General features: G+C 39.8%; 1 protein-coding gene across 1 annotated transcript; it reads left to right on the top strand.

The window, feature by feature from the left end:
• Positions 1–832: 832 nt before the first annotated feature.
• On the top strand, positions 833–36,818 carry calcrla (calcitonin receptor-like a). Its single transcript, XM_077215975.1, has 13 exons — positions 833–973; positions 21,128–21,214; positions 22,738–22,900; positions 23,756–23,869; positions 25,069–25,181; positions 25,285–25,376; positions 25,472–25,598; positions 25,889–26,042; positions 26,139–26,199; positions 26,983–27,049; positions 27,305–27,523; positions 33,488–33,529; positions 36,572–36,818. The coding sequence occupies exons 2-13, from the start codon at positions 21,149–21,151 to the stop codon at positions 36,788–36,790; spliced, it is 1,437 nt and encodes a 478-aa protein (XP_077072090.1). The 5' UTR covers positions 833–973; positions 21,128–21,148; the 3' UTR covers positions 36,791–36,818.
• The last annotated feature ends 24,130 nt before the right edge of the window (positions 36,819–60,948 follow it).

The raw sequence follows: 60,948 nt of genomic DNA, 5'->3' as shown, positions 1-60,948 counted from the left end.
TTATCACAGTGTTCGGTATTATTGCGGTATTTTTAAAAGTGTGTTCAATATGTTCAGAAAGCACTGACAGCCTGTCAGTGATAGGCCTACACAAGCTGAAATAGTTTCAAAAAGTGTAACAATGCTTAATATATTACAAAAATATAGGCAATGTGTGTGTGTGTGTGTGTGTGTGTGTGTGTGTGTGTGTGTGTGTGTGTGTGTGTGTGTGTGTGTGTGTTGTCGTAGTAAAGAGAGAGAATGGGAGAAGGAAGTTTGTATGAGGTGGACCTGGTCACCACAGACCCAAATCTTCTCAGCTGTTGCTACTGTCATATGCTGCACTGTCTCTCCATGTGGCACATTATGTTTGGCACATTGTATGGGTCACTATGTCATAACAAGGTAATACAATGTGTAATCAAGTGATGACTGATTAACAGTAATGTAAATGCTAAATGTCCTAATACCTGTTGCAAAGTAAATGCTCTTAACCTTGCAGTTTTTCACATATCATGTAATACTAAATTTCTCCATTTCTTTGCACAAAACTCTCCAGAAAGTGCTATTTAATGGTTTATTTTTCAAAAAAAAATTCCCGGGGGGGCATACCCCCGGACCCCCCTAGGGAGAGCACCCCCACATAATAAATCCCAATTTAACCCCTGCTAATAGGTATTATGTTATATCTTGTGATTTAAAATTGCATAAAGCCAGCAGTGCATGGAATGCTCAATGTACCATCGAGGCGGGGACAAGCAGTGATGATGTAACAGGAAGCCACTACACCGAATATCTTCCAGCCTGACAGCCGTCGTCATTCACACGCTGCGCGTCTCGTGCGCTCTTTCATCTCGCGCTCTCATATTGTACATCATTTTATGTCACCGTGACGTCGCAAAGGAAAGTAATGACTGTTTGTGGTTTTAAATAACAAGAAGGCACGCTCGTTTTTATCGGAAACTCTCCTGATCACCTTGGATTTAATCTACAGGTAGGAAAATGCCTAGACGAACGTCTAGTGAATTATATAGCCTATATGGACAGGGAATTAATTTAGTGCTGCTGGAGCCTCTCCAGTCAAGCGGGCTGTCATGTTATAACAATTGCTGACGGACTCCCAGACTTCTTATGAATTAATAAGAGCTTCAAACTGAGAAATAAACGGCGGGTTTGTTTATTGGACTGAAATATCATTCAGATATTGGCTTTTTTGTTCCGGTAATTTTATAACTCAAGTTAAAGATTTGCAATATGTGAGTGTGGGCACATCTGTGCATGTGTAGCCTATATGTGTATGACCGAAACTGGATTGCACCAACAAATGTATCATAGTTTTAATTTATTTTGTATTTATAGGTACAAACTATAATATTCTATAATGAAGAATTACTTATACCCGATACTGCGGGTTGCAATACCAGCATGCCAAGCATTATAGTTGTTCCATTTAATTAATTGCAAGATTACTTAACAAATCCAAGATTTATCCAACATTGTCGACAAAAAGTGAGAAATATCATAACTATTACACAATATTGAAGATCTAAATATGCAGTCATAAGTGTCAGTGGGTAAAAGTATATAGGCTACATGATGTTTGCATGCGTGTATATATATATATATACACGCATGCAAACATCATGTAGCCTATATATCTTCTATATATATATATATATATATATATATATATATATATATATCTAGTATGCAAACAAAAACTTTTAAGTTATATGTCCTGATTATTTAATCTCAATATATATATATATATATGTATATATATATATATATATATATATATATATATAGATATAGATATATATAGATAGATAGATAGATAGATATAGTAGTGCTGCAAAATCGATTAATCAGGACATATAACTTAAAAGTTTTTGTTTACATACTAGATGTGTATATATATATATATATAAAGATATATATATATATATATATATATATATATATATATATATATATATATATATATATATATATATATATATATAGAACTAATTATTTTCTATGAAATCTTAGAACCGTAGCTCTTATTTTTGTACTTTATCATTATTCCAAAACCTTATAGCCTACCCAGGAAGTGGGTACTGGGAACTGAGAAGATAATATACCAGTATCATGAAGTAACTGGAAATACCAAGGTCTGTTGACACCTAACCACACTACTGACAGAAGCGGCCTGACAAGGAGAAAGATTGTGATAATTAATAGCCAACAGATGACCTTGGTATTTGTGTTTTTTGGCCACATGGTTACATAAGCAGCCACTTATTTGTGATGAAATACTGTGGAGCTGATGGGGCATAGAATGCTAATAATTATCTTTTCAGATTTAGCTCATATGATGCAATGACACCGTTGAGACAGTCTCCGTTTGACATGCAGTATCTTCCTTAGATATTTCATGTAAAATTCTGTCTTATCCCTGTTGCTTGGCTCTTTAATCTCAAAAAATTGTGAATGCAAGCATCAGTTAGTACTGCTTAAACTTGTGCTTAGGGATTTGAACAAACATTTTATGGTAAAAATTAAACTTTTGAGTGTAACTAATCCTGCACAGTTTGTGCTAATACCACCATGCAGCTTTCATAGATCAACCAGAATACACTAGCAGTCACCTAACAATGCCATAGTAACCTCTCTGAATAATCTAGTAACTGCACAGAAGCATGGTAAAACCACTCAGAACACTTTAACAAGGGCATAGCAGAGCTCTGGCAATCATATTCAAGCATTATGGCGGTGTGTTCTACAAGGACAAGAATTCTCTAATATCGCTTTTTTTTTTAAATCAGACCTTATTCATAGTGCTGAGGTGTTCACAATTTGTTCTATGGATCCAGCTGCATCAGTTGCAAAATTGGAAGGTTAGTGACTGTTCGTCTCTGGGGATGCTAGCTGGCAAAGGGACCTAATGAAAGAGGATTTGCAACTTAGATCACGAAAAGCCAATTAATCCCCACACAGAATACCTTAAAGAGCATAGATTATGCGTTTAAAAGGTAATCAATTATTTAGCCTCGCTGTTTGAGAGCCTTTTATGTGCTTCTCAATGCAGAGCCCCAAAGCATGCATGTGTTTGTCAGGGTTGAGTGCTGCTTTCGAGGAGGATTTAATGTCAGTGGAACAAAGCTGTGTTTCAGCCCTGCATTGCATTCAGTTACTGTTCCATTACCATGGTTCACCCCTTAACAGAAACGTGTAGAGCAGAAAAATGTTTTAGCGCAAATATAGCTATCATCACAATCTTTTGCTAAAAGTCTGCTTGTCTTGAGCAATTGACTTTACAGACTGGTTGGATTAATAGAATTCGTGCACACTGGTCACACAATTAGATGCATATGAACAACCCTGAGCATTTTGCAAAGTAAATATTTTCTCCATCTCCACCATGAGACAGGCCATGATATGTCTTGCATTTTTTTATTAGCAGCGGTGTAAGAGTTCATGATTAGATGCTTTGAATTAATGGGAAAAAAAGGAAAGAAAAAGATGTATTTCATGCAGGGATTCAGTGTCTAGTTTCAGGCATTAAACTGGACTCAGGCTAATAGGACCATTTCATTTCCTCTCTCTAGATTCATTTGATTTTATGTGCGTTGAAGTGTGGCAAGCCTTTTATTGCAACCCGCACTCTAGCTGTTATTTCCATCATCAAACATCAAAGCATCAAAGTCAGTAATGTTTATTTGTAACCCTTGGTAAAGAGATACATGTACAGAATAATTGCTTTGGGTTATAACCGTATGAAATATATCTGTCGGCTATATACACAGATAGTCTGACTGATCAAAAGAAAGTATCTTATGCTCACTAAACTGCATTTATTTGATCAAAAATACAGTAAAAACACTAATATTGTGTAATGTAAAATAACTGTGATACATTTAATAATAATAATCGATGTATTCAGCAAGGATGCATTAAATTGTTCAAAAGTGACAGTAAAGACATTATAAATGTTACAAAATATTTCTATTCCAAATAAATTTTGATCATTGAAATTTCTTTTCATCAAAGAATGTGGACAGAAAATCACAGTTTCCACAAAAATATGAAATGGCAAAAACATGAATATTGATAATAGTAATTCATAATATGAATATGAATAATAATTAAACACCAATATCCATGCATGTTTTTATACAATAAATGCATCCTTGGTCAACATAACAGACTTCTTTCAAAAATGTGTGTGTGTGTGTGTATATGTGTATTTGTGTGTGTGTGTGTGTGTGTGTGTGTGTGTGTGTGTGTGTGTGTGTGTGTGTGTGTGTGTGTGTGTGTGTGTGTGTGTGTGTGTGTGTGTGTGTGTGTGTGTGTGTGTGTGTGCTCTAGATAGTAGTAACGGTTCGTTGTATAAAGGCCTACAAATAACAGCATTATGTGAATATTCCTATGGATACTGGCAGCCAGGTTTGTCCTACAGTATAATTAATCATGGCTATACATGTAGCTGATGACACAGAGTGAATGAGGCTGTAGTATTTTTAAAAATGGACTCTAGAGATGAAGGGCTTGTGTGGGTTGCCGAACAGTGGAAATATAAACAGAGATTTAGAATGAGTGTTTAACGCCGATATACACTAAACAAACTGCCGTTGGCGGGCAGTGGCTTTAAGATCTACTGGCCTCTGCCACCACTCGGAGTGTGGGGGATCCTGGGAATGCATGTGGATGAGTCAAAGCCCACTTCCGAGTGTATCAGTCTTAGGTTATCATGTGTCTACCAAACACTTCCTTTAAAAGTGGTATTTCATTTTTCTCTAAATGATTTAGGAGCACCAAGTGGAACTGGATCTTCCTCTTCTAATTTTAACACTCATCTCCTTCCCTTAGTCTCTCACTTTTGTTTGCCTCTCACAGAGCTTGCCGAAAGTGTTACCTGATTTTCATAACTCATTGGACCACAGCCTTTTGTGCGAACCCTCCGATGCCGTTCTCTCCTGTAAGCAGCAAAGTCTCATAAAGTTCAAGTTCAGGACCTTTCACATGCCTTCTCTAGTCCTCCTGGAGGGTACAGGCGAATGGTCTGCGGGTTTAAAAATAGGGGTGAAGCGGATCCGGTTCCGAGTTTTATTTTCATGGCTCAGAGGAATCCTGGGAGCGCAGACTGGTGGCCTGAGGAGGTAAAACTCACAGTCTCGGATAATGGTCTGCAGAGGAAGTGGTTTTAGATGCTAGACACAGAACTAGCTGTTTATACACAGCAGGACATCTTTGGGGAACTTCTATGAACACAATGCTTCTCTAATGCTTCCCCCCTGAGCTTTTCAGCAGTCTAGTTTTAAAATATAGGGGATACATTTGCGTGTGATTGGACAGGTTTCCATGCAATGAAGTAAATATAATAATATTGGTTGCTGGATTCAGATTCAGAATCACAGGAGGTTCTGTGTCTGTGGTTTGAGAAAGTTTTAATTGTCTCCTCAATTTGTTTATGCATTCTATAAAAAAAGCCAAGTGAAATAAAAGGAAGCCTGTTCTGTCCTTTTGATTTATTTGAACAAGCCTGTTCCTGCAGAATATGCTAAATCAGTTGTTTTAGTCCTGGTTGCTTCATTAAACAAAATCTTTCTTCTTTGCAAGAGCTAGGCTACTATGTTATTATCTTGCATATGGGCCTCTGCGCTGCATGCTTTAAATAATGCATTTTCTGTAAACTAGAGAGAAGTGTGTTTTTAACAGCTAAATTTTCACAGGATGTTCTTATAGCCAATGTTGAATCACTTTGTTTTTCAATTTATTGACTGACACCTCTTCTGTCCCCATGTTGAGAGAAATCGGATGCAGAGATGTGCTGTAAACATGATGGTTGTTGTAGTTCGAAACTAATTGTGAGCATGCATTTACTCTTCTCGCTTGCACAAAAACAGATTAAGAATTCCTCAAAATTAATAAAAACAGGCAAACTCAGAATTACTCAAACCTGCAATTATTAAATGTTAAATAACACAAATATACTATGTATTTAATCTCACATTATTAACCAATATCTTCGATGACCCAATTAATCCGTACTAAGCAAAAATGACTTTAGGTAAACATCACATTTGTATTTCATATTTAGTTTTTATTGCTGAAGTAAGAGTGCTGGGCTGTGTCCGAAATCGCCTCCTATACCCTTAAATAGGGCACTATTTTTTGGGGACAGCCCATTTGTAGCGGTGTCTGAAACCATAGTGGATATTAATCTCAAGTGCACTCATTCAATCCCACAATGCACTGCAATAACAAGTGTACATCCGATGTATGCTCAACGGCTAGAGAATACCCATAATTCACTGTGAATTATACACAGTGGATCATAACTCATAGCTGAATCATCCATCCATCCATTTTCCAAACCGATGGTCCAATGTGGGTGCAGCATAATATCATACAGGTATAAATTCCTTTTTTATTGATTATTAAATTGTTTATTTAGGTTTATACATGCTAGTTTCCATGACAGAGTTCAAGAAAAATCGTTTCATTACTACCGGAGCTGCCAGTTTGCTAAGTTTCAAATGATTATTAAACAGCAAGCACAAACTGCAAAAGCGGAAGCCCTTCCGGTGCACTCTGTGTCTGAATTCACTCACTCCTTTTCATTCACTATGTGAATAGGAGTTATGTAGGGGATAGTGAATGAGTGTATATGAGGCGATTTTGAACACAGCCCTGAACTTTCTTCTCCTCCATCCTATTCTTCTGCAATCCAGAATGGCAGCAGAGCTGAAAGGTTTGTTTGAGCTATGCCCTCTACTGTATAGGCATGAATATATCCTTCAGTCTGAGGCTTATTCATATCACTATTTATGTGAAAGGGCCTTTACATGTGCGAGAAATAGAACTTTTGTTTATTTGTTTGTTTGTTTGTTTGTTATTAAAAAGCCCAGGTGAGAAAAGGCAACTTAAAAGTAACTTAATGCATTACGCTCCATAAAAAGTAACTAAGTAACGCAATTAGTTACTTTTTTAGGGAATAACGCAATATTGTAACGCATTACTTTTTAAAGTAACTTTCCCAACACTACAATAATGTTAGACACTAAAAGTTTTTATAAACAGGAAAGAGGCCGCACTATGCATAAATTGATTTATTTGCACAAACGCGTTTCGGCTCGTGCCTTCTTCAGTGTGCGTGTGTGACAGTGTGTGACACTAAAAGTTACAATACGCTGTTAGCGGAACACTTGAATATCTAAATTGTGCCAGCTATTACCACTTCATTCACATGCATTTTATGAGTTGTTTAACATTCAGTTCACCAAATAAATTCTGCAAATCAGTTATTTAGCAATTAGCTGGTTGAGCTATTTAGAAAAATTTGCCCCTGAATTTCCGAAATGATAGTTCCCTTTCAGTCGATAACGTCGGACGTAGTCGACGCGACTGAAATGGGATCACGCTAGGGAGCCTATCATCTTCGAGTACTATTGAACGAGCCAATGTAATTGGCGTGCGTGATTCGCATCACACACTCCGCCCCCGCGGCGCGGGTATAAATACGGAAGTGGATGCACGCACTAGTTGCCTTTCGCTTCGGAGCCGATCGTTTGATGTCTCTGAGAGTGCTGTTGTCTAAAACGAGCGAGTGTGTCGGTGTTCTTCAGGAAGACTCTCCCAGTGCTGGTGTTCTACAGCGCGAGTGCAGCGGTGATCGCGAGCTTTGAGCTCTCAACTGCTGTTTTAACAGCAACAAATTTCTAAATGTTTGTGTGTGTTGATGGCTGGTTAGAGGGCGGAAAAGTGAGTGCTTCACTGTTTCAGTTCTCTGTTCAGTGTTGCCGCGGTCATTTCCCTGTGTGCTCCGGCACTGGTGACGGTCCTATTTTCTGAAAGAGCAACACGGGTGCGTTTGCGTCTTTTTCAAGATGTCATTCCGCCCGTGCGTTTCTGGGTGCGGTCGTTCCCTGTCTCTCTCTGATGGTCACAACTGTTGTGTCACGTGTTTGGCTTACAGCACGCTGAGACAGCTTTTGTGGACAGCTCATGTTTTCACTGTGGGAACATGACTGTCGCAGTGTTGAGGGCGAGACTCGCCTTCGTTCGCGGAGAGCGAGTCCCCATTACCATGCCCCACCCTCGGGTGCTGTGTGGGATGGGTGACCGGAGGATAGTGTTGGATGTCCCGCCCGGTAACCATTCCCTGTGGGCTCCTCACTCCTCCCTTCCACTGCAACCACTGGAGCCTCCTGTGTTGTCTGCTGGTCCATCTGTAATGGGTGGGCCAGCGGTTTCACTCGGGGCTCCCCTGGAGGACAGGACGCCGATTGCAGCATCAGAGGGTGAGCTGACTTCTGGAGATGATGACTCGGCTGCATTGTCTCCCTCCGGGAGTTCAATGTTGCCCGAGCCGGATCCAGAATTATCAGCTATGCTGAAACGGGCCGCCGAGGCTGCCGGGCTCGAGTGGAACCTCCACCGTGTCCCGTTCAGTCTCGGTTGGAATCTGGAGTTTGGTATCTTGGGGCGGGCCGCGCTGGTTCTCAGCTCGCCGCCCCAGTGCCTTTCTTTCCCGAAATGCATGGAGAGCTTATCAGGTGGTGAACAGCATCTTTCTCTGCCAGAAACTGCCTGAATAGCTTTTCCCCCTCATTACCCTTGATGGAGGAACGGTGAAGGGTTGCGAGGTGTCCCTCCATTGGAGCGGTCTGTCGACACAGGTGCACCTGTGTCCGGCGGCCGCTGCCTTTTGGGGGGATCCTCGTCTCCCCCCTAAGGCCTGTGAGTTTCGTCCGTTCCGACGGGCAGAGCTTACAAAGCCTGTGGGCAAGCCCCTTCCTCTTGCGTGCCATGGCGTTGCTGCAGGCTAGGGCACCCATGGCATGCACGAGGGTAATCCAGACCGTGCGCTCATAGGTGAGCACCGCACTGCATCCGACCTCACCCTCCGGGGTACGGGTGTCGTAGCGTGCGTGATCGGTCTGGCGATGTCCACCTTGGTGGTCCAGTAGCGCCTTCGTTGGCTCAGCCTGGTTGGTATGGCGGATGCGGACAAGGTTCGGTTCCTGGTCTCCCCAATTTCCCAGGTTGGGCTGGTCGGCGACGCGGTGGAGAACTGCATCAAACAGTTCTCTGCCGCTCAAGCGCAGACGGAGGTCATCCGGCACATCCTGCCCCGGTGGCCAGCTGCTGCCTCCACCCGCCGCCGGTGGCAGCTCCTCCGCCTGCTCGTCGCCGTGGGCGTTCTCCGGCCGCCGCTCCTGCTGGCCCTCCGCAGCAGCCTCCACCCAGGCCTCAGCAGGGAGCCGGCCGCAGTAGAGACGCCCAGCCCGCTCCAGGCGCTGCCAAGCCAGGTGGCAAGCGACAGCGAAAGCATTCCGGAGCGGGCCGCCCAGGAATGGATGAGATGCTCTTGGAGTGGCACGATCACTCCCTCCCCCCGGGTGAGGGCCGGGTGGAGCCTTTGTTTGTGTGTGTGTCTGTTCCGCCGCTGGCTCCCTAAAAAAAAAAAAAAAAAAAAAAAAGCGGAGCAAGCGGTACCCACACTTCAAAGAGAGAGCAATTTCATCTGTTCCTGGGTCCCAAGAGGGCCAATCTGGCGGGTGTGACCCTGTATAGCCTTACACCCCTCAGCTCCCCCTTGGTCGCCAGCAGGCAGCTTGGTGCGTTCGAGGACCCGGTCATCCGCCTTCTCACGCGCCCCCTGCCGCTTGTGGAGACAGGTAAGTGTTGCACAGCACACTAACACCACTCTCTCTACTTTGCTGCCCCACCTCAGGCTCGGCTACCCCGCTCAAGTCAGTGATAGTCATCACATTAGGTGTTGAGCAGACGTGCTCCTGAAAATTCAGTGATATTCATCACACCGAGTGTTGAGCAGTGCTCCTGACTTGTGCGTGCTTATCTTATCCTGCTGGCGAAGGATTTGATATAGCCGCTCCTCCAGCCGGCACGAAGGCCAGTTGTAAACTCGTTCTTCGTGCTACTAGGTGGTGGGTCGTGACCATCTTGGCCCAAGATTGGTCTGCAGCTTTGACCTGAAAGACATGTGCTTCAGATCTCTACCTCCCGCACTGCAGGCCATCCTGTGTGTTGCGTCTAAGGGTGGAGTATCAGTACAGTGTCCTTCCCCTCGAGTGCTCCAGAGCCCGTTGGGTCTTCAGGTCAACTGGAAGAGAGTAATCTCGCCCACGGGCTGAGTATCTCTTTTCTAGTTTTGGAGAGGTACTCGGTCCAACATGTCTCTCCAATGAGAATGTGTTCAGCTGGTGTTGAAGTGAGAAAGGGTCCCACTGAAAGAACTTTCAGAGGCTCCTGGGGTATATGGTAGTCGTAGCCTTTGGCTCCCTCCATATGTGACCGCTTCAGCGCTAGCTTCACGATCGAGTCCCGAGGTGACCGTGGCAGAGCAGCTCACCCTGTGTGACTATAGTTCATCCCGGTCTGCTGCCAAACCCTCTTCAACAGAGCGGCCATGTACAAAGGGCGTGTTTTAACGGGGGCCTGGGCGACCCCCGACTACACGGGCATTTGTGCCTCGAGTTGTTAGACATTGCGACCGTTGCGCAAGCTTCCCTTGCATGTCACAAACTCACCCGTCACCTCCTCCTTGGAGTCAGACGCTTCTGAGGGCGCCTTATTCCACTCCTCCCGCTTACTCAATCGTGCCGCCATCGAGCCTCACGACAGTTATAGCCAGGGCAAGTGGAGACTCCATCCCCTGGGTCCGGCTGGGTCATGACCATTCCGGGGCCGCTCAGTTGCCCCCCCGGTTTTATTTTTCCGCCAGTGTTTGGGTAAACCGAGCGGACTACCCTTGGACAAACACTGGGACTCAGCGGCCCCAGGGGCCCGCAGAAATGCGTTTAACCCCAGTGAGCCTTCTAAAAGTGACTGCGACTCATGGTCGCCTTGCGCCTGCAAGTCAGTGAAATCATCACTCTTCATGTTGAGCAGATTTGCTCCTGAAACTCAGTGAAGTTCATCGCACTCTGGTGTTGAGCAGCAATGCTCCTGTAGCTCAGTGAGTCCATCACAGGTAGCTCAGTGAATTCATCACACGCAGTGCTGAGCAGAAATGCTCCTGGTGCTCAGTGAAGTTCCTCGCACTCAAGAGTTGAGCAGAAATGCTCCTGAAGCTCAGTGAGTTTATCACACTCAGGTGTTGAGCAGTAATGCTCCTGAAGCTCAGTGAACTTGTCACACTCAAGTGCTGAGCAGAAATGCTCCTGTCGCTCAGTGAGGTTCTTCGTACTCAAGTGTTGAGCAGAAATGCTCCTGAAGCTCGGTGAGTTTATCACACGCAGGTGTTGAGCAGGAATGCTCCTGAAGCTCAGTGAACTTGTCACACCCAAGTGCTGAGCAGAAAATGCTCCTGAAGCCCAGTGATCTTCACATGTTGTGTTGAGCAATGCTCCTGTCTTTTGCGCCCGTCACTTGCACCTACGTGCCATGTCAGGAGAGGAACAGGTCTTCATAGTTGCCCCTCATTGGCCCAACTAGACCTGGTTCCCTTCAACAGCCTTCCTGACTTCCCCTGGATTCGGGGACGGGGCACGATGGCACACGCGTTCTTCCCCCGGAGATTCCGGGCGGTCTTACATCCAAACGCGGAGGTTCAGGTGGCTATCACAAGAACATGTGTTAGTTACCATCACTTCTGCGAGCACCCCCTAGAATTGGGTAGCGTGCTTACGCCTTTAGAAGTGGAACCTAGTCGTTGAGTGCGTCTTCTCCCCTGAGGAGATCCTGAAAGCTTTCGATCACTTCAGTGCTCTCTTTCCTGCAAAATGGGTTGCAGTAGGCTGTTTTCCTAAATCACCCTCAAAATGATGTTGCCTCGGTGTTTAAACGACGCTCATCGTGTTGCAGAAGTATGCAGAAGCACGTTCTGATCGTCAGGTTCCTGAGGAGCAAGGTCTTGTAAATCCTTGTGTCCCTCTTTATCCTCTTGGGCCTTGTCCCTGGTGCGACTGCACTGCAGAGACCGCCCCTGAGCCACTGCAGGTAGTGAGTTAAAAATTCTGTTATATCAGTTCTCCTGCTCGCGTGGTCTCTACTAGAGGGTAGGGACTTGCTCGCTTTCGGTCAACGTATTGTGCCTGGAGTCTGGGCCGGCTAACTCTCACAAGCTGAGACCCCGGCTCGGATTGTGCCCAAGGTTCCTACCTCTCCCGTAATAGGAGCAGGTGGTGAGCCTGCAAGCGCTGCCCTGGAGGAGGCAGATCCAGCCCTGGCTTCTCTGTCCGATTCGCTTGGACGTGTACAGAATGCAAGTCATAGACCTCAGACCAGCTCTTCAAATATCTGTTGGAATTCAGCAGAGAGGGGAGGCTGTTTCCATGCAAAGTTGCACTTAGTGCTTGCCTTCATTTCGGCAAAGATCCGAGATGCAACATGTCCACTTAGGTGTTGAGCTCCTCTATGATGAGTGTAAAGTGCTCCGCCTGGGCGTTGACGATATACTTTGCTAAACAGATTCTAGAGTTGGGGGCTGGACGACACCTAGTTGAACCGCTGCTTCCCGTGGGCTCCCTTCTCATGAAGCCAGTTTCACCGTGAGCCCGGTTCAAGTGTCGGCTTGCTGCGCCATTCCCCTCCTATGGACTGGATGCGTGCGCCTTTCTACTCCAGTTGAGTTCCCTTAAAATTGAACCCTGTTGAGTTCCTCCACACCCCTCCGACGTCGGACGTGCGGAACGTCTGGTGTTAGGCCTACCACTCGTAAGCAGTGTGGAACCTGTGTTAGGCTGGGTCCATATGTTGCGGTCCCTTCGGTGACCCCATATGTGTATTCTTCCACGATACGGCTCCCTGCGGTGAGCCCGTGTCTTCCCTCGGCAGAGTCTCTCTGCCGTCACTGTCCGGTGTGTCTCCCCCCGTCTTAGGCTGGAGCCACCCCAGTGACATTCCATATGTTAGACAGCCCGGTTTCCGCCCAGTTCATATGTGTATTCTCCACATTTCCTCCCTCGGGTTGGATGTGGCTTCCGCAGCGTCCCTTCCTTCCAACGTACGGGGAACGCTTTCCCAGTGGTCCTGTAGGAACAGCAGTGACTTCCCTGGCCTAAGCCCTGTCCTTCCCCGCCTTAAGTTTGCGGGGGCATCAGGAGGCTTTGGTTTAGGCACTGGAAGGTGGCAGCGTTAGTGGCGTGTTCAATGGTTGATCCCATTTCAGTCGCGTCGACTACGTCCGACGTTATCGACTGAAAGGGAACGTCCTGGTTGCGTATGCAACCCACCGTTCCCTGAAGGAGGGAACGGAGGACGTAGTCCCCTTGCCACTACCGCTGGACCACCGCTGACCCCGGGTTACTCTCGGCTCCTCAGCGAAAAGCAACTAGTGCGTGCATCCACTTCCGTATTTATACCCGCGCCGCGGGGGCGGAGTGTGTGATGCGAATCACGCACGCCAATTACATTGGCTCGTTCAATAGTACTCGAAGATGATAGGCTCCCTAGCGTGATCCCATTTCAGTCGCGTCGACTACGTCCTCCGTTCCCTCCTTCAGGGAACGGTGGGTTGCATACGCAACCAGGACGTTTTCAAATTATCCATCATAACATGCATCTGTATCCAGACTGAGCGTTCCAGAGCAAGTTATGAAAAACAGTGGAAACACTCAGGGGATGGATTAGGGTTTGAGAACTGAAATAGCTTAAAATATGTATTTACTTTTCAGGTGTTATTCTGATGGTTTTATTTTTAAATGTGTGTATTTGTAACTGTATATGAACAGCTTTTCCACCCTGTTTTATTTCTGTTCTCCTTGGGCAGTTTGTATCAGTAGCCACACTAGGATAATGGTCACCCCTGCAGTTTTGCATGTTCAGCTGTGTTACGCTGGGGCAGGAAAGGGAGGGTCAGATCACATTACCAAGAATAAACATTTGGCAGATGTTTCCAGGTAGTTACTTGCTGTTTCATAACAGCAATTTGCTGCCCTGATTTGACAGATGCTGGTGTAGCTTTCAGTCTAAATAAAACATTCATACTTTTTGCTTAATGCTGTACTACTTTTTATAGGCTTTTTTTCATTCTCCCTGGTTCTATTTTAAGTTACAGTACTGGTACTGTATATTCCTCAGATTGAGTTACAGTGAATGATTTCACACCCTCTTTTGTAATATCCCGTTGCTATCTAGATGAACCTGATGCTCAAGTAAACATTATCCCTCAAATTGTCACTGCTATTGTTGAAACCATCATGATGTGACATTGAAATAACCTTACTGTGTTTAATTCATAGAAAACAAATATGACAAGCTTGTGTCTGCATTATATTGCAACAGTGGTTCTTAAAAATGGATATCAGATCTATCCTTTAAAAAAATGCTAAATGCAAATAATAAATCAATGCACTATATATATACCATTCAAAATGTAGGGATCATGCAGACTCAGTAATATATCTTTTTGGAAAGAAATGAAACCTTTTATTCAGCAAGGATACATTAAATTGATCAAAAGTAACAGTGAAGAATTCTATTTAATGTATTCAAATAGAAAACCTTTATTTTAAAAATATATAATATTTCAAAACACAAATTCTTTTACTGCATTTTTTATAAAATACATGCAGCCAGCCTTGTTGAGCATAAGAGACTTCTTTCAAAAACATAAGAAAACTTTTACTGATCCCAAACTTTTGAAAGGTATTTACTGTATAATTGTGAATAGTTAGAATAGCAACATAAACAGGCTTTAACAACGTAAAAATACTTCAAATTACTTTTGCTGTTGACTTCAAAGACCGGGGATGAAAAAATCAAACTCTACAATATTTTGAAGCAAATTCATCTATTACACTAATAAAAGCTAATAAAATTATACAGTTGCCAACAAGAACAGGTTGTGCAACATGCCAACATACTTTAAAAACATGAACAAATCTAAGCAAAGAAAAATCATATATATGAAATACATGATCCGGATTACATAAATTTCACTTGCAACATTAACAAAAATGGTCTCTGTACATATATAGGTCGTATAATTCGCTGTATGTGACGTATAGTTGTTCAGGGATGTGGAAGGGCACGGGTATCAGAGGAAGTAAAAGCATGGCATTTTCTAGTATCTTGTGCTACAGCCCACCCACCTACTTAAACCTTCCAAGACAATTCAGAGCAGCTTTTACTCTGACAGAATCACCAGTCGTGTTCTCCAGCATATGCATGACTTTATGAATTGCTTTGTAAAGCTCAATATCAGGTTGTACCCAAGGCAGTGAGCCAATGTTGGCTTCATTTTCAGTTAATACACATCAGCTACAACTAACAGAAAAATCCACAACAGTGGAATGACATGAAAGGATCATCCAAGGGTTTGAGGTGCCCTGACAAAAGGGTGTGGAGTAAGTGTGTAAAGGAGTGAACTGCTCCGATGGGCTTTTGGGGCTGTTATGTACAAATCAGGTGTGCAGATTACAGCTGTCGCTTTCTAGATCATGGTCTTGTTGCAGATTTTTTGCAAGAGTTGCCAGTTACAAGAAAGTATGTGTTGCAATTAGGACTGTTGTTATTGCTAACTCAAATTTAACTATTTATTAATTAAAATAAAGCTCAAATAATATAAATATCAGATAAGCTATACACTTAAAATAATAAAGTTTAAATGTAAAAAGGCCTTGGTAACTAACTGAAATAAAATAAGATGAAGTACTAAAGAAATAGGAATATTAAAAAAACAAAAAATGAATAACTAATCCTAAAAAAAAAAAAATTACTAAATCTAAAATTAAAATGAAATTGAAAATATAAAAAATAATACTTGATTCAAAATGTTAATAAATACAATATATTACAATAATAATAAACAAATAGTATATAAGTAATACTAAAATAGCACTTCTCAGGAAAGAAAATGCTTTACGTTTATGTGTTTCAAGATCAATTATATTTGAAATATGCAGTCAATTGTCAAACTTTTTTTCACACTTTTCTTTAAAAACACCTTTTTCCATGTAAAAAATAGCAGCAAATGAGTTTGGAATAACATTAGGATAAGTAAATAATGACATCATTTTCTAGGATTTAAATTCAATATATTTTAAGGAGTGTTTATATTGAGTGCACAGTTGCAATGTTTACATTTGCATCTCTAATGGAAATGAGATGAATACAAATTCATTCATATTTACATCAACAGACGTGCCACTGGGTCTGTGCCGAGCATGTATCGGAGCGATAAGTCTAATCTCCACAGATCACATTATGGGAGCTCTGAGCGAGCTGGGGTTATTCTGAAAATAGGAAAAGATAATTGTGAATGCTTAGAAGGAACTTGGACAGCAAGTAAACATCCTTTGGTCACTGTAGGATGTTTACTAGCTTCAACTGCATTCAAAACAAGTGTGCAATAAGCAGAAAGAAAGATTTCTTACAAATCTATACACAAATACACAGTGTTTAGAGCACTTTAATATGTACACTACCCTTCAAAATTTTAAGGGTCAATATTGTGTTTTGTTTTGTTTTTCCCTCACCAAGGCAGCCTTTTTTAATTTATTTTTTTTATAAAAAATGCTCACAAAACATTTCTACTTACTATCAATGTCGACAACTGTTGTGCTGTTTAATATGTTTCTGAAAACTGTGATACATTTTCCCCCCATTATTCTTTGATTAATAAAAAGCTCAAAAGAACAGCATTTATTTGAAACCGTAATGTTTTGAAACATTATAAGTCTTTACTGTCACTTTTAGTCAATTTAATGCATGCTTGCTGAATACAGCTGAATAAGTGATTTCTTTAAAAAAAATCTTACTGACCCCAAAGTTTTTAAATTGTAGTGTATATTGTCTTTGCTGTAAGATAAATAATAGTGGATAATGAATAATATAAATAATATTTAATCAGAGCTGAGTCTTATGTGAGATTAATAAATGTACGATGATCTGCTCTGCTGAATTAAGAGCAGAGTCTTTATACCAATGAGATATTAAGGGAGATTGTCTGACCTACAAAGTGACTTTTTTGTCTATCGATTGCAACACTATTAAGGTAACACACACATGGCATAGTTTGGAACGCTCAGTCATTTATTAGACTGCATGTTTGCAAGAAATGGTATCAATTTTGCTTATGACTAATAGCCCCAACAAGTGTAATTTAAGGAAGCGTTATTGGATTTCCGTTTGGAAGAGTAAGGACGGAGATAATCGGTCATTACTGAGAGGAGTGTGCGACTGTGCGTGCACATAGCCCTTGATTATTTCCTGCTCATTCTCAATTGCTCTACAGTACACTGGATGTGGCACATGAAGAATTTCAAAAGGGGAACTATTTAACTTGTATAGCCTGCCAAATCACAAACATCATGTAGGGAAACTCCTGACAATAAAGCTTTTGAAGCAGCCATACTCCTAGTCTAGTGAGCTCGTACAGCTAAAGCTGAAGGCTGACCAGCCGACTCATAAGCAAGTGAGATAGCCTCAACCACTCACTTGCTCATTCTCTGCTTAGATGCAGGACACCCCTACCTGGGTGACCCAAAAAAACAAACAAACAGCTGTTCAGATTTCCTCCACAGGGCAACTCTGTGGACATAACTCTGTGGCCCTCATCGGGCAGAGCAGATTTAGTTTCTCTTGCTCTGACGTAGAAAAGGAGGAGGACAGAAAGCCTGCAATACTATTGGTCTAACAATATTAGTAGGGACCTTAGGAACGTAGCCTGGCCTAGGATCAAGGAAGACCTTTACCATGCCAGGTGAGAATTCCAGGCACGAGGGAGAAACCGAGAGTGCTTGAATGTCTCCAATTCTTTCAAGAGACGAAATAGCAAGAAGAAAGATAGTTTTTAGAGTAATGCAATTCTCAGAAACTTCTTCAATGGGCTCGAACGGAGCTTGGGGGAGGCCTTCTAATTAGAGATGCGCGGTTGGCGGTTATAGCCGCGGACTCCGCGGATAAACCGCAGATCGGGCGGATGACGTGACGAAAAAATATATTTTAATTAAATTCAGGCGGGTGGCGGGCGGTTTCTAGTCTCGCGGCTGTCATCAGCAGTGCCTTGTATCAGCGGATGGTGGGCGGGAAAATTGGTCAAAAACGTTGCTGCGGATGGATGGCGGACTGATGATGAGTTTTGTGATGCGGTTGCGGATGAAATAATAGCCCATCCGCGCATCTCTACTTCTAATACAACGGCCTCAGCCTCAAAGTGCCACGAAGGAAACGTGTTATCAATGGGTGTCTCCCCAGAGAAACTCTACTCAAAGGGACATGGTAAGCAGCTAGTGCCGCCACGTACACCTTCAGTGTGGAGGAGGATAACCCTGCGGAGAAGCGCTCCTGCAGGAACTCCAGCACTGCACCCACCGGGCAGTTAACCGGGTCCAACTGGTGATCTCCACACCATGAAGTGAATAACCTCCACTTCAGGGCATATAACTTCCTCGTGGATGGAGCTCTGGAGTGGAGGATGGTCTCAACAACCTCGGTTGAGAGACCTGAATTTATGAGCGGGGCTCCCTCAGAGGCCAAGCCCACAGTTTCCACAGTTCTGGCGGGGGTGAAGGGTCGACCCACTCGCCTGAGAGGGTAAGTCCCTCCTGATCGGAATCTCCAGAGGAGAGTCGTCGAGGAGAGACACTAGGTCCACAAACCATACTCGGGCCGGCCAGAACGGGGCTACCAACAGTAGACTGACCCCATCACGGCGAACCTTTTGCAGAACTCCTGGGAGCAGAGCAATCGGGGGAAATGCGTACAGATGTGACCTTGGTCAAGCCTGCACCATAGCGTCCAACCCCAGAGGGGCTGGATGGCTGAGAGAGAACCACAGTGGATATTGTGATGTCTCCTTGGAAGCGAACAGGTCTACCTCGGCACGATCGATATTCTTCCACAGGAACTGTTCATTGCGATTAAAATCGGCATACGTCACATATTTTACAACCATTATGGTTGCTATGATTATGAGCTTAATCGCATCAATTTGATCAAAGTTTTGTGTTTACATGAGGGAGTTTAATTGCAATATCACCTAAATCTCATTATAATCGCATTATGAGTGTGCATGTTAACATAGTTAGTGATAGCCAGTCATATTCCTTTCAACTTTAAAAGTGTGCATTGCATGTATGTTAATAAAAAAAAACTACAATGCAAGCTAGAATAAACAGAACATTATTGGCCAGTGGTGTGGACACTAATAGTTATCATAAGAGTTTTCATTGTAGTTTACATAAAACAAGGGAGCACATTAGTACTATGTGGCCAAGATTGACCTAAAACTAGGAAACAAACAAATGGCGATAATTCATAATAGAAATAATAATTCTGATTTTATTTCTCTCACCCACATACATACTGTAATAATATACATCTAGCACTACTACTATTACTACAAGAAAATAAAAATATAGAAGTGCTGTTTCCTTATTCATCAAGTTAAGTTTCCTGTAGAAATTAACCATGTTAATCAGTAAGTGATTGATTGATTGATTGATTGATTGATTGATTGATTGATTGATTGATTGATTGATTGATTGATTGATTGATTATTTAAACACACTGATTGCGTGAATTTTCAATATTTCCCACTAATAAAGTGGGTGTCGAATACATAAATGGGGTGCTTCTTCTAAATTATGTGATTTGATTGTCATGGTGGCATTTTAGTTAAACCTTGTGATCTCATCATTGGTTAGGGAAAGATTGCAACTTGCATCAGTAATGTAGACAGTGACTAAGTCAAGGGTAGTAAAGCTCTGAAAACTGTATGAAGTTTAGAGATTGTACCCTACATACAGGATGTTATTGCATCCAAAATATGTAACTATATTTATGTTGACACATCTTATAGAGAAGCACAGACTGAACTTGCTCCACCTTATCTCGTCCCCTGAGCACTTTAAAAATCAATCAGTCAAAATGACCATAAGACACATACATTTTCCTCCCATCTGGTTGTACTCAAAAGGCTGCACTGGCAGGGGAAAAATAGCTGTTTGTTCAAGTAGTGCAGATATCCACAGAAGATAACATTGCGGATATCAGTATCAGTGCAACCAGGCTGCATAATGGCTCACAAAGGCTCTAACCTGCATGTTTATTCCCTCGAATGGAAAAGTAAACACCATTATTTCAGCTACAGCCATTGACGCAGCTACAGTACAAGCAGTGGTCCTTGGGATCTGCCAGTGCAGTTTCATGATATGCTGCGTTGTGAGCAACATTACGACTAGTTTTGACCATCTGTTTCTAATTTGAAATACCCCCTTTTGCTTTCCCCTCTCTCCTGCAAGAGTGTGACCCAATGAGTAGCGCAAGTCCAAACAGATTTGAAGACATGCCATACCTTCCAATGTGAGCAGTCAGGGGACATTATTTAGTAATATCAGGGATCTTTGCTCCACATTACCAACTCTTTTTTTAGCAATAGATAAGTGTATTGTGAGAGTCCGTTCTTCTAAACCGCACTTCACTGAGTTTAAAAGAAACCCCCAAAAAAGTTAAAGTGCATGTACAGTATGTGATCTGACAAACTGAAAAATAACCCTTCTACGTAGGGCTCAGTAGTGAATGTTCAAGCTATTCACAATTGGAAATGTAAATATTGCAATGATTTTATTAGACTCATTAGACAAATTTGTCCATTTATTCACAGGGCAAGTGATGTGAATCAGTTTTCAGTGAATGTATACAGAACTCTGATTTCAAGATTAATTTGCATCAACACACAAAAACATTGAAAAAAGTGTTTATATACTATGAACATATAATTACATATAGTTACATTGTACAAGCCAAACTTCCTTTTGTTCTTAAGGTGATGATACACAGGGCAACTTTTTGAGCAATGTTGCTGGGCAATCTTGCCGAGCAATTGTTGCTTGGGCACTTTCCCATTGAAAATGGGCAATATATTTCTATCTGGATAATTTAGATCGGTTGTGGGCCCTGTGTCTCATCTGGTTGCCCGTTGACGGCAACATTGCCCATCAACATTGCTCAAAAAGTTGCCCTGTGTATCATCATCTTTAATCAATGCTACAAGAACTGAAGTAACCATCAGAGACAATAGAGTTTTCTGTACATATGTATATGCTGTGCATATGTCTGCATGTGTATGCGTGGTGAGTGTGGGTCAATGTTTGCAATAGGCTTGAAAAGTACTTCTGTTTGTGTCAGTAACAGTATAAGAGCCCTTAGAACTGTGCACAGTGTTTTATTGATGTTACTTTCCTTGCAGATCGATAGTGGGTCACTGGAAATGCCAAAGAAGATGAAAGCTAGAGCTTGGACGATTTGTCTGTTTCTGCTGGGATCTGTCACTGAGGTGAAAGATTATTTGCCACATGATTTTTATAAACATCTATAAGATATCTGTACCTTTAAAATATAAAGTGCTACAGTGATTACGTATTTTGTAGGCTAACCCGGAAATAAGCATCAACCTGGTTCCCTCGACAAAAAACGCAAGAAGATATTTCCATTGGCTTATTATTGCAGAAAATAAGCTCTGTGACCCACAAAAGTTTATGATTCTTACAAGTTTTGTAGAAGTAAAAAGCTAAACGTTGGCTATAAACAAACTACACCACCATCACATTATTTCAACGTCACATCCATTAGGCTTCCATCAACTCTTTCAGTCTTTACTTAGAAAACATTATGTTAGAACAGTTAGAACAATTTGCAAGAGTGTGATTATAAACACAATGAGGATGTAAAAGCAGACTAGTGAGTAGATGAGTTTACCTGTTCAGGGTGTTGACGTTTGATAACCTCTGTGGTGTAATTTAGTCATTTGTTAGCAACTGCCTATTAAAAAAAAAGCTATTAAAAGCTATTAAAAATCATCTGGGGGTATTACTGATGTGTTTATTGTTATAGAATAAAACATGAAAATATCTTGAGCTTGTGTTACAAACCTTATTACAGGCATTTCACCAAAACCCCATTAAAAAACTCATTTCCGGGTTTTTGCCTACAAAAATATGTCATCCCTGCAGATCTCTATTACAATATAGGGTAATGTCTTTGATGAGTAAATGTCTCATAATGGTACATTATGTGAAGCTGAAGGAGCTAAAAACAAATAAGAGATTAGGGGCCAGATGGACTAAACAGGGCAAATTAGCGTGAGAGCGCAATTGCAAAAAAACACAGATGGGAGTGGAAAGATCTGCGTGTGATCTACTGAGGACATGCAAATGAAAGAACACAGATGCAGCCGGATCATTTCCATAATGACCAACGCAATCTACCAAGAGCAGTGCAAATCAGCGTCTGGTTTAAGACATGCGTTTTTGGGTGGTAAATAATGCCGCAAATACCAATAAATTGACTAACGCATGTAACTAACTTAGTAAATCACCTTGCCTGATTCATTAAAATACTCTCCTCCCATAAATGTTGCATCTGAAAGGGAAACTCCTACAAATGCATATGCAATGAGGTCAGCCGCAAAAACAACTGTGTCCACGCCTTTTCAATGCTAATTTTTCACTGCGTGTCTTTAGTAAATCCTGACAGTAGTTTTTTAATACCAAAAGAGGGTTTGCGCTGGCACAAGCTGTTAGTAAATCTGGCCCTTGGACAAATTAGATTAGTTATTTAGCATATATTTCAACAACAGTTGTTTTTAGAGTCTGGGGCAGGAACAATAATACAATCTATACATTTAAAAAACATGGTAAAAGTGTCCACAAAGCACAAAACTCTTTAGTGCCTATAATTAAAGAAACAACCACATAAGGCAGTATTTTACATGTACCTATCACTTACATCTCATAAAAGGAGCTTGTGAAATGTGCTTTTTCTTAGATATTACTTTTTTAATGTCTCAGCTGTTTGTAGTTCATTGTTCTAGCCAGTCCTGAGGTCAACGAAAGCCAGCAACAACATCCTCAAAATGTGTACCATGACATCGGTGTTACCAGAAACAAGATTGTGACTGCACAGTTCGAGTGCTATCAGAAGATCATGAAGGACAACAATCAAGACATCATACCAAGTAGAGGTATAGACACGATTTTTTTTTCAATGTTAAAACACTATTTTACAGAAATTCATTCTTCAAGACATACAGCAGCTTCCAGCCTAGCCATATAGACATAACTATATGTCAAGCTAAATTATGTTTTATTAACAAAGTTCGGAAGGAGCACGTTCAGATAATTAAACCTAATTAAACACACGTGGAGCACACTCAGATAATCAAACCTAATTAGACACGAGTTGAGCACACTCTGCTAATCAACTCAATCAACAAGTCAAGAGGTGTATATATACACAGCAACTTACCTTCGTTCATTGACAGTTTAACAGCATCCCTCCACAACCCCATCTCCTCACTTCTAGTCCTAAATACACTTACAACGGGGGGAGTACTCTGGGTTCGGGCCAAACTCCGAGCTCGGAGCCCTCCCCCCGGACAGCACGCCAAATACGCATTAAACCTTATAAACCTTATACACCTTATACACTTATACACTGAGGAAGCTCCTCATATACATTGCAAACTGTGACATACACTCTTGTCTAATTAGTACAGCAAGAACACACACAAAAGCCTCAGGTGACTCATGTTCATTTTTAGGGAGAGTGCATTTGGTCCCATTGGGTGGCAGGACAGCTGTGAAATATTCGCTCTGTTCCAAAACCTAGTGGGCTGCAAACTTAGCATCCTAAACAAGACACAACAATAACGGATTTGGAAGACTCTCCATAGGCTGCGGCACACCAAAAGCGCATGGGGGACTAGATTTTGCAACAGGCGGATATAACTAAGAATAGTGATAATGATAAAAGGAAGTTACGGTTTCCCAGTCTCCATAGAAACTAATACATGTTTTGGGCTTTTTTCTGTATTCAGCTGGCCCAGTGTGCAACAGGACCTGGGATGGATGGTTGTGTTGGGACGATACAGAGGCCGGCATCACCTCCGAGCAACACTGCCCTGACTATTTCCAGGACTTTGACCCTACAGGTGAATGTTAGAGATCAGTATAAAGTTCAGTCAGAGCACTTTCTGCTCACCTGTCTAAGGCCCTGTCCACACGGACACGGGTATTTTTATAACCGTGACTTTTTTTACGCGGTTCGGCCGTTCGTCCACCCCTGCCAGGGGTGAGGATTTTCAGAAACGCCGGTTACAGTGTTGTCGTGTAGACAGTGAAACCGGGGTTTTTGCCTTGCGACGTCAGAGTGTGCGCGCCGTTATCAGCTGTGTTTGACATCAGATTTGCGCTTCTGATTGGCCAACGTGGCTTTAGGGTTAAGGTTTATATCACCGCCTGCTGGCGTGGCATGCTCTTGACCGCGCTTGATTGCGTGTTTTTACGTTTTCATGTAGACGGAGACCGAGCATGTGTGGACGGGATTTTTTTTAAAAACGCTGTAGGAAAAACTCCGGTTATAAAAATACCCGTGTCCGTGTGGACATGGCCTAATACTCTTACGTCATTTATCCCAGCTCCATTAGACCTCACTGTCAAATCATGCTAAAATCATAGGCTAAATAGCTATTAAAACATTTATAAGACAAATGATGTGAAAGAAAGGGCATGTTTTCAATATTAAAAATATTAAGATTTTACAGTGAAGTTATTAAGTTGCTTTAATCATTTCCAACACTTATCTTAAAAAGTGTTCCGAAAAATACCAGTAAAATAGTACTTTAGCCATATTTTTGGTCTTTTTTTGGAAGCTGAGTGTTGCTTTATTTTTTTTAAACATTTTAACCACTCTTACAGAACCAAACGAACACTTGAGAAAAGAAGAAAGCAAGAGGAAATATTATATTATATTATATTATATTATATTATATTATATTATATTATATTATATTATATTATATTATATTATATTATATTATATTATATTATATTATAGAACTAAGAATAATGATATATAACACCCTAACACAATAAAAAAGGTAAATAACTGTAGTAAAATATTAAATCAATAAAGCACACGACATACTGTATATAAGACAGGAGGATTAAGACATGCCATACCTCAAAATGTTATTAAGAGAAGCCAATATTATCAAGATATGGATTTCAGACATGGTGAAAAGCTTAATTTTACAAGTGAATAAATCTTTTCACTGTGTCTGGACTCCATATCTTGTTAATATTGATGCTTCTCACGGTAACATATTTTGATCTACTTCTACTTCTGCAGAAATGGTCAGCAAAATATGTACAGAAAGTGGGCAGTGGTTCTCTCATCCTGAGAGTAACCGCACATGGACAAATTTCACCAAATGTAATTTGCACACTACTGAAGGACGAAGGGTATGAGCATAAACACTACAGTCACTTGAGATGAATATAAACACACATTTGAATGGGCTTGTAGTATAAACACTTCATGACTCTATTGTTTGTGTGATTGCAGACCGCAATGAACTTGTTCTACTTAGCGTTAATAGGTCATGGGCTCTCTTTAACGTCTTTGTTCGTCTCGCTAGGCATATTCTTCCATTTCAAGTAAGTGCAAATATTTCTCTCACATTTGTATTCCTGTTTAATGCTCATCACAATTATTTTAATGCTATTTTGCTGTCTTTTTTTGGTGCTTATAGGAGTCTGAGCTGCCAGAGAATTACCCTGCACAAAAACCTTTTCTTTTCCTTTGTATTAAACTCCATCATCACTATCATATGGTTAACAGCAGTGGCAAACAACCAGGAATTAGTTCAGCAAAACCCAGTAAGTGTGTACTGCCAGTAACTTCTATAAATAAAATAAAATATTGTAATTTTTTACTCACCCTCATGTCATCCCAAACCTGTATGCTTAATTTTTTTTCCTGTGGAACTCAAAAGGAGAATTTGTTAAGAAATTTGCATCTCTTGCCATAGAATGCATGCATGCGGGTTATGGGACAAAAGTGTGGATAAATGAAGGCAATATTATCCTTTGATCATTTAAAGGCATTACAGTATGTCATCAATCTGCTGTGCTAATCATCCTTAAATGTCTGTGCTACTTTTATTCAGGTCAGCTGCAAAGTATCACAATTTATCCATTTGTACATCTTTGGATGCAACTACTTCTGGATGCTTTGTGAAGGGATTTACTTGCACACTCTCATTGTTGTGGCAGTGTTTGCTGAAAAACAGCATTTAATGTGGTACTACCTTCTTGGATGGGGTGAGTTTTTGAATAAAAGAAGCATTTTATTTACAGCATTGATTGAATAAACTAAACCAAACTTCTTTTAAACCATATCTTTTTTTTAAACGACAGGTTTCCCACTTATACCCGCTACAATACATGCTGTAGCCAGAAGTTATTACTACAATGATAAGTGAGTATACTTGTTCTGTAGCTTTCAGGCAAAACAATTTTTTTTCATGCACTGGTCAATTTTGAGAATTTTTTTTTTTCATAACGTGTTGTTTCGGTTTAATGGGGGGAAAAAATTAATAATACACTTTCAAGTATTTATGCTATTGCACCTTATCTATTTGTGTCTGTAGATTTCATTTACAATACATTTTTTAAAGGCTGTTTTCTGACTGAGTTTTTTTTCATACACTGAGCCAGAAATCTCAGTAGCCATGCATATGCCAAACTTTCCAGGTTTATTCCTATGTATATGCTGAAGGTTTTTAGAGAGGGGTTTGTGCATATATCATTTGCCTGTTTTTCCACATTTTATTCCTAAAAACATGATTTTTTTTTCTGGCTGTTGACAGTATTTTATGATTTATGGTGTGATAAAAAAGATATCCAAAAATAGATTTCCTTTGCCTGTAATACTGTATATCAACAAAAATATATATTTTTTATAACTGTCTTTATCCATTGTTCACATTTCTGTTCTTTACATTTATGTAAATTTGTTCATATTTAAACACTGCATTTTAGAAAACTGAATGTTTACAATTTTTAATCTAATCAAACATCTGGGCAAGTATAGTGATACTTTTTATTTTTGATATTTCATTTATTTGTACTTGTATGTGCTACACTCAAAAACAAAAGTTTTTTAATTAAGATGCTTACCTAAATCCGCATGAATTAAAAGTAAGTATTGCACAAAATCAATATTGAACATTTGGCTAACCCTTGCCTTCCTAATCCACAGTTGTTGGATCAGCTCAAATACTTCTCTGCTATACATTATTCATGGCCCCATCTGTGCTGCATTGCTGGTAAGACATCTGGATGTTTTTGTTCTTTTTGTGCAACATTAATTATAATCTTTGTGTATTGTTTGTGCAAATCACATCCAGAAGATTGTATTCACCAATCTGAATTAATTTTCGAGTAGCCAAGCACAATGTTGTTATGTATCAGTACATCAAAAAGAACACAGTTTGAATACTGACATCTGACATGATCTGCCAGCCAGCTGAGATCCTTTGTCTTTGCTTTGCGTTTGCCACTCATCTTGCCTGTCCTTCCAGGTGAACTTGTTCTTTCTGCTGAATATTGTACGAGTCCTCATCACCAAACTAAAAGTAACACACCAAGCTGAGTCTAGTCTGTATATGAAAGCTGTCCGCGCCACCCTCATTCTGGTTCCACTCCTGGGCATCCAGTACGTTCTCCTCCCATATAAACCTGGGGGGCGTGTTTCCTCTGAAATCTACGACTACATCATGCATATCTTAATGCATTATCAGGTAAAAAGCTGTCAAATAGTTATCATCAATCTGACGTACATTCAGGGCCCAAAATTAATCTTCGCTATACCCTCCAATGGCTATAATATATTTCCATAACCAAAAATAAAAGAAATTGTTTCTTTAGTTGATGGTTTGTCTCATGTACACGCAGCAGTTTAATTTGTTTGTCATTTCTACTTTTAGTGCTTAATTCTGTTTTGTACACACACACCGTTCAGTAATTTACAGGAGTGACAACCGCATTCTACAACCGGATTAACACCCGAAAAATTTAGGTAGTGACAACCGCATTAAAAAATGATGTCTCATTCGTGTTGCTAGAAAAAACAAACAACAAGAAGAAGCCCATAATACACTTAGAGAAATCCATGTGTTTTATATTTGAATACAAGACCAAAATATTGCGACTTGCACCTGCCCAATTTAATGTCCCCAAAAACTTGATCGCTTTATGAACCAAACCCAAACAACAAGCCAAAAAACGCTTATAACAAGTGGAAATGGCAAAATTTCAAAAGCGCCCTCTGCGAAGCAGCTTAACAGAAACAGAAACAAAACATGACGCCTCTGTAAACGGTGGTTTAGTTAAAATCGCAGAACATAACTAGTCTTTGGTCGCTTTAATATTACTTTTGTCAAAAATAGTGGATACCAAACACGCCAGATGCCAGAACTTTGCAATGGTTAGCTACCATTCTGTCAATCATCACAATATCGGGAGTGAGTCGTGTTCGGTAGACTCCCTTATTTAAATGTGGTTGTCACTCCTGAAACATTACAATGTTTACGTGGACTATATCAGCGAGGGTCAAACTATCAATCTCAAATTATATTTGAAACAAATACTACAGGTCCTTCTCAAAAAATTAGCATATTGTGATAAAGTTCATTATTTTCCATAATGTAATGATAAAAATTAAACTTTCATATATTTTAGATTCATTGCACACCACCTAAAATATTTCAGGTCTTTTATTGTTTTAATACTGATGATTTTGGCATACAGCTCATGAAAACCCAAAATTCCTATCTCAAAAAATTAGCATATCATGAAAAGGGTCTCTAAACGAGCTATTAACTTAATCATCTGAATCAACTAATTAACTCTAAACACCTGCAAAAGATTCCTGAGGCTTTTAAAAACTCCCAGCCTGTTTCATTACTCAAAACCGCAATCAAGGGTAAGACTGCTGACCTGACTGCTGTCCAGAAGTCCATCATTGGCACCCTCAAGCAAGAGGGTAAGACACAGAAAGAAATTGCGGCGTGGCATGGAGGCAATTAGCCTATGGCACTGCTGAGGTGTTATGGAGGCCCAGGATGCTTCGATAGCGGCCTTAAGCTCATCCAGAGTGTTGTGTCTTGCGTCTCTCAACTTTCTCTTCACAATATCCCACAGATTCTCTATGGGGTTCAGGTCAGGAGAGTTGGCAGGCCAATTGAGCACAGTAATACCATGGTCAGTAAACCATTTACCAGTGGTTTTGGCACTGTGAGCAGGTGCCAGGTCGTGCTGAAAAATGAAATCTTCATCTCCCTAAAGCTTTTCAGCAGATGGAAGCATGAAGTGCTCCAAAATCTCCTGATAGCTAGCTGCATTGACCCTGCCCTTGATAAAACACAGTGGACCAACACCAGCAGCTGACATGGCACCCCAGGTCATCACTGACTGTGGGTACTCCAGTGCTGCTTATCTGTAGCCCAGGTCAGGCACTTCTGCCGCTGTTTCTGGTTCAAAAGTGGCTTGACCTGGGGAATGCGGCACCTGTAGCCCATTTCCTGCACACGCCTGTGCACGGTGGCTCTGGATGTTTCTACTCCAGACTCAGTCCACTGCTTCCGCAGGTCCCTCAAGGTCTGGAATCGGTCCTTCTTCACAATCTTCCTCAGGGTCCGATCACCTCTTCTCGTTGTGCAGCGTTTTTTGCCACACTTTTTCCTTCCCACAGACTTCCCACTGAGGTGCCTTGATACAACACTCTGGGAACAGCCTATTTGTTCAGAAATTTCTTTCTGTGTCTTACCCTCTTGCTTGAGGGTGATAATGATGGCCTTCTGGACAGCAGTCAGGTCGGCAGTCTTACCCATGATTGCGGTTTTGAGTAATGAAACAGGCTGGGAGTTTTTAAAAGCCTCAGGAATCTTTTGCAGGTGTTTAGAGTTAATTAGTTGATTCAGATGATTAGGTTAATAGCTCGTTTAGAGAATCTTTTCATGATATGCTAATTTTTTGAGATAGGAATTTTGGGTTTTCATGAGCTGTATGCCAAAATCATCAGTATTAAAACAATAAAAGACCTGAAATATTTCAGTTGGTGTGCAATGAATCTAAAATATATGAAAGTTTAACTTTTATCATTACATTATGGAAAATAATGAACTTTATCACAATATGCTAATTTTTTGAGAAGGACCTATATTTTGCTGTTCCAAACTTTATTTGCCAATAACAATTTTTACTTGTATTTCTTACGTGTTGAGTGTTACGTTTTTACCTTAGGTACATTATTATTATTACAAGACTGGATTTCCCATTGTCTTTATCTCTTTGACTGGCAGAAGCTCAGCAGCCTTTAATTTAGTTTACTTTGCTATTAGTTATTAAAAAGCTTGTAAAGCAAATTACAACATAAGCTCTATTGTTATTAGCCAGAGGGGAAAACTTGTCTCTTTAGATATTCTGCTTTTAATCACTAATCCGCATATTGTTCCTAAACCATATTCTGTTATTTTTTCTGTGGTAAACAAAAGAAAAGTTCCTTTTCGTTGTCACTCCAAGTTACGTCGGATGACGACGAATGGGGTTTCGCTTAGAACACCTATCGACTTCGAGTATTACAAAACGAGCCAATGGCAAAGAAATGCCATGGGTCTGCGGAATTTGCATAGAGTATCTCCGCCCCACCTCGTGGGTATAAAAGGAGGAAGCCGGCAACATGCAGATATGTTTTCGCTTCGGAGCCAAGAGTATTTCTTCACTCCACAGTCATCTCTGACTTCGCTCTACGAGACGAGCTTCTCTCTCCGGTGTTGGTGTGACGGCGATCTGCAGCGAGCTCACAGTGCCTGCTGATCTGTGCAGTGACCTGCCAGTGTGCGTGTGTCTCCCTGTGCGCTTCAACATCGCGGAGATTTTTTCTCCTCTCATAAAAGAGCTCGCATGCCTCACGTCTTTTTAAAGACGGCTCGCCCGTGCATTTCTGGTTGCAGCGGACTGGTATTGGACTCTGATGGGCACGAGCGCTGTCTAGTGTGTTTGGCCTTTGATCATGCTTGAACAGCGCTCGTGGTCAACATTTCTCAACCGCCCGTGTGCAGATTGAGGTTATTCGGCCCGACTGCCCCGCCGTCCGCTCAGATCCCTCAGTCGACGGCGCCTACATCTACGCCTAAACGCCAAAGGCGCCCTCCCACGGTTCCAACCCCGCCCGTTCACCCGGGCCTGGCTCTGGAAGACCGTAGGGGGGCTGCCACAGCCCTCTCCAGCCCCGCCCCCCGCTAAACGCCGGGTTAAGCGGCACTTTTGAGATGGGCTGCTCAGAGATGAGAATCAGTTCTTTCCAGGAGTTGGTAGCAGGGCCACTCCTTTCCCCGATGGAGGGCTGGGGAAGAATCGTTATTCAGAAAGAGCTGACTCTCTCGTCTCTGAGCATACAGAGTTCTCGGACAACACAGAGCGCCGCCCACAAGCCGTGCTCTCCTCGTCCCTCTCTGTCCCAGAGGCGGTTGACACGGCGTGCCGTCCACGGACCGCTTCGCCCCTGTCCCCCTCTGTCGCCAGACACCTGACAGAGCAGGCCCCCGTGGAACGCTGGTCCTTCCCTGGCCTCCTCTGTCAGGGTGCGGTTTTGACCTTGCCCCGACACCGGGCCGCTATGCCGTCCACGTCTGGGCCGGCTACCATCACTTCCGCTAGGGCGTCGTCCACGAGACACGTCTATGCGTTGAAGTGGAACCTCTTCGTCAGCTGGTGCTCTTCTCACCAAGAAGACCCCCGGAGATGCTCGATCAGCGTTGTGCTTTCCTTCCTTCAACAGGGGTTGGAGCGAAGGCTGTCTCCCTCCACCCTGAAGGTCTATGTTGCCCACACCATGACCTCATCAAAGGTAAGTCGGTGGGGAAGCACGACCTGGTCATCAGGTTCCTGAGAGGAGCGAGGAGACTAATCCGCCTCGCCCCCCTCTCGTTCCCTCTTGGGACCTCTCAGTGGTTCTAACTGCCCTGAAGAGTGCTCCATTTGAGCCCCTGCAATCAGTCGAGCTTAAATTCCTGTCTATGAAGACAGCGCTCCTGGTTGCACTGGCCTCCATCAAGAGGGTAGGGGACCTGCACGTGTGGCGTCCTCTTGGGCTCTAGCGCATGGCGCCTCGCTAGCAGACATCTGCTGAGCTGCAGGCTGGGCGACACCGAACACATTCGCCAGATTCTACAATCTCCGAGTGGAGCCAGTGTCCTCTCATGTACTCGCTTCAACCAGCTAGTACTGGACCCGCTCAGGTGTCTTCGCTTGCTTGCCATTCCACTCCACGGACTGGATACGTGCGATTTCTCCTCAGGTGAGCTTCTCCGAAAGCCCTGAGTTCCTCCAGCACTCCTGACGTCGGCGCCATTGTCTATTGCCTGCGCGTCGGCTAGGTGCCTCCCCTGTGCATGGTCCCTCCTCTGAGCGACCCCCACATGTGTATTTCCACTGTAAGCCTCTCTGAGCACATGTCTTTCCCTTGGCAAACCACCTTGCCACCCCTGGGGTTGAAATATTCCACCTGCGGCTGGACACCCCAGTGTTCTCCATATGCATCCCTCTGGGTCATATGTGTATTTTCTAAGTCCCCCGCTCTGGGTTGGCAATAATTGCATATTTCCTCTAAGCTATGGGATATGCTCCCCAGTGTACCTTGGTATTCCTGTGCTAAATAGGAGTCCTTCGTCCATTGCAGTCTCACGACAAGGATCTCAGATTTATGCAGGGCACTGGAAGACAGCCGAGAAGGTGGCGTGATTAGACTGGTAACCCCATTCGTCGTCATCCGACGTAACTCGGAGTGACAACGAAAGGGAACGCCTCGGTTACGTATGTAACCCTCGTTCCCTGAGTAGGGAACGGAGACGTCTGCCTGCCACTTTCCGCTGTACCGCGGGGATCGCCTGAGCTCAGTCTTGGCTCCTCAGCGAAGAAACATATCTGCATGTTGCCGGCGTCCCACTTTTATACTCACAAGGTGGGGGCGGTGATACGCTATGCAAATTCCGCAGACCCATGGCATTTCTTTGCCATTGGCTCATTTTGTAATACTCGAAGTCGATAGGTGTTCTAAGCAAAACCCCATTCGTCGTCATCTGACGTAACGTCTCCGTTCCCTACTCAGGGAACGAGGGTTACATACGTAACCGAGACGTTTTCCACACTGGTCTTTTCCATTAAACAACACTATGAAAGTCCCGTAAAAAGTACAGGCCAAAGTGTAAGTCATTATTCACATATCATTTTGATTTCCATTTCTGCTACTGAAGAAATAACAGCATAGCAAAAGTAAATATCCCTTTTAGGGGGTGAACCATTCATTTAAAAAAAACATCAGGCCACTTGCTTCTTAAAAGTCTGACTCCTGAACATTTATTCTGAAATTGGTAGGTGTACAGCAACAAGAAAATAAAAATTTGTAGTCTACTGTGGAGAAAACAGCAAAGTGAGAAGCCTTGGACAGCTGGTACTGCTAGACCTAGCTGAATCGGCACAATGAATAATGCAACAAAACAGGCTTGTCATCCCAGATGACTCTTTGTGCACATCAAGAGCACTTGCTGCCAAAATGTGTCAAAATACAAGGGAGAACAGTACTCACCACCAGCCGAGAAATGATAAGTGAAGAGGTTGCGATATGGGAGATTATAGTTTAGCAATGCAAGATAGCAGTTTATGCGGATTTACTGCTGACGTGCATTTCTGATTGTATGTTTAAGGGACTGTTGGTGGCCACAATCTTCTGCTTTTTCAACGGAGAGGTAAGAGTTTACTCCACTAAAATGAAAAATCTCCTGTTTATCTGCACAGATTGTGCAACATCCTTTTCCTTGAAAGCAGAGGTCAGATATGGAGATTCTGTATTGGCTGTTTATGTCCACATGTACCAATATGACAAGCCTGACTCAAAGGGAACCTGTCAAAATCATTTTTTTTTTCATTGAGCTGTTTTAGAGGCAATGTGGTAATGAGGCATGCAGAAGCTAATATGGATGACATTACTGGTCCGGAAGTTAATGCAGCCTGTGTGCTTGAATTGATGGCTGATACTATGAAGATATATCAGCTACAGTGTTTGCTGTAATGCGTTCAAAATGTATGACGAAATGCTTCCACAAGGAGGTTTTCACAGCAATGGCATAGAATAACCATTTTTGCTTCCCCAAAAATCCCTTAAAGGGGCTATATGTAGAATTCAGAGCCACCGGTGGCCGTTTAGTGAACTGCAGCCGGCAACTTATTGCTTGTGCTCGCACTTGTGAACACTTAACATACAAGAGACTGAACGTGATTCAGTGTCCCGATTTAGTTATTTGCTCAGAAGTAAAAAGAAGTTGGATATACCTTTACAGCTATATACTTTTAATCAACATCCAGATGCCGTCCACGCTGCTGAGAGCGACGTTTAGATGAAAATGTAATATGTGATGCATGCTTTTCTCTCAATAACAAAATACACACACAACATAACTGACAGCGGTGAGAAAACAGCAGTTAGGAAAGCATCAGATCATAGCGATGTTGCCCCAGCTCTGCAATTCACTGCCATCATGTCGATAGATAAGGTAATTAAAATTACACTGTAATGATAATTTGATTATAAAATAGCCTATATTTGAGACTGTAGGCTATTTAGATCTAAGATTATAGTTTGAAATAATCCCTTTTCTTAGCATGACACATTGACATTTCTGAATAGCTCTGTTGGCCTTATCCTGAACATTGTAGAAGCCAGTGCTTTAAGTGGCCCAAAAGAGGTGCCGGTACTCTATTATTAATTTTTTTTTTTTTTTTTTTGCTGACTCCCCTCCTCCCCTGAGGTAACAACAACTATATTGAAGGGGATATATATATATATATATATATATATATATATATATACACAGTCAACAGACGACCTTATAAACAATAATTTAATTGTGGATTTGCTTGAGCTAGAAAGAGCTACTGAACATAAATAAAATGTGCAAAAGGGTATTGAAAACATTTTGAACAAAATGTAGGCTACATAAAATAAATTATAAAACATAATAACATAATAACCATAGAACAGTAGAACATAAACATGAGTCTTGCTATGGTTCATTCATTTCTTTACCCGTTTCACACACCCTCTCCGGACCACGTTGAGTTGACACCATGATTGACACATGGACACTTATAATGGATTGACGGCTCGATCGGACTAAAAAACCCTCATGTAAACACCTTAATCGATCCGATTGAGCTCGATCCGAATGACATTTCGATCGGATTGGAAGGGGTCGTTTATCCCTTATGTAATCCGATCGAGAGAACATGTAAATACTTGATTGAAAACCGAAACTGAAAGGACTGCACATGTGCAATGAAGTTAAATAAACAAAATGAGTAGCCTATAACGTGCGGTACGAGCTGTTTTTCCTGTTAAATAAAGTGTCATATTAATAAGCTTCCCGTCATTCTAAAATTCTCATTTTACTCGCGCGTATGTGAAGTGAAGCAGGACAACGTCCCACCAGTCCTTGTTGTGGTTGCTGCTGTTTAAAACAAATAAAGAACCAATAGAGGAGAATATTTATGCGCAAACAGCGGGAAACTGTATATTCGTGCAGTTTGTGCATGTCAAAAAATCAGATCCGATTTGAAACTTGTGACATATAAACGCGCACATCAACCCGATTACTCTATTTATCATTCATGTAAACACCTTGTTCAGATTCATCAATCGTATTGATTTCATTCCGATTGTGTCCATGTAAACGTAGCTACTGACAGCGGCAAAAGCGACGCATGCTCTTTTCACTTGTAAAACTCAAGGGTGTATGGGTAATGTAGTCTCTGCTCTCGGTGAGACGAATTAGGAAGCGTGCATTGTGAAGGGCGCTCTGAAAAGCGACAGCGCAGCCAAAGGATTAAAACAGATGTGCAAATGAGCGTACCGGTATGCTAAAAGCACGTTCTGGGCGCACGGAGAGGTGGCGGTACGCTCAAGAGCTATATTTGGAAGTGGCGGTACTGAGTACCGGCGCGTACCGGCCCACTTAAAGCACTGGTAGAAGCATTAATTTCATGTGTCATTGAAAGAAACTCTCAGGAGTGCGTGTAAAGGTCAAATGTTGGATTTTCCCGGAAAAATCGTCCAGGGTCTTTCCCATAAAAAAACTGTCTATAGGCTTTTATAGACAACCTAGAAAGTCAGGGAAGGTCTTTCTTTAAGTTTTGTTACAAGCCCTGCACATATTGTCAATAAAACAATGATTAATACATATAGCCCCTTTAAGTGAACAGTTCTTAGAAGAACCATTTTTTCTTAGTGTAAAGTATTTTAATAATCTGAAGAACCAACCGTTTGTGCAATGGAAAGATTCTTTGTGGAACCATCAATGCTAATAAAGAACCTTTATTTAGAATATGCAAAAATATACATTACCGGTTATAAAAGCAACATCATGCTCGCTGTTTTAACAATTATCAGCATATCTGTGACTATAAATATGATATTTTAATAGTTGCAAACTTTCTAAATAATATAGTTTTATATTACCATTATATTATTATTTGCTAAATATCCATTAAAAAAAAACAACTCAATTGTGATAAATACAACTGCAGTGAAATTAATCTAATGATTTGGGTCATGACACCCACACCCCAAAATGGTGCCATGTGTTTAGAGATTTTATGTCTAAATTATCGATCTGATTTTATAAAACTAGTTAAAAGTGATTTGTTACAAATGCTCAAAAAGTAGATAATGTATTATTCATGCTGCATGATAAGTGATGTATGTTAACTGACATCATCTGTTCAAACTTCCCCAGGTCCAAGCGGTTTTAAGGCGGCACTGGAATCAGTACCGTATCCAGTTTGGAAGCACCATCACACAGTCCGATGCTCTGAGGTCTGCCTCGTACACGGCGTCCTCCATCACAGAGGTCCAGGGCTGTTACAGCATCGATGGCCACACAGAACACTTGAATGGCAAAAACTGCAATGACATTGACAGCACCATCTTAAAACCAGAGAATCCTTTTGCCTGATGCCACTGAACGTGGCAGCATATATATATATATATATATATATATATATATATATATATATATATATATATATATATATATATATATATAAACAGTTTATTACAGTTACATGGCTGACTTGGACCTTTCTACAAATGTTCATAATTCACTGTTAATACTCTCTGAAGGGTGGAGAAAAGGCATTTCTCCAAGAATTTACACTGAAAAACATCTTGCTACCTTCATTTAATGTTCATTGGACAAATACAAGCATTATTTGCCTGATCTTTGTACTTCGCAGTATTGTAGTTTGCTCTACTGAGTTATGTGTAAATATTCAGCTCTTATACTCTACAGTATGTAATGCACTTCTTTGTCTTATAGGATTGTCCTTGTGATAAAAAAAAGAAAGATAAATCTAATCCAAATGATGACCACACTGAGAAATCTATATTTTACTGAAAAAACAAAAAAAACAAAACAACTATATATATATATATATATATATATATATATATATATATATATATATATATATATGTTGTTGAAACAAAAATTGAAGAGGGTGCGAAAGCCAGTGCTGCTTTTTCTTTTATAAAACTGATTTGGCAACTATTTTAATGTAAATCTGAAGACAGTATTATAGCCAGCTGTTGTCTTTGTTTATTTGGACAAGAAGTAAATTGAAACTTCAGGAAGACATCAATAAGATTTAGTATTTTTAGTATGCTCGATTTTTAATGCTGACAGCAATTTAAGTATATCTGTTATTTGACGACACAGATCACACATATTGTGAGAACATTGTAAAGTAATTCAAAAACACCTGCTTTAGGAACCCATGAAAATGACACTGGAGATTGGACCATAATTTATGTAACATTTCTAGCTTTAGTAAGAACTCAGTGTGAAGCCTTACAGTATGAAAACATGCCCATCACTTTTAAAATATTTTTCTCAATATAATCTAATTTATCTGCTTACTTTTTTCACAAATAATTGTATACTATACATGCCACATTTTCAGTGTGTTTGACATCATATTTCTCAACATGCTTGTAGTGTTCAGTCATGTGATCTATGAAATCAGGTACAATAATCCGCTACCTATACTCATATTTCCTATAATACTCTTGGAGTGTTTGAGATATCGCTCTCTTGTGTCAAAGGCAGGGATTCAGAAGCAATCTGTGAATCTAAATACAAAAAAAAAAGGTTCCTGATATTTGACCCTGTGGCTTCTAAAGATGCTTTTAATTCTATCTTTCACCCACTCTGCCTGAATTGAATTACATTCCATATGATTTAAATAATGTGCCCAGTGTTTATTTCCTTTGATGTCACAGAGTTACCTAAACTCACTCCGTTCTTCTCTGACAATCAGCACATTTTCATAATGCTTAAAGGAATAGTTCACCCAAAAATGAAAACTGTCGTTATTTGCTCACCTTCATGTCATTTTAAAACAATATGCAGTTAGTTATTTCTGTTTGACAAAAGAAGAACTTCTGATGAATCTTACACCATTCTTTATAATGATGTTCACATCTGTCTAACGTACCATTAATATAATTCATATCTGACTCATCCACTATATTCTAAGCTTTCTGAACTCCTATATTTACATTTCAATCTATTCAGCAGACTGAAATTTAATTCATTAAGAGTTCAATTATTTTGGGTCTGTTATGAATGAGCCAATTGATGTGGTTCATAAATAAGTGAGAAAAAAACCTCCCTAATCTTGTCACATTATTTTTGGGTGAACTACTCATTTAATTCATGGTTTTATCCATATTAAACCATGAAACAGAATTGATGACAGGCAATGCTAGAAATGTGCTTGTCCTAACTATGTAAATATTGTATTGTTAGCTGTAATCACATCTGAATATGTTATTGGGGTGGCATTTCTTCCACTCGAAACAAGAAATCTTGGTTCAGAACAAATCAGTATTAATATTGCAAATCACAGCATGTAAAAAAAATGCCAATCAAACATCCACTCTATCGTGTCATCAAGTTCCGCAATATCTTTTTCCTTGAATGTAATTTCTTTTTCTTGAATGTGTGCCAATTACTGTTGCTCATGATGTTTTGTTATTTTTATGTTGTTTGTGATAATTTGTGTTTCAGTGAAAACAAAACACTCACTGCAGGACGGTTTCATATGTTTCATGTATGTTGCAAATACATATTCGCTTGTCGTTTTTTGACCTGGTCTTTAAGGTTGTACTTTGTTGGTATCAGATTAGTTGTATTGTGTCTATGCTGCACCTAAATTCAACCACTACAAATGATCTTTTCTGTATGAATGTAATGTGTCTTTTGTTTTCCTAAGGTGTATTTGTGTAACATTTATTTCATAAAATCTGGGCAGTTGCAATCATGTGTATCGTATAATTCTGTAATTATAGATTATTATTTCAAGTGTCTTGTTTGAATACTAATGTGTGTTTTATTAAAAGCACTGGGGTGTGGAACAGACACTGGTCAAATTATATACAAACACAAGAAACACACAATTCTCTAGGAACAGCTAAAGGCAATGCATCTAGATGAACACTGCTCTGTTAAAGTTAGAGGAATTTTAACAACAACTACACTCGTAGGCAAAAAGGCCAAGCCAAAAATGGCAAAATATTAAGGGGACTTTTAATGGTCTTCACCATTTTAATCACAAATCACTGGTCAGGAAATTAGCATGAACTGCACAAATAAGGTAGATAAAGTAACTTATCACAGAATAGCCTTCCCCTTTGTTTTCTTTAAATGTTTAAGCCATGTGGGTAAATTTCCAGACAGCTTTTTACAGTCAGTGTTGGTGGCTTCAAATAGTTCATGAGTAGTTGGCAAAAGAAATCAAAACTGTTTTAAAAAACTTTGATCTGACTCAGCATGTACATGGACCCACACATAATCGTGGACACACTCTAGATTTACTTATCATTAAGGGTCTAAACATGGCATTGATTGTTTTTAAGGATGTAGCACTGTAGTACTCTGAAGCATTAAATGACTTTTCACAGTGAAGGAGCTCACCAGGACCATCAGTTAAAAAGTCTCCCCTCACATCGACACCTCTTCCTCCATGCTTCTCTGTGGTACACATGCATTTATTATTATATTTCTCATACAATTTTCAAAGACACTGCTCTGGAGTATCACCATGCAACTCGTGTTTCATTGTGACACACACAACTTCCCATATTCTGACAAAAACTTAATTCCGTCTTAGATGTTTTTCTGAGACAACAATGGCTTTTTAAGTAGTGCAATTGCTTACATTTAGCTAATTTTCTGATCAATAAGTTTTGGTTCAGACAATTAAAAGCTTTGAGTTTAACCATTTTTGGCTTGGCCCATTATTTTGCAATCAAAAATAATAAAACAATTTTTTTTTATAGTGCCTTTCTGAAACCCAAGATCTCTTTACCAAGTAAGAGTCAAAAAAAATATTGTTATTTAGTAAAGTGTTAATTAGTAAATACTATACAATAAAATATCTATAGGCATCTTTACACAGCCAAGTAAAGGCGGTTCTGTGCCAGCTCAAAATTCAGTGCAAGAACGAAATACTGCATAAAAGCCAGACTAAAGTATGCATGCTCTGACCCACCTCTAATTGCTGTGTAGATGCATGCCACCTATTAGCGGCATTAAACTGTGTAGACATCTAAATGCCACTTCAGAAGCACTTCTGTGCCACCTTTGCAGTGTATCCAGATCAGATGGTGGACCTGCGCCTAGACACGACCACAACGCATGATGTACTCAGCCAGATCCAGGCCGTATCCAGACCAGATGGAGGACCTGTACCTAGACACGACCACATCGCATCCCTGAAGTGTCAGCAGAGATTCTGTCAACTAGACTCTCCCCTGTGAAGACCTCATCAACACGACAGCCATCGGCACTGATCCTCAACAAACCCGACTCCATACAGGTGACTCCAATCTTCAACCAGATGGAACTGGATAAATATTCTGATTGTTCCAAACCAATCTGAATTCTGACCTATAATGCTGACTGAATCATAATCATACACTGTTCGTTCATTGTCCAGAGGAGAACTGGCCCCCGACTGAACCTGGTTTCTCCAAAGTTTTTTTTTTTTCCATTCTGCCACCTGATGGAATTTTGGTTCCTTGCCACTGTCGCCTTTTTCCACCTTTGTTGCCATTGGCTTGGCTTGCTTTGTTGGGGACGTTAAATTTAACATATATATATATATATATATATATATATATATATATATATATATATATATATATATATATATCTGTATATAAACTAAATTAATAACTTTTTTAAAAACAACAATGAAACATCACTGAACTTACTTAAACTGGACGCTATTGTGACGCTATTTACTTCTGGAAACAAACTTTTTTTGCATTATTTTCCTGTTATCTAAAGCTGCTTTGAAACAATCTGTATTTTAAAAAGCATTATATAAATAAATGTGACTTGATTTGACTATATATAAAACAGTCTTTTAATAGTATAAAACTATAGTTGCCTGAACATAGTATAAAACTGACTGTGAACTGCTCATTTAGCCATTGTTGAAAAAAAACTAAGTACTGAGTAGAAATAACTAATATGTCATTATTTTATGTAATAAATTAAAATGAACACTGTAAGTAAAGAGTTACTTTAAAAAATGGGAAACAAAACAAAAAATAAAAATGTGATGATATAGCTGAATTCCTAGAGTAAATTTACAGGAGTAATGTATGTACTGCATGTCAGAGATACTTTTGAGAACTAAAGGGCATCATGCTGGGATTGAAGACAAAAAAAGGTTCTACAAAGGAAGAAGTGACCGCCAGACGTTTCCTTTGACATGCCACAGAGCCACATTAAATTGAGAACATATGTTGTCCACCATCTTGGACAGAATTAAGTAAACGGGGCAATCCCAGAGAGCATTGTGATGTAGTCTTTACAACACTTGAATGGAAAACAAACTGTGAAAGAGTTGTATGACACACTAAGAAATACAAAAAATACAGGACTTCCTTCGAGACATGAAGTCATCATCAATAATAATAAAAAAGTCTGAAATGTTATACGTTTGTGCCCTTTTCCTTTGGCTTGAACACTGAGAATGTGTTTTATGTATTACGTTCCAACAGAAAAGATGATGTTCTGTGTTCAAGCTAAAATAACAATCTCTCTCAACACGTAGAACGGTGCCTAATCAGAGGGAAAGTCCGCTGAAACTGAGGGCTGGTGAAACAGGTGGGCTGACATACAAAAGCACTTGACAAACAGGAGATAAGCATTCATTCCTCTGCCCACATGAATGTGTGTTCACCATATGTTTTGCTTTATCCAAGAATTTTAACAGTAACCTACGTCATTGTCTTAAATAAACAGTGCTCATCTGTATTCAGGGAGATACGGCAGGAATGATGAGACAGTTCTGTCAGGTGAAGAATGAAAACACAATATGAAGAGACTATGTCTTTTCACCAAGAGGTTATAAGAGGAAATAACCCCCAAAAGTTTATATTATTTGGTTAAAAACAAAGTCAGAGTATTAAAAATGCCACATTAGTAATCTTAAAGGAATAGTTCACCCCATAATTGTCATCCTAGCCCACGAAACATAAAATAAAAAGAGCAGTATAAACAGCTCATTGCAGGATTTCAAGGAAGAAATACAAAATAGCACACAACATGGTAAGTGAACACAAAATTTTCATTTGGTGTTTAAAATTGGTTTTACATAAGCAGAATTCATTAAATGGAATGGTAAAGGTGTTCAATTAGCATGTTTCCATGTGCGTAATCACGTTTGCAGTTATGTTTTTTTCCATGTTCAATCACATTCCTGATGCATTTTGTGGATATCGTATGTACCTGAAATCATTGCTGAAGACAAGGACATAAAGAAAATGTCAGATGGAAAAAGGAATAAATTAAAAACCAGCCGCAGCTCTCAGGAGACTTTGCATATCACACACACTGACTGCAAATTATGTTGATTTACTATGGGGACGAACTATAGAAGCTTTACAAAACACCCAGTCATATTCCAGCCCAAATTATGAAGAATGAACAAGGAAATTATATTTTGCTTAAAGAAAATACATTTTAAGAAAATGTATTTTACATTTCAACATTATTTATATGACAATTAAGGACACCCACACACAAATTCTTATTACTATAATGTAAAAAAATAATTATGAATAAATGGTGGGATTTAAAACAAAAAAACATTGTATTGCAGTATTGTCTATGCAATGCAATAAATACACCTGGAGACAGTTTGGTATGATTTCGGTGATTGCAATTTTGTGGGAAATGTTTTTAAATTTCATGAAAATAACGCAAACATTTTTATAGCCGTAGAAAATAGATTTTAAATACATCATTTTATAATTTATAATAAATAAATTAAATAGACATTATTTTATAATTCTATAGACAATTTAGATATGTTTTTTGTGAGATTCACCAATTCAACTAGAATATATAGCATGAATGATAAAACATTTTTTTTACTATATTTTTAAATATCTTCACTGCCTTTGAGAATAATAGTGGTTAAAATCCAAAGAGAAATGCTGCTGAAATATGAATTTCTTCATCAACAGTGGTTGATGATTTCTCTTTTGTAATTGAACATTTAGCACAAGCCTTGACCTATAAAAAATAAAAATGTGACCTATACAGTATCTTCCACTGATCTATACACTGTCAAAATCTTTATATACCAGAAGCAGTGTTGTAGCTGACTTCATGTAAGTTACCTTGGATTCCTTTTAGCACTGTGAGGCCAAAATCAAATAAATGGAAATGAATTAGTCCTATTAAACAGAAAACTGCATACAATAAAATAAAGCAACATCCACACAAGCTACACTGAAAAGAGTGTTTTCAGTGTTTTTAAGCACCTTAGGGCGTTTTCACACCTGAAAGTCCGCACCAAGGTCCGAACCAAAGTTCACGTTTTGATACATTTTATACTTTCAGAAAGTTCTGGTTTGGTTTCACACTGCAATTATGCGAGCGCACTAAAGAACTTTACGTGACATACTTGCGTCCTGTCGTCGTCATCATCTATGTGGGCTGCATCTTGACATTGATTGGTTTGTAAATGGACGTGCGTCTGACGTCAGCGTGTTGTCAATTCGGAGGGTAACTTTGACAACATGAATGAACAGACGCATATCGTTGCAACTGTATTGTTATTTTTATGGCACAATTACCTGCAGCACCAACTATACACAAGGCTAGTTCAAATTCGCCAACTGAAACCCCTCGTCGTGCGAACATTTTATCGTCGCCGGCAGGAAAGGAGCAGGAATGGTCTGATGTCATCAGACCATGATACTTTAATTAAAAACCTCGTCTCCTCCTCTCCTCATTTGCTACCACGGCTCATTTTTCCTGTCACCTTCTGTTTTTTCGGCTATGCGGGAACCACCGGAACTTCCTGTAAAACGTCTGAAAGTCCGAACCATACAGAAATGCTTTCACACTAGAAACGAAACAAACCTTTTTTCAGTTTGATCCGGACCGAGACTACCTCTTTTCGTGGAACCAAATTTCCTCTGTTTGGTCCGGACCGTGGTCCGGGGTAGGTTTCACACCTGTAATTTTGATTCGAACCAAACTGAAAAGTCCGAAAGTCAGGACCAGACAAGGTAGGTGTGAAAGGGCCCTTAAAGCTTTCTATCCATACTTTGAAGTAACTCATCTTTGCTCCCCTATGAATGTATTCCAGTTAACATTTCTCACCTCTAAATGGGTTCGTCTGTTTTCGCCTTAATTAAACTATTCAGTTGTCTTGATTTGAATCTCACACAATGGAGAGGCAACAACATTAACATCCATGTTTCAAGAACAAATGACCTAAATAGCAGGAAGGCCACACTAATGGAAAATAACACAGGGTGGAGGCTGCCCAAGGCCAGTGTCACCTGCATTTAGCTTCAAAATCTGATGAAAACATGCTTTATTACAATTCACAGATGGATGAATAACACTCTCTCTCTCCTACTCACACACTCATGCGCCTATAGGGAAAGACTTGACTGAAGCACAGCGAATGGAACACACACACATAAAAAAAGCCTATTCTTCCATTTGTTTATTTTACTATAATTGCGCATAGTTCTTACATCACCAAAAATGATTATATTGTTGAAATAACTACACATTTACCTAAAACGATCATGACTGCCTAAACAACATGCACGGGTAAATGAAATGCACATGTGAGTAGCATTACGTGCAAATAAGCTTTCTTTAATTTCCATAGGATAAACATTGGCATCGAAATATAACAATCAAATCACTTTTTAAATCCCATCGGGCAATATTATGATTGACGACATAACTGTCACTTTACTAGACATAACAATAATAGAGACTCCAACAAGACCCTGAAGGGACACAATGAGAACATCCATAGGAAATTGCAATTTAGTTGCACTTTTAAACTTTGAGCTTGCATTAACCTGCTGACATACTGTATGGCCGAGCTAAATATATGACTTCAAGAGAAACTTGGACGACTGAGCATTACATCCGAGGCTGGAAAGAAAAAAAAGAAGAAGAAAAAAAGCCGTCTTCATATTGTTAGGTGGTACTCCATTTCAGAAGAAAACATTCATGACAAATCTTTCAAAAATGTATTAATACAAAAGGACAAAATGTTTGACTCCACATTACATACACTGTGGTCCTGAACCCTGTGACCTGCTGTGACACATTGACCAGGGCAGCACAAATCCATTCCGGAAACAGAGGCGCCAAACGTGTGTTTGTTGTATCTAATCAAGCCCTGTCTTTGATAATACAGGAAATGGGCAGACGGGAGGGTCTTTACTCAATGAAAACAATCAATAAAGACTCTCTAGATGGCACCGGTCCCCCCTCAGGAATGCTTCCAGGATTTCAAGGGAGTCGACTATTTACTTGTACAATTTCCAGTTATCTGTAAAGTAAACAAGACATTTGAATAACACATCCTTCCAAGGGAATAATGGACTGTGGTGCATTTGATAATGTAGAGTTATATCACTTGCTGAACTTCAAAAAACACTCTGTTTTCAAGCACGGCTAATCAGATTTCCTCAAATAGGCCCAAAACAAAATGGGGGGGGGGGGGGGGGGTGGGGGGGTATGGGTGTTATTGGTCTTTATATTTAGATAAATTAATTAAATAAAGGATTAAAGAAAAGAAAAGAAAAACGGTAAAAAAAAGTTCTAGGTCTAATTGTAACCTAGTTGTGAAGTAATCAATTTAAATTCTTTGCAAATAATATTTTATGAAAAAAATATATGCACACATTCACTCTTATTTGTATGTCTAAAGGCTCGTTCACACCAAGGACGATAACTATAAAGATAATGATAAAGATATACCGGTTGTTCTAAAGATCATTCTCAATATTAAAGAATAGCAAAGTTAATACACATACACACATTTCTACACATTTTATGTATACACTGAAAAAAAATTGGTGAACAAATAATTTTCACTGAGAAATTCACAGAGATTTTTCATCTCCGAAAAATCGCAAAGATTAGATCAATATTGGCACTGAAAGATGCTGAGACCCTTATCCATGCCTTTGTTACATCTAGGCTGGATTATTGTAATGTACTGTTCTCGGGCTGCCTAAGAAAAGTTTGCGAGGTCTGCAGATGGTCCAGAATGCTGCAGCTCGTATTCTGACTGGATCATCTAAATACATATTTATGCATATAACTCCTGTGCTGGCCTCACTGCATTGGCTCCCTGTTCAGGTTAGAGCTGATTTTAAGGTTTTGTTGTTAACATACAAAATAGTGAATGGCCTTGCACCATTATTTGTCTGATCTTCTAAATTCTTATGTGCCTACACGGTTGCTGCGCTCCCACGGGACAGGACTTCTGACTGTACCTAAGGTTAGGAAGAAAACGGTTGGTGAGCGAGCCTTTTCGTTTCGTGCTCCAACACTATGGAACAGTCTTCCGGCAGATATTAGGTTGGCATGTTCGATTGAGGTTTTTAAATCAAAGCTTAAGACCTACTTATTCACTGCAGCGTATGAGTCCTAAATGTTCAGATATCTTTGATGTTTTTGTATAGTGGTATTACTTTTTACTGTCTTAATGTACTGCGAGGGACTGGTAACCTGCCTGGAGTGTAGCTCGCCTTTTTCTTTAATGTGGGATGGGATTGGCTGCAGCCCCATGCGGCCCTGTGTGCTGGGTGGGATGGATGTATGGATGTCTCGATTTTCAATTGTTATTGTACTGTTCGTATTTTAACTATATTCTTTTTGTAAACCACTTTGATTGAAAGCGCTCTATAAATAAATGTATTATTATTATTGCTAGTTAATTTTACAAGCAATTATAAAGAAACAGCAATTAACACATTGAATTAAATGTGACAAATTTACTGTAGAAAACCTGAAATTGATCTTTTTTTTTACATGTAGTGTGTCCAACTTGAAACAAAGCATGTCGTTAGTCCTGATATACAGATGTATGTCTTTCCTGTATATGACGAGTCAACAATATTCAAAAACCAGTAAGAGGAAGTTAAAGCTACTCTGTGTAGGATTTTCACCCATCTAGCGGTGAAATTGTATATTACTACCAACTGAATATTACTTTCTAGCCCCTCCCATTCCGAGGATGTTTTAACTCACACGTGGGCGTATTATTTCAAATCTGCCGGCAGGCGCGAGTAATCTCCCCCTCGCATTCGTCACAGTGCCACTGAGTGCAAAAACGCGAAAGGCAAAGTTTGAATTTTCAGGTATGTCCCTCTTTGGCTAATCTATTTTCAAGATGGATGCGCAACATGGCTTCCGCCATTCGAGCGGCTCGCTCTTATGTATTCTAAATGGCAAATACTACGCTTATTAGTTAATACTTAGTTGGTAGAAGTAATTACACATTGATGAGCACATATTATTTTGAAAGAACAAAGTGTTTTTTGCTAAGAATCAACTTAAAAAATTACACAATGTAGCTCTAAGAAGTTATCGTGGCAAACCCTCAAAGACATTCAGAAAAAAGACAGATGTCCCCTACAGAGGGGAAAAAAGTGAATGGCTTCCAGGAGGATGTGTGATTTCAATCGGTTTTTATCCTTGCAAGGCCTGTTGGGTGATCTGCTCAGTTTTAAAACATTTCACATGGTACAACAAGAGACCTTCAATCAGGGGATGCAGAATTGAGATTATGCTGAGATGTACAATGTACACATTATTGCAATACAGACACATATCAAATGCACACTAAATGCAGCACGAGTACATGAATGCCAGTTTGGAAAGTCCTATTTTCTGACCTGCCACAAATGATCCTATTTCCAAATGAACAGATGAAATATAAGAGGTGCGGCACGGTAATTTCACAGCTGACTTCAAGAGATGGGGAAATGCGTCAGACATGGACAGTGCACATAATTAAACCTCAGCAATTTTCAACGTGACTGAAACTGGGTCCCACAGCAACCGAGCTGGAGGTGTTATTAATCCACAACTGTTCGCCCCACGTTTGTGCCCCCAGTTTAGTCTGAAAGTAATAAACACAGAGTTCATGCTGTTGTCAGATGTTTGACCTATGCATTCTGAGAAATCATGCCTCTCTCAAACTTTTCCCAGGAGAGTCCATAGTGGACACAACAAGGACAGGTGCTGTTATCCGAGAGCCATGGGGTGTTTAGGCCACAGCTGTTAGGGAAAGAGCCCAGTGAGCATGCCATATGCCTCTGGGAACATCCTGTCGTAGTTGTCTGGGCGCAGCGTGAGCCAAATTAAACTTAGACAGCCTGAATGTTAGCAATATCACAGATCCATTGCATTGAAAAACAATTGCAATGGGTCAGCAAAACTACTTGTGCCATGCTAAAGTTTTTAATAAATGTAAAAAAAGAGAATAAATTATTTAATAATATAAATATACACAGAGGTTGGACAATGAAACTGAAACACTGGCCAAAACAATGTTGGGGGTTTCACGCTTATACATGCGCAGCCTGGTGGCCAATCTTCACTGCAATCTTCACAGTGCAAATTCCATCAGTAAAAGCAGAGTATGGAGGTTGAATTAACCCACACAACATAATGAGAGACATATCAGAGGTCAAAAGAGGACAAATTGTTGGTGCGCGTCTCATCTGTGGCAAGGACGGCAAGTCTTTGTGATGTATTGAGAGCCACGGTATCCAGGGTAATGTCGGCATACCATCACAGGACGAACCGCATCCAATCTTTTGACGCAAGAGGAAGCTATCTGAAAGGGATGTCCAGGTACTAACCCAGATTATATCCAAAAAACATAAAACTACAGCTGCCCAAATCACTGCAGCACACCTCGACTCTCCTGTTTCCAACAAAACCTTGTCTGGCTGTTTTGGGGTGTGGACAATGTGAAACATGTATTTTCTCTCATGAATCTTGGGAGTTACTGTGAGGAGAAGCCCCAAAGAGACTTACCACCCCAGCTGTTGCATGCCCGAGTGAATCATGGGGGTGGATCAGTGATGGTTTGGGCTGCAATATCAGGGAATTCACTACTGTGCTTGATGGGCGCATTACAACCAATGACTACCGAGCCATTCTGGAGGACCATGCGCACCTACTGGTTCAAACATGAAAGTTAGTTGAACATCCCCCATGGCCTGCACAGTCACCAGATCTAAACATTTTTTGAGCCACTTTGGGGTTTTTTGGTGGAGCGAGTCAGAAAACAGCATCATACACTGACTGAAAGGCTCAAAATCCCTCTGGCAACTGTGCAGGACTTGTATTTGTAATTCTCAAGACAGACTGATGCTGTATTGGCTGAATCTATTGTTCACCCCCTGTAGATTATTAAATTTATAATAAAAACTATAAATAAGTAAATAAACAAATGTTCATGAAATTCTTAAATGGTTATGAAATCTCACAAATGTAAGCTTTAGTATCATAAATAGCAGTTCATACCAAACCCAGCTATACATTAATGGTAATGCAGATGGGGTCATTCAGCTATCAAATGTATATGGAAAGTCGTTCCATTACTGGTGCCAACATGCGTCAGCGAGCTTGTTGACGATTGGTGGGGTTAGACCCCGCGTAGAGACAGGTGTATCATATTTAACACTCTCTAACACTCTCTAACGGGAAGTGAGAATGCCGGGATAAAGCCAGCACATAGCTCTGGGTGTGTGTAACCAGAGCTTCTCTCATATGTGTGATTCACTATGGCTCCTGAAGCCTTTGTGCAGGAGATACATTATAATGCCCTTGTGCATTTAAAAGGCAGGTGGGAAACAGACACAGGAAGAACAGTCTTCTGTAAGGTCCTTGAGAGTAGCCTGAGCTACATTAATGTGTCCTCACTGACTCGAAAATAAACCAGTCAACCACCCACAGAGATGAACTCATACCAATGCTTCCTGCAAAGTAAATCCATTAAAAATGTGCATTACTAACATAGACAGTGTATTCAAAAGCACCTTGAAATTTCTGGTTTAACCATACTGCATCTCTGGGTTTGTTCATAATGCATGCATCAAATCAGATCTTTAGGAGTGACTGTCCACACTGTCATTTTGCAAGTGATGAACTCAAATCCATGTTCAGATGGTGTGGTTAATATCCCGTATATCAGCACCGGTTGCCATAGTAATGAAATAAGTGACAGCAAGAGACATGAGGGAAGCTGTCATTGTGGAAGAGGATTGAAAACTGAAATGATACGTCTTCCCATTTAACTCATCCTTCAGAAAACATAAGCAGCAGGAGCATTACTGTGAAATTTACACATTTATACATACAGTACTCTATTTCCGAAACCGTTTACTTATTCGTCATTCAATATAGTGCGAGAGAAAATGAGACACAGCAGACAGTACTATGCTATGCTATGCATATGACGTTATCTAGGCTGTCATATCCCAATGAGAGGGGAAAAAATCCTGATACCCCCTGTATGGACTAACAGTGGAAAGATCAAGATCAATTCATTTCAAAGAACTGGTTTAGAATAACCAATTCACAGATTTATTAGAATTATATATTATCTTTCATTATTCATTACATACTAGTTCACATTTTACACCTAATTTCTGTTTTCAATTGTTGTTTTAATTATATAGCCGTTTTGAGTAAATTATAAAGATTATGTGAACTGCCGAGTAGTTTATGGTTCCAATGTCACTCTTCTTCAATGATAACCATACATTTCCACCAAAATATCATAGTTACTGTAAGTAATAATATTATGGCACCTTCAAACAGTAAAATAAGCTTTCAGAATCGTATTGTCCTTTTATTTGGTTTCCATTTATGATAGTGTGATGTAGCTATAACCCACAGTATTACTTCAAAAATAACTATGTAATTTTGATGGAAACAATGATTACCATGGTACTTTTGTGTTTTATACCCTAAGTTCCAGTGGAATGCTTTACAAACACTTTGCAATTGCGAATCGGTTCATGTGAATCATTCAAAAGAACTGGTTCAGAAGAATTACTTGTTTGCGATTCACTAGACAACATACAACTAAATGGATTTGAGTCGGATCAGCCAAAACAATCAGATATTTGCCGCTTCTCTGAGCTAAGCCATAGTCTCTATTTGCTCAGACCGTAATGCACATCAGTTTCTGGATGCTGAGGCGAGAAATGGGATGCCTGTGGGGATCCTTGCATAACTGAGAGCTGGGAAGCTGTCAAGTACATTTGAGTGCTCTCTCTTTCTTTCTCTACATGGTGAATGCACTGTAAAAATTTAAAGTTGTCTCAACTAATTATTATTTAGTAACTAGTTCCACAGAATTTTTACGTTCACTCAATTTCTCTCTTCAAAGTGTTGCTTCAATTATTATTTATTAGTTGGCCAAAACTTGACTCCAAATTAAAAAAGTATGTTTGCTCAACTAGTTTTATAGTTCATTCAACTAAAATGTTTTAATTGGTCCAAACTTGACTCCAACTTAAAAAAGTATGTTTGCTCAACTAGTTTTATAGTTCATTCAACTAAAATGTTTTATTCTGGATGTATTATTTGGTAAAAAATTGTTGTACTAAATCTTATACAGAGGTTAACAAAAGTATTTTTGACATTCTCAGTCCCAAAGACGAAAGGGACCAACCAAACTTTCACCAGCGACAGGTGCAAAAGCAAAAATCTGTGCTGAGGTGCATCATTGCAAACGATATGGGTAACTTGCATTATTGTGAAGGTACCATTGACATGGAGGCATGCAGGGCCGTGCAGAGACCTCTGGAGGGACAGGTGCTCAAAGTATAAAAGGGAGCACATGCGGAACAAGGCTTTAAATAGGGCTGTGCTCAAAATATCAATACAGTAATATATCAATACGGATGATTCTGTATCGATACAGTAGCAAATGCATTGATGCAGTTTTGAAAAAGAAACAGAACAGAAAAGACAAATTTTAAGTTTAAAAGTTAAACAAATAATTAATGTGCAGTGTTCACCTATTAATAACTCTGGGATTAGAAACTGAAGTATCTTAAGTTGTCCCAACCTGATGGCTTTTTCTTCTGTAACAGCTGTTATAGTAAACTGTGTAGGACAAAATCAACGTGGCCCATGTTTCGTACAGTATAGTTTTATTTAATGCCATATCAGCATCTATGGCTATTTTCATGGCAAAAACTGATTTACAAAAATACAAGAGTTAAATTTATACAATGAAAATAAAAGCAAAGCAAACAGAAACAGCAATTAATACTTTACAAGATTTTTAACATTAATGTGAAACCTGTTCTGGTACATTCTTACTTAAGTCCTTAAAGTCCCTGTAAAGTCAAAATGAAGTATGTGTTCTGAGTTTGTCATATCACAGAAAAATGTGTTATTAGACACCCAGCCAAATTTGAATGATAAAAAAGCCGGCAAGTACATAAAATAAGCTATCAACATCTTGCAAAAATGAGCAGTAGTCTCTGCTCTCAAATGCTGGGGGCGTGTCCGCCGGCTGCGCTGAAACCACGCCCACTCGCGGGAAAGCTGCCGTCGCCACACTCAACTGTCACCCGCTACAGCCGGAATGGATGCTCCTAGCAGCTTCATATAATATGATAAACTGCCATCAATATGACATCTTTCCTGGGAAGCCAGACAATGCCAGGCCTCATTCTGAACATGCTAAAACTGAGTGGTTTCTAGACACTCTGCACCATAGAAGGGATGTGCCTGCCTTACTGCAGTCCAGATACGTCTCTTATGGAAAATGTATGACCCATCATGAAAAGGAGAATCAGGCAACGATGACCACAGACTGTTGAGTGGCTGTCTTTTATCAGACAAGATTGGGCAAATATTCCACTATAGCAAAACTCCAACAATTAGTATCCTCAACTCCCAAATGATAAAAAAGTGTAATTAATAGGAAAGGTGATGTGACACAGTGGTAAACATGTCTCTGTGCCAACTTTTTTGGGGTATGTTGCAGTTATCAAATTCAAAATTTGTTCATATTTAAAAAATACAATTACTTTGTACTTTTGTCAGTTAAAAAAAGGTTAAAAAGAATGAACAAATAACAGATTCTTGATTTTATTGCATTTTACAAAATATCCCAAGTTTTTTCTGATTTGGGGTTATACATTTTATATTTAAAACCGTCAGAGGCCCTGAATTCCCTTTTTTGGCAGTACCACATTTGCAGCTGTTAGCCCTCCGGTCTACTTTACGACGTCTTACTTTAGATTTATCTTCAGATCTACCCTTTCAGGATTTAGATAGTAGAAATCCCATACATTTTCTAGAGCAACAGATTATTTAGTAATGATATATAAAAAAATTTGAGCCTTAACTTAAAGGGATAGTTCATCATCATCCAAAAAAAAAAAAAAAAAAAAAAATATATATATATATATATATATATATAATGTCATCATTTACACACTCTTAAGTTGTTCTTAACCTCTATTAATTTATTCTGCTGAACGCAAAAGAAGACATTTTGAAGAATATCGGTAAACAAACAGTTGAGTTTAAAAAAAAAAACAGTAGCCATTGACTTCCTGTCATGATTCTACTCTTGCGTCCTTGATTTTCTCTAGTTTTGAGGCAGGATCATGACAAATCCATGTTTTGTGTACAAGCACATGGCCTTTTGTTTGGGCAATGTGCTTGTGTTGTCTCGTTACATACCCCGCGCCACCTTGTTACCCTCCTCTTGTCATTATTGTCTAGTCAGTTTCACCCGTTCTTGTCATTAGTGTCTCCCTATATAATCCCCTTGTGTTTGCTGTCCTGTGCCGGTTCATTGTTGTTGTCATACATAGTATTAGACTTACATGTGAGGACTTGTCATGAGTTATGTCTAGTGAAGTTGTATTTGCTGTTTGTTCTTGTCTAGTTTATTGTCAAGTCTTAGTCTACTGTTCCTAGTCTTTATTATTTGCAACAGTTTTTGCAGTTTTTAAGTCAATGCGGCCCATCAACTCTTTGGTTACTGATATTCATTCAAATATCTTCTTTTGAATCTTCTTTTGACTTATTTTGAATAAGCAATTATTTCCCGACTGCTAAAATAAGTAAGAGTAGTAAATTAATTTGTGTAGTATAAATGTAATCTGGACGTGGTTGGTTTGGTATATGGCTCTATGAAGAAAATAAATGGGAGAAAATACCAACCGTTGCATGTCTTATGGAATAGTTTTCTTAGTAAACAAGCATATGCTTAGAAAATAAAGTTAAATGACTTTGGCAACCTTAATGTGTTGTGTTGTTCGTTTCACTTCCTTGAATTGAAGGATTGTTATTTCAGTGGCACCTAATGAACTTAAAGCCAACCTTGATCATAGATTGCGACTTTTGTCCACACACTAAAAAAACAACCCTATAACACACATTAGCAAGTCCTACAAATGGAACGGTACAGACAGTTTGAAGATGGTATTGTATGGTATTGTATGGTGATCATTTCTTGTTTTTACCTAAGAGTCTTTCATACGATGGAGGTCCAAAGCAAGAAAGAGGAAACTTCAGTTCAGTCTAGTCAGAAGGAAAAAAGCCTTGCTGTTTTCCTGTGATTGTGTAAAATCACCAGGACATTTTTTTACTATTTGTGATGATTGAGGGTTTCAGAAATCATCACAACCCCCTCCGGAGAAGGTTCCCACTGAGCATTCAACATTTACTATAATAAGACGAAATAATGGTGACAAGTTTTTTTGATTAAGTAAACCATGTTGAACGCCAATGCTTAGTTTATCTTTATATTTATAGAACATTTGAAGTAGAGCAAGAAAAATCATCAAAGTTGTCCAAAGACAAGAACGGGTACTGTTCAAAATTAATGTATAACTTTGATGAAAGGTTTTGATCCACTTCAAATGTTGACTACTGTATATATATATGGAAGATGGAGGATATGGGATGATGTTCTTGTAATAACAAAAAGCAAACCCAAATCCAAAGAAACCAAAGCCACTGGGACTAATTGCCTGGTTATATTTGGATAAACTTTAGTTGGTAAGCAGAATAATGAAGTTTAATTAAAATGTTTTTGATGAATTATGCATGAAAGTCACATCAAATTCCCTAGAGTTGAGCAATGAGCAAAGTGCACAGCTGTCTACACATTCACACCAGAGGGAAGTAGAGCATATTTAGTAAACCTTATGTTCCCTTTGGTAAGAAAATCCTTCCATTCCATTTTTTTTCCTTTTAATATTGCTGTGGTTCCTTGATCATTTTCCCATTCATCAACTGTTGTGGAAATGAATGTATGTCAGTCTGACTAATTTCCAAATATCAGAAATGGAGAAAGAACATAAGGACACAAGGGGACTTATAAGAAAAAAATTCACAGAACATTTGCTACCTAGCAACTAATAAGGAAAATAACTTCTCATTATTGTTGGTGAAAATCATTGTTTATATTTTCAATTTCCAAGACTACATGTAGGATCACATTCAGACTGGCCGTAGGGAACACCGGGGAAAATTGGGGTAAGCTGTGGCACTTTTTAAGTGAAAAATGAAAAATCTGTAATAATTTAGAGAGAGAGAGAGAGAGAGAGAGAGAGAGAGAGAGAGAGAGAGAGAGAGAGAGAGAGAGAGAGAGAGAGAGAGAGAGAGAGAGAGAGAGAGAGAGAGAGAGAGAGAGGGAGAGAGAGAGATAGAGATAGAGATAGAGATAGAGATAGAGATAGATAGATAGATAGACAGATAGATCAGGTGGGTGTTCAAGTCCATTAATGTTTGGTCTTATTATGCATAAGAAGGGTTAGGAAATGTGATGCATTGTGAAGAGGATGAATCACAGCAGCAGTGACTAACATGGCCTCTAAAAACACTTGAAGCCTCATGGCTGGACACATGTGGATTTATTCTGAAGAGTCGAGAAAAAAATACATAGCTCTGCCTCCATTAACACTAGCTCTGTACCGTTACGTACAAGTGACGTCCAAAAGTCTGAGACCATTTTTTCATCTACTCCTGGAAAGTAAGTTTAAACAAAGAAAAGTTACAACATTAAATAATTAATAAAAAAAATCCACACCTTTTATAGATTTTACACAAATAATTTAGAAATTCATAATTTCTCATTTTCAATGCATCTTTTAAATTAAATCTCCATGCTTGATAGTATGATAGCAAAAAATATTGAATAATAATAATTAATCAAAAATGTTTATTTATTTTTTTACTTTAATATGAGATTTTTTTTTACTAGTGATCTTAAACTTTTTGGACCTTGATTGTATGTTAATTTGGCTTCAAAATTAAAGAGTTAGATCAGCCAAAAATTAATAGTCTGTCATTAATTACTCACTCTCGTTCCAAACTCATACGATTTTCGTTCATCTTTGGAAAACAAGTGAAAATCTTTTTAATGAAATATGAGCGATTTCTGTCCCTCCATTGACAGCTACGCAACTGACTCTTTGACACTAAAAAAAGGTCATAAAAAGATCGTAAAACTAATCCATATGAATTGAGTGGTTTATTAGTCCTAATTTTCTGAAGAGACTCGATTACTTTATATGCTGTACAGATTGAATTTAGGCTTTTATTCACATATTTACATTCAGCAACTCACACATCAGTTATGGTAAAACGGAAGCCCAAGCATGCTTGATTGACGTGCGAGAACCAATGAGGTTCATTCTCGCGTTACACAGCTTGTTGAGCTTCCTCAAGAACCAACAAGGTTTATTCTCACAGGTCAAGCGGGGGCCTGTACCATGAAGGTAGCTGAACAAACTCGGGGTTACAGGATTAGTTTTGAGTTGACAAAACCGAACCGATGCAATCAGGCTTTATTGGTACCATGACGCAGCTCATCAACTTTCTCTGTCAACTCAGGCTTTGATCTTAACTTATGATTAATCCACGAGCGCGTGCACATAAAAGAGTGACGTCGGCACTGAACAACCAATCGCGTTCGAAATGGATAGAGCGAGAGCTATATATTTTTCCGCGCAGGAGCAAGAGATAATTATTCAAAAATATGAAGAATATAAAAGTGTTTTTCAAGCACGCAGTAACACTGTATCTGCTGCCAAAGCAAGAGAAGATTCTTGGAGGAAGATTGCTGATTGCGTTAGTGCGTAAGTTAAACAATTAATGTAAAATGATGTAATCATATTAAAAATGTATTAAATGCTAAAATAAACATGTGTGTATTCGTGTTGATATACATGCATGCATGCATACTGTACATACGTGTGTGTAGATGTATGTAAAATGTGAATGTATAGGCTATTCCTAAGAAAGATTGATATTCATATATTTTTAGATGCAACCCCATCTCCAAACGTTCTTGGCAGCAGATCAAGACAAAATATAAAAATATAATTCAAAGTGGTGAGTATTTACCACAACCTTTTATTATTTTTGTGAACATTTATTCATAAAAACTTGTTTGCAGCAAACAGAAAAAAATGTGAAATCAGGAAAACTGGGGGAGGGCCACCTCCTCAAAATTACACTGTGGCCGAGGAGTTGGCGCTGAGTAATAATAAGGGACGGCCGATTATGGATGGCATTGCAAGTGCTGTACAGTCTGACCCTGGTGCTGGCTCCTCGAAGCAAGTGACACTGGGTATGTGTGTGCAATGCATTACTAATGTTTTAAAAAGGGTTAAATTTGGCTGACTCTGTTCTGCAGTAGAGGGAAATACAGTGTCCCTGTTGAAGCCAGCACACATGCACACAGTCTCCCACACAGAGGTCAGTATATGCAGCAGACAGAACACCATGAACATAGCCTGCTTTATAACAGTTATGCTTTATATTAGCCTTTTATTTATTAGGGTGAACCAAATGATGAAGACACTCTGTCTGTGTGTTCTGAGACAGTTGCTGAGGTGAATGCACTGGGCTTTTTATTACGGCACACATTTGAATGTCATAATTAAGTGACTGGCCCTTACACATCTCTTTTATTGTAGGATTTTTCACAACCTGCCCCAGAAACTGAAGCCTCTACCTCAATGGGCTACAGAAGGAATGTGAACAAGGTAATGCTTTAAACCCTTGACATAAATTACAGTCAGTCCTATGTTTGTAGATAGTCATGCCACTTTTTGTGATTTGATCAACCTCCAGAAAACTTGTAATGATCATGTTTGTGGTGGAATTGTTTCAGGTGGAAACAGACTCAGTCAGGGCCCTTTATAAAAGGAGCCTAGAACTAGACTGTGAGCTAAAGGAGCTAGACTGTGAGCTGAGGAGGCTCCAAATTAAAAAAATTAAATTGGAGATCAAACAGCTGGAAAAAACAGATCTCCGTTTGTGAACTTTTTTTTAAACAAGTAACGCTTTAGTATGAACACTATGAATGTCTATTAATGTAATTTTCTTGCTCTCTTTCTTCCTCCCTAGTCACATGACCAATAAAACAGTTTGAGTCCTATCTGCAGTGTCAGTGTGCTTTTATTAAGTAAAATATTGTGATGTGATCGCATCTCTGACAGCTGCCCCAGCTGGGTGGTCAAGTGTGATGGGGTCAATTTCATCAGGGAGAAGCTGGTTTTGTGGTGGTTCTCGCTCCTTTCTGATAGTGGCTATATTATGCAGAATGGCACATGCAGCCACTATCTGTGATGCCCGCTCTGGTGACACTCTTAAACGCCTAAGACAGTTGAAACGTGCCTTTAGGATGCCAAAGGTCATCTCGATCTTGACCCTGGTTTTACTGAGGGCCACATCGAAGCGGTTTTGTGGCCCTGTCTGGGGGTCAGGATAGGGCGTTAGCAAAAACCTCTGGCATGCATAACCTCTATCTCCTACCAACAGGCCATCAAAAAGCCCTGTCATAGAACAGAAAAGGGGAAAAATTTGTAAGTTTTGCCATTAAAATAAAAAATGTAAAGTGTACTGTACCAAATTTAACTTGCCTTCCTCAAAGCGCTGACACAAAATAGACTCACGGAAAATGCGTGTGTCATGCACTGAGCCAGGCCATTTGGAATCCAAGCTTGTGATCATGCATTCATGATCACAAGTCATCTGCAGATGAAATGTACAGTAAATCATTGTCCTATCTGTTAGTTACTATTTATTTAAAGATTGATCTCAATGCAAATAAAAATAATTTCACATAGGGTATAGTAGCCCTACCTGAACATTAAGGCTGTGAAAGGACTTTCTGTTCACATAATCTGCCTCATGTTCTCCTAGAGCTGTGGAGATTGCAACATGTGTGCAGTCTATTGCTCCTATGACTCTAGGGAATCCTATCATAGGAATTAAACATATATATTTAAAACATTTCTTAACAGGTAGCTACTGCAGACTATTGTATAATAGATTTCTAAGTGTGAATATTTTTTTTTTGAAGATAAAAAAAATTTGTGTGAAAGGCTACATTTGTTCATGTGATGTCACCCTATCAATATATCTTACCGGCAATTTTATAAAAGCCCTCTTTTATGGACATGGTGGATAAATGTCCAGGGAACACAATGAAGCTATTTATGTACCCCTGCAGAGCGAGGACCACCTTGCGAATTGTTCGACAGACCGTGTTTTTCCCTAGATTCTCTGCATCACCGACCGCATACAAGTATGTACCACTTGCAAAAAACCGCAACGCAATACATACCATTTGCGGTACATTAAGTGCATGGCTTCGACGAGTAACATTTGTTATGTGCGGCTCAAGAAGTTCGCAAAGATAAGACATTCCTTCCGCGGAAAATCTGTATCTTTCATACAAGTAAATATCAGGAAAGTCAAAGGGATTTTGTCTGTCCCTATAAACTCTTTCTCTACGAAGTGCTCGTCTAACAATTTGCGCGGAGATGTCCACGGGATTTGGGAGAAAAGGTGAAGCCATTGCAACAGAGAACAGACGCTGGGAATCAGTTACGTCACCTATATGTTTCTTTGCTCACAGCTGATTGTTCAAACTTCAGTCTGAGCTCTCGAATCCAGAACTTAACCTGCCCCGGAGCAGGCTAGCCGTGCAGCGTAAGATACCATGGCAACGAACCCCGATTAAAGCCGAGCTGCTTTCATAGTACCTAAAACCCAGAGTTGGCGGAAACTAAGCTGAAACATAGCTGGCTAGCCACCTAAACCGGCTTCATGGTACAGGCCCCGGGTTCGGTTGAGCTTGTTTATGTTTGCTGATCAATGTTAATATGTAAAGTTGTTATTGTCGGTACCTTACATTAGGGCATGGCAAACAATTTATGTAACAGCCTGATTGCTGCAAATTATGTAAACAAGTCCTTTGTCTAAGCTTTTAGTTATTTAATTTTGATGACAAAGCTTCAGTTTTGACACATAGAAGAGAAGCCACTTGGCTGTAAATCCCACTGTTTTGTCAATGCACTACACAGACCTTTATTTTAATTATTGTCATAATTTCCAGTCCAATTAGATTAATCTCTGCAAATGTCACTGTTGCGGTTCCAGCTTTGTAGGCACAAAATCAAACCTCAGCCAAGAATGAGACTGTAACATTACGATCTCCATTGTCGTCGCTCCTCCTTTTATGCTTCCGCTCCTCCGTGAGAATTACGAGACCGGTGCGTCATGCAGGTGGCGCTCATCAGTAATCACGCCACCAGCCTCGTGCCGCTCTCTCACGGCCCTCGTCCTGCTCGCCACAGAAACTGTTTGGCCAAACAAGCTAGAACAATAAAACAGAACATGCGCAACAATTAAGACTTTCACACTGAAATACCCACTGCATACGGAAAACGATGTGCCATCATAAC

Source organism: Siphateles boraxobius, unplaced genomic scaffold, assembly GCF_051911475.1.
Source record: "Siphateles boraxobius isolate OS27281-9 unplaced genomic scaffold, OSU_SipBor_1 7, whole genome shotgun sequence".
Classification (NCBI taxonomy): Eukaryota; Metazoa; Chordata; class Actinopteri; order Cypriniformes; family Leuciscidae; genus Siphateles; species Siphateles boraxobius.
Note: the sequence above shows the minus strand (reverse complement) of the source record. Positions and strands in the feature narration are given on the sequence as shown.

Bases quoted from the DNA above. Each gene is read 5' to 3' on its own strand.
- calcrla (XM_077215975.1), top strand. From the start codon at position 21,149: ATGCCAAAGAAGATGAAAGCTAGAGCTTGGACGATTTGTCTGTTTCTG. The intron at 23,870-25,068 runs GTGAATGTTAGA...CTACTTCTGCAG, and splicing joins CCAGGACTTTGACCCTACAG to AAATGGTCAGCAAAATATGT. The intron at 26,200-26,982 runs GTGAGTATACTT...CCTAATCCACAG, and splicing joins AGTTATTACTACAATGATAA to TTGTTGGATCAGCTCAAATA.